Below are 71,280 nucleotides of genomic sequence, written 5' to 3'. Positions count from 1 at the left end.
ATCCTTGTTCTTCTCAGCTGCACAAGGCTGGAATTCAAATCGTTTTTTTGCTAGATTTAACAAATATTGGATAAAAAAAAATGCTTTTCAGTTACTGTTAATGACATCCCCTCAGAGATTCCAGGCAGGAAAACCAATTTCAAGTGTCTGAAATTTCGGTGTGCAGCTTTCAATTAGTCAGGTGTTTGTGATAGGCGAGTGCAGCTTAAAGAAAAAGCATTGATTCTCTGCTGCCTCGTAGACCAGATGGTACTGAGACATGCAGTCTCTCTCTCTCTCTCTTCCTCACTCTCACACATCAATGTATTCAGCAGTCTTTGTGTACTGGGTTAGTTAATGTACATTGTAGGTTTCTGGCCGGGGCTTCTCGTATAGCCTTCTTTCAACTCAGAGTGGGTGAAAGCTATTCCCAGCAAACAGGTGCTGTCATGTGGCATCAGGTGTCCTTCCAAAAGGTTAGACAGAGAGGGGAGGATGGTTTGTCCTAGATATGCAGTTAGTTAGATCAGAGTCGCCCTCAGAGGACAGTCTGAGTTTGGTAGCCCCCGACAGCGGGGACAGCGGTGCTGTACATCTGGGATACAACCTGATTTGGTTATGAAATCAGGTTAGCTCTGTGGGCTCTCACTCCTGTCATGGTTAAACAGGTCGCACAAGGCTCAAAAGCTGATGAGACTTTGCATGACAGCGGAGTAAATATTAATTTTTGCTATGTTATACACTCTATTAAAAATCCACCTGTTTGATCACAGAGGCCATTGTGATTGTGTCCAGGAAAAGAGAAATCGGCCCCGCAAAATACTTTTTCATCTGGCTCCAACTTAGACAGGGCACATTTTCTGTTTTCCAGGATCAGTGTCAAACATCTTTCTATTGTTTGGTTTCCATGGCGACCCGCAGTCTCTGGACATGAATCACTGAAACTGCAGACAGGAACAGAGGATCCATTTGTGCACCTAATTGACGAGCTACATGTGATTAGTGAAAATGAGAGAACTCAAACAGCTTAATAGAGGTCTGCCTCCATCTATGCTAATCGATCCGCTTTATCTGTCTGTTGATGCAGCAAAGGGGAGCCTCATTGTGTCGAAAAAGCAACATGCTTCATAACAGGGGCAGGGCAGAAAAAAAAAAAAAGTGCAGTTGGCCATCTGGCAGGAAGGACCTTTCAGCTGATGTATAGCCTTTTGTCTTCCTTTCTATTTTCCTTCCTCTATTACATGTCATTAAGGACATAATGTTACTGAAAAGTTCCTGTGGCTCTTTTAATGACTCATTTACGATTGATTTTATTTTACATATCAAAATCGATTGTAGTCAGTGATGTTCTGTTTAGTTTTTGACATATCTATGTCGTGTACACAAGACACAGCGTAGTCAGAACTAACCCGATAAATAACAACCACCCTTTAATCAATAACACAAAAACAGGGCGTATGTCAAGTAACACTTCTATAACTTTTTTGAGCTAGTTTTTCCATCAACTGATGTTTGTTTTGCCAAATAAAGTCTTATATTAAAAGGATTACTCCAAGAAACGTACTGGTACTTGTTTAAACCAGGACAAGAAATTAAAATGATAATCTCACTGGCTGTAAATATCATTTGCCGGCTGTAAAGTGTCTGTGAAAAATGTCCTCACAGACAAGAGGCAACAGCTTGTTCCAGGGAAAGTCACATGCTGACAGGAACAGATGATTTGCATGAACAGGACAGAAGAGTGATAAAATGAGCAAGGAACGCAAAGTAGATTACCGCTACAGCCAAAGAGAACCTAGATTAAAAGCTTTCTAGATCAGAGTAATGTTTATACATTAATACTTCAATATTAAGTTCAATTGTTCTATCTTTCACTAAACATCATTAATAACTGTGTTAGAGCCCACAATTATTAAGCAATACATTTTAAATATGCAGCTTTGTTTTCCTTCATCATCTCTAATATGTATTTACTTAAAGCGTGCTTTACATAAATGTATATAGTTGTGAGGAAAACACCATTAAAATTACCATCTACCTTTGAAAAGATTTACTTTAACAATTATTGTTGAATTTAAATTTATGAAATGGAAACAAATGCAAATTTGACAGAGAAGCTTTGCAAAACATGTAAATTGGTGTAAACATCTAAACTCAGAAGATGCTTCATTTTTCTTGTGACTGGTTTGTTGAGTGGCAGCACATTTGGTTCTTTAGCAGAAAGACGTGCCTGATTTGAATGACTTTGGGTTTTTAAAAACAAACTATTAGCACTAACACCGCCTTCGGTTCTTACTGTGTTTAGGTTTTGAGCTTGTACAATTTGTACCTTTTTTTAAAAAAAGGGTATGTAAAAAGTTAGAACTAATTAATAATGATCTATAGAGCTGTTATAAACCATTAATAATAACAAATTTTGGGGTTTGCTGGATGCTGATCTTTCAAGGCTAAGCACTAAGAACCACTTACCATCTGGAAAAACCTGCAAATAATTTGGATGAAATTCTATCTATCAAAAGAATATTAACATGTATAACTGCAGGGTTTCTGTTTTTTCAAGGGAGTGGTCAAAGCACAAGTGGTTTGCTAATATTTATAATAGTATTATTACCAAATGGAATGGATAAACACCTTTCAGGGGTGTTTTCTTACGATCTGGCAACCCAAACTTAATAAATAAATAATCTATTAAGCATTAGTACATTTTAATTAACTATTAAGGAAACCTTAAGTTCAAATGTGTAAATGCTCTGTAAATGGTGACAAAGTGATACTGTTACATAATCCCATTACTGAATTAGAGTGCTGGTTTCAGTACAGATACCAGATCTTATTTACACAGCAGGATTTTTTTTCACTTAATAAGATCCCAACAATAGGTTGTTTTGAATCAGCTTATTGCAGCTGCTACCTGTTGTTTTTTTTCTCTCTACCGAGCAAATGAAAGGTTTGGCACAGAATACAGAACAGTGTACAAGCAGCTGCTGTTAGCTTCGGTGGCTGATTTGACTATTTGAGAAGTCAGAGACCGAAACCTTTTTTTTTTTTTACTTCAGACATCTCCCTTGTATGAACCAGCCAGTGCAGAGGGGGTTTGGGGCACTAGGCAACAAGCACAGTTTTGGACAGGTGTGACACTGAGCCTCCTATTTGTCTGAGGTGTGAAATGAATTATTCATGAGCTCATAACAAACTCCTGGATGGAGCAGAAGCTAATCTGCCATAGAAAAGCTAAATCTGAAATATATTTGGAGTTACGCCACATTGATTTTAGACCACATCTGTTATATGTCTGTGAAATTAACAGATTCATTATCTAAAAAGCTACTTTATTGTCACTAAGCGACCCCGTAGTGTCTTACTACAGCCCTGAAATTCGACACAAGTCACAGGGCCTTAGCCCTTAATGACAGTAACATGACTACCGCATGGTTACATTATTACCAAGCAAACACACAAAAAATATACACTGTTTACGCAGCTACGATGAATATGCACCCCCAAACACATCTCGTTTCACAACATTATGTATGAATAATGAGTGATCCTAACACTTTTACACAAAGAAATGTATGAAAGGCCCTCAATACAATGGTGTCCATGTGGGCTGAGCGTAGAGCATTATATGTGCATGGCATTGTCCCTACAACACAGGCGGCCATCTGAATATTTCATTAAGCCAATCAATGATTAAAGGTCTGTTGACTGTCATACCTCACACGCCCCAAAAAGAGGTGACTACATGTTGTTCAGGGTTATGGTGGTAGTATGGATGTTGAGGTCCAATGTCAGTCAACATGTAGTAGAGGAGAAATACTCAAAGGGCCTCTGTTCCTTACCCTGCTTTCCTTTAGTCAGAGTCAGAGTGTGACATTAAAATTATTAATAATATTCCACTTTTTGTTTTGTAAGATTTGTTCCAATTTATGACTTATTATTTGACTTTTTTACTTGATGGAAAATAATGACGTAACCCGTAACTACAGTTGTGAAAGCTTAGAAGATTGCTATTGTTGCGTCTAATGAGTCTTTCCAGGAAATCTGGCACACGGGAAGTGATGCTCTGGTGTTACTGGAAGCAGCAGCTCTGGCTTATACAGAAGGATCAGAGGGTGCTAGACACAATGGAGGAACAGACAAAGACAAGCGCTGTATACAGAACTTTCTCAACAGCAGAAGCTCTTTGATGGAAAATGCTTTATCTGAACGTTTCAATCTGTGGTCAAAGCTTATCAACCGAGAATTTTGTGGAAGTCTTATAAGAGAGGTTTTGCTTCTCAGTTTGGCTGAGAATCGATTGCAGAGTGGAAAAGAGCAGCGATGGAAGAAAAACCTGAAACCCACAAGACACACTTGAGACCTGATGAGAAGGGAAAACAGGATGGTGGAGTTAATTGAGTCACATTTTTTATGAATCAATATTGCTATTGCACATTATGCTACCATTTCACTCATGAGTCATAATGCTACCCTCGCAGGGTTTTGGAGGAGAGTGGTGATGAATAAAAGAATGAAAACATCTTCTTTGGTGGGCTCAACTGGTCGAGAGGAGATTGGCTCTGCCAGCAGCCAGGAAGTCTTTTCAGGACAAATGTTGCTGACAATCAAAAGCCTTCTCATTTAAACTGTTCTCTTGGTAATGGCTAAAAAAAGAAATCTGTTTAATAAAATTGTCCATACAATTAAATAGACTTAAGACAGTGCTGTCTTTGCTAGATTGTAAATAATGTTAAACATTTTGTCATTTTAATTTTGTATATCAACATCAGAAATGTTGACGCAACCTCACCGTTAAAGGAACGGCAATGCAAATTTAATTTAATACACCTTTTTTCAAATTCAGTGAATATTTTCCTCAAGGTCTGCTAGCTTTGCACTAAAAGCAAATCCGGTGGCTGTGCACAGCCCTGGCTCTGTAAACGGGAACAAACAAAGTGGCACAGACAACACTAACTTGTTATTCCTGCCATTCCAGCCAGGATTTGTGTGCCAGGTAATGTTATAATACTTGCCCATAGGCATTCAGCTTACTTTCTTGTTTGCTATTGGATATATGTTGTTGTTGTTCTGATGTTAACTATTGTCTCAGGTGAGTTATGGGAAACCCATAGTCCTTCCTGGATGTTAGTTGTGCAGCAGCAACTTTAGAAATAGTTTGCCAACCCACGACAACACACTAGTCACATTAACTTGCTGTGTATAATTTCTCCAGAATCACTTCAAGTGTCCAAGAAAATGTGAAAGTAATGGACGAATACAAACTTTCTGTAATATTAAAGCAAGGTTGTAAATAATTTTGTATCAAGGATTCAGTAAACAATATCGTTAGCTGAACCTCTATTAGTTCAAGTCTCAGTTTAGTGAAACGGCAGTGGCAGTGCTCACATGCAAATGCTGACTGTACTTCATCAGCAGTTGTGCAAATGTGTTGGCAATAAATGATCGTCACTTCGTTTCATTGTATGCTGATTACACATTTATCTACTTGCTTACCCTTGTTACAGATAGTTATTTCCTAGCTCCTATAGATTAGACAGGACATGCCTAGAGCACTCAGAGGTTACTATTGTAAATGACAGTTCAGGACAAGAGCAAACACACTGTATTTACTCATTCACACATTCACTTAAATGTAAATTCATTTAAGAAAATGTGCTGTGGAGGAGAAGGTCCGGTATGTTCAGTACACAAAGAAGCCTTTCCAACTTTTTTTAGACTATACTGATGTACACATGCAGCCACCTAAATGGCTGTCCGATGCAGGATTTGAACTGGGGCCAGCTGCAGCGAGGACTATAGCCTCCACACACAGGGCGGGCGCTTAACCCACTACGCTACCAACTGCCCCAGCCACCTACATTCTTAACCCCCTAGATGTTACATCTGCATTCATCCAGTGAGTTAGGTGATTTTCATGTATGGAATAATACTATCAAAAAGGATTTCCAGACCTCTCTCAGGACTGGCTGATGCTCCAGATACATTGGGTTGGCAGTGATGCAGAAAAGACGAGCTGCTTTTAGATTTTGTGCTCTATATACCTGGAGTAAATGTCATCATAACCTGAGGCACAATGGGAAAACTAAACCATCTATTCTGTGAATGGTTATCTCATAGAAAGTGAAATATACCCATTGGAATATCACTCTGAAATCACCAGGTAAAGAAAACCCTTAGTCATTTTTGCACACCCACGCCAATGCAGTCACCTCAGACCAAACAGGGGGAGGACAATAAATGGATGCTAAAAGGGAGGGGTGGTGGAGGGGGGATGGCGTGTTGTAGGGAGAGGTTAATAGTGCAGAGAGGATTGAGGAACAATAGGATGGGCAAATGTGTCATGAGGCTGGCTTTACTGGTGCTGAGCCATTTCCGAGGCGCACTCCTACTCACTATGCCATCACACTGTTCACCCAAAACACACATGCAGTATATTATTTCTGATGTGTTTAGTTGGTGTGGATCAGTTTTAACATTTTTAAAATAAGCACAAAGTAATGTTTGACCACAAAAAAAGCAGAGAAATGCACCGTGAAGGTATAAATTGGAAAAGATTTGGTTCAAAATTCATTCTTCTGTGTCATTCTCCATTTAAAAATCAGTGTTTTTATTACATATTGAACTTTAATACTGGCTACATGAAACTGTTTTCTAATGGTGCATATTCAGTTTTAAGGTAAACTCATCTCCCATCATGTATATCTCTAATAGATAACTTCATTTGAGCTCCGATCCAAATTAAATTAATATTGCTGGGTGTTTATTCAGATTTTTTTTCTATTCTCTGCAGCTGTTGAAGAATTAAACTCTTGGACAAAGACAACACTAGAGAGTATGGAGTAGCAGCCAAAGGCCAACCTTGTTTGAACTGCTTGAATCTGACGATGTGTTCCCTCAGGGACTCTTACAATCATATTTATTCTTCCAGTAATTGAAAGATGTAAATACTGATATTCAAACAGGTTTCTGCACGTGCGTAGCTTTTACAGGGCTTCTATCCTCCTTGAGTCAAAGAATCCTAATGATCTACATGTTGTACACGGGCTTGTTTAGACTTTGTACATCACTAGAATACCACAGAGGCTGGTACTGTTTCATATCCAGTCATTGCTGCTCTGGTACTAATCCAGAGGAGATCAGTTGGGGGCACAGGGGAATGCTGAATCTCTGAATCTCTGGCCTGTAGCTCAGCAGCTGCCTGTCTAGACCGCCTGGCTGCTCGCTAATGATGAATACAACATCAGCACACCCTTTCAATTCAGCTCAGGAGAAGATTTTATGCAAAGAGATCTATGCAAATTTGGAGGACAGCGAAACAAGATTAGGAAAGATTAAAAAGCTTTAGTTAAATATTGGTTTAAGCACTGGTACCACAGGAAACATAAACATATTAACCAAAAGTTAGACAGAACCGGAATTAAAGAAACCATTACAGTTGTCACTTTTCAGAATTTATTGTACATTGTCATTTCTTTCAGTATCTTATACCCAAACTAATAAACAGTACATTTCCATTTATACAAAATATAAACTGTAAGGGGGAAATATAAATCTAACATCAACCCTTCCCATATGGTTGTACATACAGTCACTTCCAAGGTGTTACCCATGGATGAAGGGGGGAAAGGTGTCAATCAAACCCTCTTAGTAAAAGACCACAACTCTTTAAAAATCACAAGGCAAAACTGACACAAGTCCTGCGGCAACTTATTTGCTACATACATCTTCTTTTTTTTTTTTTTACATTTCTAATAAAACAACTGAATGGCCAAATAATTTTAAAAAAACCCAACTAAAAATGTCATCTTGTTTGTGTGTGAGTGTGTGTGTGTGTGTGTTTAAATCTCCTACTTTATGAGCCAAAATTCACTTAACAGACAAAAATCATTTGATATTGATTGCCAGGTGGATCTGAAGCCACAAAAAGAACCTCTGTACACTCAAGTGGTCCGCATTTCAATCAAGACATGTGACATGACAACCGCAGCCCTGAACGTCTCCAAAATGTGATGACGTGACCATGGAAACGCAAGCCAAAAGGGAAGCTGGACGCACCACCATTCCTTTTGATTCCATGCAAGGGGCTGGGGGGTCTTGTTGATGATCTCCAGCGGAAGGTTAGAACCCCCTTTATTGAAAGAAATGTCTTGGATTACATATTTTTATCATTACTAGGAGGACAAAGAAGGTTGCGGAGTCCATCCATGTTAGTCTTGTGGTCTGTGCAGTGAAGGGTAGAGGAGGCTGGACTGGGTGGGGATAATTGGATGGGAGGTGAGGAGTGAGGAGTGTTGAGGCAGAGAAAAGGTGGGGGGGGGGTCCGGGCTTCAACAGTAATGCTGCAGGAAAGAGACTGCCATGATGACGGGAATCAGAAAGGAGAGGGTGCCTGCATGCAGCGAGACGCCTGCTCCGGTAGAGGTGGTGGTGTTGGCCGGACTGCTGTAGGTGTCTGTGGCCATGGTGGTGGCGTTGGAGGTTGCGTTTTCTCCCCCTGAGGGGGCTGTGGTCTTCTGGGAGACCACCTTTTGGAGGATAAAGAAGAGGAGGAGGGTGGAGGGATGAAGAGGGTTGGTAAATTAGTCTGTAACAAAGCTTCTGCTTGTTTTTTTGTCAGTGATAAAGGAAATAAATGATAACTAGCAGATCATTTAAATATAAGTTAGTCAGCTGGATAAAAACTAATACTAGATTGCACAAAAACACTGGAAAACTATTCAAATTATGATTACCACGCTGTTATTTCTGACCACACATCCAGCCACTGATGTATACTTTCTAACAAACATAGGATGACTGGTTGGTCAGCAAAACAAAAAAAGACAAAGTTGCGCCTGCGTGTCAGGTTTCGTTTGGCAAAGTGCACCGAAAAGAAACTTTAGATTCTCTCCCCCACCTTTGCACAGGTACACAATACACTGTACCTGAATCATTAATTCTGCTTGTAGTGTAAACTACTCAAGAGGTATACATAGATGTGAAAAAACACATATTATGACTGGGGATGAAGTTTAATTAAAGACACATGCCAATTTCTAAATCGACGGACTATAATTTGGGATCATGTTAATTTCCCTAGAGAGCTTCCAGTCTAGCCTGCTGTAATCCAGACCACCACATTATACTCGTGTAAACCCCCCGACTGGAAACATCATTAAAGTCAAACAACCCATCACCACACAGGTGATTTAAATAAATGTAATCCTCTCTCCGCTCCACGCTGAATTCCAACCACTACCTAATCAATAAAATCAATTTAACAGTTATGAATATTGTCTTTAAAATAATGAATCAGCTTACCTGTGTTGATAAACATATGGCGAACACAAGAACTCCCAGATGAACGATCGTCATTTTAGACATTTTTTATTTTTATTTATTTATTTTTTTGCAGTAATTTGGCCAGATGGAGGAGGAGGGTGCCCACAGACTCTGCTTCTTCTCTCTTATGTGAAGGCTGCATCAGACGGGAGGTTTTTATACCTCCTCGTCGGTGACGTAGCACGGTCCTGACAGAGTCCCGGACATGGTGGAAAAATCAGTTTTTAGTTTTTACAGAAATGTGATATAATTGTGGAAGCTGGTGTTGACCACAGGGACTTCAATTACGGAAACCGTCACACTTTTAGGATAAGTGTGCACATGAGTAAAGTATATTTGGAGCGACAGGTGCAGACGCATGCTCCATCCACTTCATTACATGATGTTTAAACGACTTTTGCTTGCACGGCATCACTCCTTGCTGAGAAGAGTCACCAACATAGTGACCCAGAAATGCCAAAACTGGTTTCCATCTATATACACCTGCACACCTGTTCCCACCGTTATGTTGCCATGGTGATAATGATTCGTAGGCTGCCTTGGTTCGAGCTATAATTGGGTTCATAATTATTGAGATGGGTAGCACCTGTTTATACTAATAAAACTCAGAATCTGTTGCGTGGTTCCGAGTTGTAGTGGCAAGAAAGTGACATGGATTGAATGAAAAATATAAAATGAGAAACCGACAAGTTAATGCAACCTGTTGAACAGTTCGACTATGGCCTATACGTGCAGCAACAGCGACATCTTGTGTTCAGAATCAGGTTGCACCAGCTTTTCATAAATCCAGAAGTGGGATGTAAAGTCCTCTAAAGTTCTTAGTAATTAGTAGTCAGTGTCAAATTGGTGGTTAATTAAAATTTTAATTAAAAGTTGAAACATTAAATTTTTAGGAATGTAAAAACTTTAGGGAAATGTAAATCAGCAGCTGTCTAATCAAAACCGACCAGCTTTGTAAATAGGAAGTCACTGTAGCATTTGCACATAAACAGAAATATGTGTTTTATAGTAGCTTTAAGTAACATACCGTTTATATTACTGTACTTAATGTAATTTGCAATCTTCAACTATTTATTCTATATTATGCATAGCCAGCTAACAATAGCTCTAGTTTTGTCATTAAGTTCAGTTAACCACTTACAGCTGGCAGTTAGTGGGTTTAAATAGTTACTAATAATTAATATATGTGTAAGAAGAAGTTTATAGTTTGTATAAAAAAGCCACCAATTCAACACTTAAACAAAAATAAATAAATAAAAAGTATGTAAACTGTGCGTTAACCCAGTGGTTTGATGTAATATTGGGGTTATTTGATTTTTTTTATTGTTTCTATTTATGATGTTCTATATCTATATATAGAATAAACTATTTAATATATCTATATAAAAGGAGAAAAACTACAATACAGCTTCCTATCATTAAACATTTTGATTTAATGATATGATTTAGATGTTCCTATGTTAGAGTATGGGTTGCTGATCAAAAGCCATTGACTGATTAGTGAGACTTTGTTCGGATTAAAACAAGACATGAAAATTGACCTATCCCGTTTAACAAAATTTTTGCTTTGAAGGTTTGATTGGAGGCCTCAATTATGTATTACGCTATGGTGAACTCAAATGGTAAAAACCAGAGGCGTATCCAAGGGTGTCCTGGGGCCAAACAGGCCAGTTGCGTTGACTATTTGTGGTGAACACAGCCACTCCCAGATAAACCCCTAGATAGAGGAGGTTGTCCACAGACTCTGCTTCTTCTCTCTAATGTGAAGGCTGCATCAGACGGGAGGTGTTTATACCTCCTGTCTTACATAGCATGTGTAAACTCTTGACAGTGCCGGGAGATGGTGAAAAATAAAAAGTTATACAGAAATTTGACGCGTAATTGTGGAAGCTGGTTTGACCAGGAACTTCAATAACGCAAACAATCACACTTTCAGGAGAAGTGTGCACACAAGTAGATTATTTTTGGAGATGCAACTGAGCATGCACGCTCATCACTCCTTGTTGAGAAGAGTCACCAACATAGTAATTTATACCAGACTGCTAAAACTGATGTGAACTGAACTGAACTGTCTAGACAGGAGTGTGACCTTAGTTACCAGACTTTTGTTCATAAAATGTTTTCAAAACCAAGCCAACACAAGAACAGATAAAACTGTTTTAAATGTCAAGGACAAGTAGCAGAACTAGTAGCTTTTCTGATATTTTATTGTAGCACATTTTCTGTACTCTGTCTTGTATTGTCGTGTTTTGCACAATTTTGTCAATACAATATTTTTTTCCAGACAGTCCTATTTACTTTTAATTTTGTTGGTACTTTATACTGTGACTGTATTTCGCTTACTTTTGGAGGTATATTATGGATGCTTTATATTACATTTGTATGGCACTATTTTGTTGTGATGTGATTAGTAGGTCTATATATCATTTAATTAGTGATTGAAGTAGTTTAGAGGAATCGTACATTGAGGTTATGCTGATGTGTGTGTGTGTACATCATGTCACGCATTGCCAATCAAAAAATCACCACTGACCAGAAAATGAACTTTCTTAAAAACGTTCTTAATCATCAACTCTGGTTGTTGTTGAGAGTTAGTTGTGATTTTGTTTTCATTGTATTTAACTTTGGTGTGATTGTTTTCAACTGTTGAACTGTTTGAGTTGTTTATATCAAATGTATATGGGCAAATTGCAGTTCAAATTATTATTATCTGTGCTACAGCTCAATTTATCACTGGGCCAAAAACACAGATGCTCTCATCATGACTGTATTTGCATGTCATTTGATACATGGAAAACACCGGGCTATATTCACTGGCACAACTATTCAAAACCAATGGTTAGACATCGCCCCCTATTGGTGAAAACACATTATTGTAAAGTAAACCACTCTGTTAGTGCTGACGACCAGACTACATTTCAATCATCTTCTAAATTGACCAGCTATGCTCACTGTAATCATGTGGCCTATCCACGGACAACAATGTAAATAATGACACACAACGTGGCCAGTTTTCAATGATTCCGTCCAGATGTTGGGGATTGTAACTTTAGATCTATAAATACTGTATATCATTTGTGTAAGTGGACTTCTGAGATGGTCTTATCCCCACTTTCACCCCTCCCAGAGGAACCTTAAGGGACATCGTCCCCTGCAGAGGCACCAGATGTGCGCTGTTATGGAGAGCCGGAGAGAGGGGCCTTTTGTGAGGCATCAGATAAGCCCTGTTCCCAAAGCCGGGCCGGATCGAGTATCATCAGCGGGTGTACGAGAGGGAGAAACCCAAGCCTTGCGCACTGGATCGGGTTTCTGTTTACACGAGCGTGGTCCCTGGATTCCTCCAACCAGAGCAGACCGAGGACGGCTGGAGACAGGGAAGAGAGAGGCTCTGAAACAGCCCTCCTGTCCCGCCTGTCTGTCTAACCTGCTTGTCTCTCTGCATGGGGTTTGGTGACCAAGTGAAAGTCCTGCAAGAGGGAGACATTTAAGGATGATAAGAGTCATCTAAGCACATATTTGGTAATGACATGACTAACTTTATGACCGAAATTCACCATAATAAGTTCACCACATATTAACCTGATTTTGGTTTTAAAAAAACTGAAATTTAGATTAAAAAATGAAACATAATAGTAAACAGTAACACAGTACTTTACATAAAGTTGAAAAATGACACTGATGTTTGTTTATGTTGCTAAATGCAACCTGATCATCTCCACCTTTTCACCACCAGCCTGATACTGTAACATGATATTGTAATAAATCCTTTGGCCTTTACCATCAGGAATAACCATGGGACAAATATTTATGTTCAAAGCTGTTGTTTACGCACAGGCACAGGACACACACACCTCTATCACATGTGAATGTAAATCCTGTCCCTCAGACATATGGTGCTTTTTTTTTTCCAAAGGCAAGGGTTGCTCAGGGGCCAAATGTGGACATTTCAGGTGTTTTTTGTGCAGTGCGCATGCACACACACACACACACACACACACACACACACACACACACAGGCACTGATCAAACAGATGCCATTTGAGAAAGCCCCATACATTCTGCCATGGTATCATTTAACTCACCGCGCTCTTTTCATCTCTTTATTTTAAGACAAGAGTATTTGTACAGTGTTTGTACTGTGTCCCCTCAGATAAAACACAGTCTTTGCATTCCTTATGAAATGTATCTGTTGAGATTTGGGAGGGGTGGGCGCCAGGTGTTGGGTTACATCAACTCAGAGGGCCCTCCCTTCCCTATCCGGAGAGGACAGCGTCAAGCTACACACAGAGAGCACGGATTAGACAGGAAGTAGTGAAAGTCCCCTTTCACATTTAACATGTGCAGTATCTCCTCGTGTATATTACAAGATTAACTTTAAGCCAATTTTCAGCGATAATATAGAGTGTGCAGCATTTATTCTTATTATAATTTAGCAACTGAACATTCAAATGCACAATGCAGTTGTTTGCACAACCTGGACACTTGCACATCTCACTACCTCACCATGGTGCTACACTGTTGTTGTTTCTCTATTTATTGTATGTACTTTTCTCTAAATTTAAATCTGCCTTTACTTTTTATATTTTATATTCTATATATATATATATATATTTTTTTTTAATTTTATTTTTTTATTTTTTTATTTTTTATTTTATATTTTATATTTGATATTGGGCTGCTCCGTGACCAGGGGAAACCAATTTTCGTTTCATCCCATGTTTACATGTGACCAGGGGAAACCAATTTTCGTTTCATCCCATGTTTACATGTGTTGCAATGACAATAAAAACTCCTTGAATCCTTGAAACGACATCAAAATACAAAAGTTTAAATCAATTTTAGGAGTCACTAATTAAACTGAAATGGAACGGGACCTTAATTGGTATCATTGGAAACACCTGCCCAAGCTACTGTGAAAGGGTCTGTTGGGATTATTATTTGACATGAACATGATATGTCTCTCACCAACAAAGTTTTTGTTTCTAAAGTTTTTCAGACCAGCATCAAAGTTTTATTATTAAGCTGTTGGTCGTCTTTTCTTAAAACAAGCGTTAATTTAACCTGTCGTTAAGAATTTACTCTGAAAGTCACAAGCGGAAGTCGTGTCTTTGTTACCTGCAGATGATTGCCAGTGTCGGAGAAGAGAGAGTGGCGATTGTTCAGCGGCGGAGCCTCCAGCCTGGAGCGCACGCATGTTCAGTGGACTCGGATGGTGTGAAGCCCCAGATGAGGGACTCAGACGTCCGGGAATGACAGCCGCTGTCACCGGGAGTGACAGCTTTCACTCTGACCTACTCCACTAAATAAAAAAAACACCCTTTGGCAGCTTGACACTGATCAACACTGATCCGGATCGGATCCAGCCAGAACCAGGACTATGCCAGAGATGGAGAAAGGGAGACCACCAGAAAATAAACGCAGTAGGAAACCTGCGCACCCCGTAAAGAGGGAGATCAACCAGGAGATGAAGGTGAGAGTGAGTTTGTGTGCTTCTGATAAATGACTTTTTATCCAGTGGGGCGTGTTATTGACCGAGCGGCAACTTCTGTACTCACACAGCGTCTTCCTACTCCGAGTCAACTGCGCACAAATCAATGCAGGGAATAATCACACACATACACTGTCTGTTGTCAATGAATGCGCTCCTTGTGTCTTAAATAATCACAGGCTACTTCATAAACACACTTTAGTCTCAGAATTAGAAAAAAAAAACTAAACAAAAAAACACAAAAAACACTGGGACGCTTAAAGTTTGCAAATCTTAGAAGTCAATAAACTGATAAGAATAATAATAATAAAAAAGACTTTCTAAATATAAAGTCAAAATGTCACAAGCAGACACAGGATGTTTTAATTATAGATCGCAGTGAAGAGAAGAGGTCGGCCTTTGCCTTCTAGTGACGACACGTCAGGCCAGCTGTGGCCGGACGCTAATGTCCAGCGGAGATCCAGATGTGCGTCACTTCTTCCCCGGCTCTTGCGGTGCGCACACTTGCTGTACCACAGAGACTTGCCCTCATGCCTTCCAAAAAAAAAGTGAGTGAGAGAGAGAGAGAGAGTATTTATATGCTTTAAATAGCCTACCTCAGCCTCACTCTGGGAAAGAAAAAACACATTTTAAAGGATGCAAACATCACAACAAACTAAAGTTCCTTTTTTAAGAATCTCTCCCCTGTTGCTTGGGGTTAAAGACAGCCACTGCACCGACAGTAATAAGTTAAATTACTGTAACAGACATGATTCACTCCCACCATTATGAGCCTATTACTGCATGGAAACTAATCCATGGATTGTCTGCTTTGTTTGGGTTTGGATGCTGGCTATCTGAGAGTGTTGACTGTGGTGGTAAGGGATATCTGAAGCTCCTTCAAGCAGGAGCTCAGAAATCTAAAAAGACAAGCAGCTTTTTTTGGGGAGGAGATTCTGGCCTTTTCGTGAGAGAGGAAATGTGGTCTTTTTGTGTAAGTGGTTTGGATTGTAGCGCTTGATATCCAAGGGAGGTGTAGTGTTACAACTTAACTAATTTTAATCAAAACATGTGAAATGCTATCCCCTCTTGATGTGAGCCTGCCTGGGCTGAATCTCAGGGTCGGACCCGGTTTGTTGCCTTTGGCTGCAACTCTCTCTGTGGTTTGGGATATGGCTTGTCACTCTCACAAAGCAGATGTTTGTCTGAACTGCCAAAAAGAAACAAAAACAACATTGTGGGAAGTGGAGGGGTGGGTAAAAAAAAAAAAAGAAAAATTGCCCGTCTTCGTTAACAAGAAAACAGAAAGACTAAATGACACTAAGCTGTATGGATATAGGAGAGTTGCCATCAATGTAGTCCTTCTGCAGACAATACCCAAGTTAGAAATGATGTGAAACATATTTAATCCTAGAGATGTGCACCTTTAAAATGAGTCGATTAATTAAAGTGGGAAGGATAGAAAAAAAGTCAGACAGGAAGACAAGCAGGAAAAACTGATTTCTAGTTCAGCCGAGGTCCAGCCTTGTGTTGTCTCTGTAATACATCTGTTTCAGCACCACATTCGGACCTACTCCCTTCACGTCAGCCCAGAGCGCAGCACCAGACACCGGATACTTAACTTTAATCATCGTTAGGCATATTTAGCTGGATATGATACCACCGCTTGCACTCACCCACACACTCTCCCAGACACACACACAGCAGAAAGTGAGCAAGCAAGGGAGAGATCCATTTCTCTGAGGCCCTAGTGCAGAGCAGAGGTCGGAGTGAGGAAAGCAGGGGAAAGAATGTGCAGTCAGTACTACAGTGCTACAACACCACCACAGCAGGCTGGCTGTGCTGGAAAAGGGTGAAACCTGAGAGGCAGTGCTGTGTCGGGTGTCAGGGCTGGAAGGTGCTGGGGTGGAGGGGAGGATGGTGAAGATGGGAGGTAGGGAGGGGAGAGGGGAGAGCAGAGGAGAGGAAGAGAGACAAGGGGAGGGACAGGGAAAGCAGGGGAAAGAGAGAGGGAGAGAGAGAGAGAGAGAGAGAGAGAGAGAGAGAGAGAGAGTGGTGGACACTGGAGAGAGAAGAAGGGAGAGGAGTGGGGCATTTCCGAGAACCGTGGGACCTCGCTGTGGTGTAGGATGTCCCGCTCTGATTTCTGCCCGTTCCGGATCAGGTTTCTCCTCCAATCCGGTCCTCCCAAAAACCACAGAGAGAGGTGGGTGGATAAAGAGAGAGACCTTTGTGTTTTTTTTTTTTTTTTTTTTTTCATCTGGTCGTTAATAAAAAAAAAAAAAATACAAAGGGACCACACATCCCATCTGCGGAGAACAGTTTTCTTTTCTCCCTCTTTTTTCCAATTAAAAGAGATAAACAAAGGATGATTCATAGATTTCACACTGGTGTTAGGTTTTAAACCTTTCCGTCTCAGATTTAGCAAGAGTAAACAACTTGAATACATCATGGAAAAAGCGTCATACTGTACTCCACTGTGCCCGTATTCATTTCTCCAACTGGGCTGGGGCTGAGAAAGAATCCCTTGCATTGATTCAGAGTAGGGAGGTCTGATTATGTTTAACATAGGATAAAAAGTTCCACTAACAACCCTAAGATGTACGGTCACAATTTCCCTTTTGCAGGCAGGCTATGGCTCAGTTACCCTATCCTTTTACATAGAACGTTAATCAGTGATTTCTTTTTCCTTGTTTTCTCATGCAGACGTTTGCAGAAAGCACCATGAATGAGCTGCTGGGATGGTACGGCTACGACAAGGTCGATCTCAGAGACTCGGAGGCCAATGAGATCAGAAATTACAGAGAAAGGCGTCAGCATGTGTCTGTGCTAAAAGGTGAGGGCTGTGTCGACAGTTCACTGTTAGAACAGAGTCTTGAATTTACACTAACAGGTTCTGCAGGTTTCAGTGCAGACATTGAGTCACTGTTCAAATGTGCTAGACATACTCTACTGTAGTTGCAACTTCTCATGTTTCATTCATTCAGATACATCTATTGTTTCTCAACACGCTTGTACCAAAAATCAGTGTGGGCCATTGTTATGGGTGCAAAAGTTATTACAGTATCAAGTAAGCCATACTGTGGATTTATGCTATTGTATTACATGACAACTCCAGGTCATTAGCATTATATTATCTTTATGTCTTTCAGAAAACTCTTTGCCAAAACCCAAGAGCCTGGACACCAAAGTCAGTCACTCAGTCCTTGCCATGAAGAGCGGAGAGAAAGAGTCCTCAAGTGTCCCCTCTTCTTCACCCTCCTCTTCTTCGACATGTTCATCCCTGACCACCCCCAAAGAACACAAGAGTGCCCCTGTCATTGTCCCCCTTATAAAGCCATCAGCAGGTATTCGGATATGGCACTACACATTAAGACATATGATTTAAGCTTACAGCGTTGCTGCCCCCAGCAGATATAATCCATGACTTGTGTTTATGTGTGAAAGGTCAGTGTCAGACAGTCATTTTGTGTTGTTTATTGCCCTCCCAGAGATATATACTGTTCATTTTAAGTATTGTTATATTTAATAAGCTCAGTTCAGTTAATCTCAACAAGTCGGTGTTGATGTTCTATAACCTTACCTTGATGTACTGTGCAGCCAATGAGTATTTGTAGATCTGTTGTTTTGACTGTCCATTTCAGCATGTACAGGTCTACCTCGATGTACAGTAGAGAACAAAGTCAGAAAAGTCCATATACATACAGACTGCAGGCTACGTGCACAAATCAGTGGTGCAGATAATAAGAAATAGCAGGGGTGCAGTGGGATTTCCAGGCTCCCTGAAGGAATATTGCCCCAAGACTTCTTTAAGAGTTGGGTATACCCCACTGAATACTTACTAGAGCTTCCAGCTGTGGGTCAAGATCTGATTCTCCAACATACTGAAATTATTCAAAGATATACTTGATCAAATAATTGGCGAAAGGATCAGTTCCTTGTCAAAAAAAGAGTACAACTCACTCACATCTCTTGAGTACTGGTGAGATCAAATAATTACACAGTCCACTGAGAAGCACTTAGCTTCAGCTCTTCACAGATATTGAGAGGTAGAGACTTAGATATCCCTCTTATAATGTCCCTGGTGAAATACTCTATAATCAACACCAGCCTCGCTCTTATAAGATCTCTTAAACCCGACAGCCACACGAACCTCTTTTGGAAGTGGGTTGTTCCAGCTGGGTAATAACATTAGAAATATCCTTTCGAATTGCACTCATTAATTGCCCTCATTTTTTTGTGCTTTTCCCTTGCAGTGGAAGATGTACAAAATGTGCAAATAGTGTGTGTTTGGTGCCAGAAGGAAGGAGTAAAACGCTACTCTCTATGTATGGGTTCAGAGCTCAAGAGTTTCTGCAGTGAGAAGTGTTTTGCAGCCTGCAGACGGGCCTACTTCAAACGCAATAAGGTTAGTGGTAAAGTTGGTTAGATGCTGGAAATCCTGATATCTACAGTATATGGCGATGAATGGTCTGTAGATGTAGATGTGTTGAGTTCGGTAGATTGCATACACACATACAGGTACTGTATATGGACAGTTTGTGCTAGCTGTGTCTCTTAACACAGAGAAGACCCAAGCATCAAGTGGTTTCTGGCAGGTAAACAGACGTTCAGAAACAGATACTCCTGATCTTGTGAGGTCATAACTAATGGATTAATTTACAGGAATTTAGAAAGGGGGTTCTCTGAGAACACACTTTCAAGTTATTATGGAAAAGCCAGTATAGGAATGGTGGGAGGGAGGTCAAAGTTTGTAGAGGACACTTAGTATCAGTTTCGTGTTAATGGAGGAGGGGCCGGCCATTAAGTGGCTTTGGTCTGGAGGACAGGAAAGCTGCATCTATGGTGAACCGCTCTGATGCACTTCGCCATGATTTTTCACCTTCCATTACGACATGGATATACCCTCTTTAGAAGCACGGTGTGACAAGCAGCAATATCCTCTTTCACCCTCACTGTTGTTTATACTGTGGTAGGTTTATTCACAAGACAACAGAGACAAAAAGGAGGGCTGAACAGACTGTGTGCAACAAGCCATCTAGTTTTTCGTAGGCGGGGAGGAAAGCATTGCCGTTGGCTTGTCGCTGCTTGTCTGAGAGGAAAGCTAGGAGGCCTGGGGCGAGGTGTCCACTTTCAGTGCATACCTTACCTTCAGCTGCCTCATGTTTCGTAACTCAACACGACTCAGTGGGTCACAGAGATGGGGGAGCACTCAGATCCACAGCAGATCAGCTTACATGAATCAAGAGGAATTTCCTATATTAATAGTGGCAAGACCATTAATAATATGACAATACATCACCTGCATTATCTCTATACCCGGTTGTAGAATTGTATCCATTTCCCTTTGTTGTACTGAACTTCAGGGTTTGTTGCCATGAAGTTCAAAGTGTTTCTAATCTCAATGACAAGTCAATTCATTTGAGGCTATTTTTGCACTTGTTATGTAAGAAGCTGAACTTTGGTTTAATGACCGCACAATGATTCCAGTATACCATTTTGATTTAAAGCAACTGCAGCTACATCATCATGAATTGGAAAATAAATCCATCATAAGTAGTGTGAACTCTGAAAAAACCTCTTCACAGTGGTTCATGTCATGTATGTCTGTGGTTTTCCCCTGTCAGGCCAGAGATGAAGACCTCCATGGTGAGAGATCCCCTCAGCACCCCCATACAGAGGACTCGCCCAGACTGGTGTTGAAGATAAACAGCAATGTCAGAGTAAGAGGACACTATCAATGTATCTTTTGTTTTCCAATGTAAAGTATTATTATGAAAATGCTATAGAATTACACGTAGTTTGTGGTCTTTTTACCTTAAGAGGTTGGAATAAAATCAGCCCATCTCCCATTACCTTATATTCATACAAAGATCTTAAAGTTTTCAACTAGGATACATCACTTCAATAACCCCCCACAGTCTCTCTCTCCTGTACCACAGGTATGTGACTGGTGCAAGCATGTCCGTCACACAAAAGAATATCTGGACTTCGGATCTGGTGAGGAACGACTTCAGTTCTGCAGCACCAAGTGTCTGAATCAGTACAAGATGGATGTTTTCTACCGAGAAGCCCGTGCAGCTCTCACCAGCTCCAGCTCCAGCCCAAGCAGACCCAGCCAGGAGGGAAGGGCAGACAGCATTGTGGCTGGACAAAAGCTACTCACTCCTGAGTCTTGGAACAGCGCAGGAGAAGCTCGTCATAGAAACCTTTCCCCTAAAGGTCATACACCAATCCATGGATCAGCAGAACGGACCTCCATCTCCCCCTCAGAGGCATCCTCTTCTAATTCCAAGGTCCCTGTCTCTGGGTTGAGGACACTAGAGAGACCCATCCAGCCTCCTTCACATCATCCTCCTGCTATGGAGGTGTCACCTCACCCTGCTCCCCTACATCCTCCACCCCCTCCACGTCCCACTCTGGAACATCAGCCAGTACCTCAAATGCCCATGCCCTTCATCAGACCTCCTCTTCATGCTCAGGGCTTGAAAAGCCCCCTTACCAACCCACCCAGACACCCAGGCCCCCCTTCCAGCCCTATCTACAGACCTCCCCGATCTCCTCACCTGCAGCCACCAACCTCTTCTTCCATGAACCCCCCTGGACTGATGCATCCCTTCCCAGGAGCTTATTTCCCTGGTTTGCACTCTCCTCCTCTGAACATGATGCCAAGAGGTCCTGTCCCAATGCCTCACATGATGAACTTTGGTATTCCTTCCTTTAGCCCCCTTCTTCCCCATCCCACTGTCCTGGTGCCTTATCCCATCATCGTTCCCCTGCCTGTCCCCATACCCATTCCTATCCCCATTCCAGTCCCTTCTAAGACAACCCTAGAAACTCCAAGTCACAGTGGTGTTATCCAGCCTGTGCCAGAAGGGGGAGATAGGGGTAGATCCAGGGCTGCCAGGCCGCCATCTCCAGGGATCCCTGAACGGGATAGCAGATTGATAGCCAACAAATTGAGTGGAACCTTGACTCAAGGTCTCCCTTCACCAAGTGACCCCAACACAAGGGACACAGATTGGGTTAAATCAGAGAGGTCATTCCCTTCCCCAACATCCACACCTCACAGTGGAGCATCCTCCCCCAGAGCGCAGTACAATGAATCCCCCTGCTCAGCCCCAGAGTCAGAGGGGCAGACAGACTATAAGCAGCAGCAGTCAGAGCGACAAGTCATCCAAAGGGTTCTTCAAAGGACCCAAGTGAAGCTCGGGCCTAGTGCCAATGGAGTGGTGGACCTATCAGGGCTGGGGGAGCCAGGAACAGGGCAGGGTACCAGATCTGGGCTCCATGACATCATCAGACCTACCCCTCTTCAACCACAGTCCCCTTCACATGACACTGTCTACCACAACAAGGACTCCCACACGCCACCTTTACACACCCCGCCCAGCCCCACGGGGAACAGCCATCCATATGATGCCACATCCTCTGCTCTGACATCTCAGGACCATAGTCCAAATGGGATGTCCTCCTCATCCTCACCCGCCAGTCCGGACTCCTCCATACCCCAGAGAGTACCAGCACCACCCCCTGACCCTGCACTCAGTGAGCTGGAGGCTATCAAAGAGAACAAGTGCTCTGTTGTTGGCCAAGTGCGGGTTGAGGGCCCAGTCAGTCAGTCAGAAGAGCCCTTAGCAGTAGTTGGGGAGGTAGGAGAGGACCCCCATGTTCCTGATGAGGACCATGCCTATGCCTTGCCCACAGCACCAAAGACAGGTGGGACCACCACCCCGCTGCTCTTGCCCAAACTCAGGGACAAGGGCAGCCTGCGGAGCCCTGCTAATATGCCAAGTGCTGGAGACATGGAGCCAGCTCTGAAGAGGCGATGCTTACGAATCCGTGATCAGAATAAGTAGAGGACAGAGGTGAGAGATTCTATTACAAGGCGAGGCAAAGTATAGATAGCATTGCTTTCACTAGCTGTTCTATCTGATATTACTGAGTTGCATGTTGGAAGAAGGGAGAGAACTACTATACCCTGTTATCTTACTCACACATCCACAGAAGACATGCCACAAGCAGCACATGGGTAGGATTTCCTGAGCATTTAGAGCATTTCAGAGATTGTCAGGTAAATTTTAAAAGTATACCAAAATCCACCCATGTGGTAGTCTGTGTTGGTTAAATTAAAAACCAGCAATTGTTTTAAAGGCCACTTGACTTGGGATTGGAAAATGTGCACATATACACATTCACACATACACAGGGCAAGCTTAATCACAGGTCTCACAGTATGCGCATGGTCACTAAACAGCATGGCGCCAAAGAGAGAGAATCCCAGTAACCTGGCACTCCTCTGGGCTCTAAGGTTACAACAGGGGAAGGAGGTGGAGGGCACAGGCAGTGAGAGTCACTTTGAAAGGCGATCACTTCACCACAACCTGACAGTCACAATGCTTTGTTTGCATGGCAGCCTGTTCTGTAGGCTCAATTTTGCCAAGATATGTGAGTGCGTGTTTGTTTTAGAGGGAAGAAGGGATTTCTACATTTTAACTAATTAACTGATGCTTTTATCCAGAGCAGTTTGCAATGCATGAGAAGGTAGTAGGTTAATTGTCTTGACAAGGACAAATGACTGCTGCTGAATCAAAACCTTGACCTTGAGGTTATGGGATGGTCTGTCCAACCTGACACCCAGACAGAGAGAGGCAGATCAAGTGAGATTGACTCAGGCTGCCCTCAAAAAGTCAAACTCTCGCTTGCAGTATGAACAAGGAGGCGGCGCAGACATGTTTCTGAGGTCGCTGTAGAGACAGAGGTGATTGTCAGGCAGACTATAAGGCGCTGCAAATATGAGAGCCAGCCCTCAGCTGTGATAGAGGCTCTGGGGCTTCACTAGAAATCACAGGGGCAGAACCAGAGCACTCCAACTATGCATGTCATAATGACACCCTGTTCTGGCTTCGTCTCATCTCTCTCTCCCATGTATGAGTTTAGCACTCTCCTCTCCCCTCTCTCAGTCCTTTTCCTTCTCTTCACTCACCACTGCTGTCCGCTGCCAACCAGATGTTGTTGTTAGAGTGCAGCAGAAAATCCCTCCTTACTTTGGACCAATCAAAGGGCCTATTGATTTCACTTGCCTGATTGGTAGTCCAAATGGCTGTAACACCACCCGTCGCCCTCGCCCGCTGGTATCTCGCCATAACGAGATCATATTTCACTTTTACTGTATGTCCTGAGATTAATCTGCTGATATTAAAAAGATGGTTTAGGTTTCAACTGGCCTGCTTTCTTCTCAATTTTCCTCTCTAAAGACCATGGCTCATCTTCATAATGATGTTTAAAAAATGATGCCTGTTGATAGAGAAAGCACAACATAAACCATAATTTTACACCCCAGATGTTTTGTGTCTAAAGTTAAATGATTCCCGAAATCTCTTACTCTTTGTCTTTTGTTGTGGTTTCATGCGTCCCCTTAGTAACCAATACATATGAAATCACAGCATGCTGCTTGTGTCGTGCAGACGGATTTATGGCCCAGCGTTGTGTGTAATGAGAGCTGGCTGCCGTATGTGAATGACTTTAGCTTGCCACCTCTGTGCTCTGAGCCCAACATTGCTGTCCTGTCCTATTGTCTCCACGGCTAAAAGTCTTGTTTTTTTTTTAATAAAATCTCCCACTCTGACAGAATCAGCAGCCAACTGGAAGATTTCACCTCAGGAAACAGCCCGTTTTTTCGTCTCAGTTTTCCTTGCCTTTATTTGGGATATTTTATAGCCCCATGTAATCTGATCCCACCACATGGGTATTCGCTGAGCGTTTGAAACTAAAACGCAAAGGGACAGAGGGAGTACAGAAACCCTGGTTTGGCCTTTTACATGTGCGTGTGTGCGTGCGTCTGTTTACGTTTAATATGCGTGTTTGAATGAAAGTCTGTGTTAGTGTGTGAGGGAGAAAGAGGCCAGATGTTCTTGGTTTGATTGTGCCCTCTGTGACAGTTATCTGAGTGTTGACATGACTAAAAGCCTCATTCTCAGTGTTTATGTAGAATGGGCGGATTAAGGAATGAGTGTCCAGAACAGGAGGGGTTGATATGAGATATGCTAGAAATGGAAATTACACAGAATCTATAACATCTCACTACTCTTTCTCCTTCTCTTCTGTTTTTTTGGCTCTCCCACCCTTGCCACCTAATGAACAGACTCCCTGTTTAACACTGTATGGCGGTGCCAGATTCAGTGCCACGCCCTCTTGTGGACAACGCCAGTGCTAACACCCTCCAGCCAGTCCTTCAGCCTGTCAGCCCACCAGAGTGCTGCTCTGCCTGTAGACCAGCAGGGTGCCAACCCAGGAAGCAGTCCAGATGGCTATATTATCACAAGTCAACATGGGGGGGGGGGAGAGAACACAACACAGCTACACATTTTGTCTTGGACCAAAGAGGATTGCTGGCTAGTGTGTTATGTTGTGTTCAGTGAGTGCTTGATACGGAGCATCTCAGATCTTCTTCCTGTCTGACATTGCCCTAAAGTGTGTGTGTGTGTGTGTGTGTTTGTGTGTCTCTGTTTGGTGTGTGTGTGTGTGTGCAATTTAGTGTGGCTGCCCAGATGCGCTTCTCCTCCTCCTCCTCCTCCTCCTCCACCACCACCTCCTCTCCGTGCTGTACACAGCAGACAGGGCTCTGATCAGCCTTGTGTGGTCTTCTCAGATGGAGCCTGAACATGATCTCTTTCCAGGGGAAACGGTTTGTTTTCTCTGCCCGGCTTGCACAAAGAGCCACATTGTTCCTCTCCCCATATCCCACGCTGACTCCCCACTCCAGGTTTTGGGTTACCTGGCCGACGGGGGCTCAGACTTCAGGAGCTTTTTTTTTTTTTTTTTTTTTTTTTTTTTTTTTTGACCGACAGCCAGGAATATAGTATACCCTTCTCCCCTCCACCTTGTGCCCAATCTAAATACGGTACACAGTAACATACTAGTTCTGAGGTTTGATCCCTCACAACTGATTTCCTGTGATTCCTGCTCACTTCCTTCAAGGGAGGAGAGTAATTCTGCAGAGATTAAGACTTTATCATTGGGCAGTTTTATATACTGTGTGGAGAGAGCCTGGCTGGGCTGTTAAGACAGACGACTGAGCAGTATAACACAATCTCTAAGGAGAAAGGATGCTTCCTCTGCCTCCTCTTAAACGACATAGAATTATATGAGGGGACACCTACTGATATGCAGTAGCTGATACGGTCTGTGGACACTTGAGTCGTCCTGATGACGCTGGTCCATAAATGTGTGATTTACAGACCCTTGCATTCGATCTGCCAAAGCTTTGATAGCAAATCAAGAATTTGAATCACTTTTAGTGTTGTGCATGTTTTGCTTTAAAACCTCGAACATTCATGACACATGACTGATCCTGATTCTGATTTTTTTTTTAAACGTCACTGGCTCTGATCATATGATCCTAAAAGTCAGGCTTGTAATGTTACCAAATGTGGTATTATACTCAACCGTCAAATGCTGTAGTATGCAGCGATCAGTATTACAGTTCTCGCTATCGGGGATTCCTGATGAGATTTGATCCAGCTAGCTCACTTAGAGGCTTTGTCAACACTTTTGTCCCTTTGTAAGATTTCAGTTTTTCTAGTTGAACTCCACACAGATACTATTTGATGTTATATTAACTTATGGATGATGCATCTGTAGATTTTCACACAAAAAAATGCTTTATTTCTTTGTTTTTCTTCTTTGATGATTGTATTTTGTGAGTGCTGAAGCTCTTAAATGCCCCCATGTCTTTATGTTTATATACTGTATCCCCACTAGAGAGCAGTGTTTGCCTTTGTAACTTTGCACCTGCCCCCTTTTCTGACAAGAAAGCACCAAGAGTCTGCTGATGTATGACTGATATCCAACGCCAAGTAGATAGCTTTTCCTTCACATCTTGCTGCCATTATTTTCTAATTACATCCTAATATTGCCTGCCATTACAGCCGTGTCATACCAAGAAGAGCCAGAATACCCTCCAAAAAGAAAAAGAAAAAGCCTCTTCTTAATGAAGAGTCCCACGGGATGAGTAGTCATCACGACTTACTCCTAGAATAACTCCAAATGTGACCCACCCCTGCCATCATTCCAAAATTACATGCCAATCCAGTTTGTGTGTGTGTGTGTCTGTGTCTGTGTGTGTGTGTGTGTGTACCTACAGCAGCGACACATTTGTCCCCACTCATTCCAGCCTACATGTTCACCACAGGTCATGCCATTATGTTAGTGTCATCCTCGGCTGGCCAGGGGACTTTGTCAACAGCTTGTCTGAGTCAATGATGACATCATGGCATGCATATAGCTGTCAGCAAGTGGTCCTCTACTCTGACGCCACAGGCCAAAAAGAAAAAGAAGAAGAAGAAGACATTGTTAAGACTGCCATTGTTGGTTTTATTGCACATTTTAATCATTGCCATGTCTGACCTGATACAGGATGTGTGTTAATCCAATGTTTGGATAAAAAAAAACAAAAAAACTTTTTTTTTTTTTTTTTTCAGATTTAGTTTCTGTTGTCTGAAATTCAACGGTACTTTCTGACCTCCCCTGTCAAACATTTAGCCCCACTGTCTGAATAGACTGTTCACAGATTGTTTGTATTTGAGTATAAATTCAATAACCAAGAGCTTTGGTGGAGACCTCTTTGTAAAGTAAAATAAAAATAAAAGTTATTCTAAGAGCAAGGAAACGCCTGCTGTCTTTTCACAGTTCTTTCACTCCTCTTATACTCTGATATACATGTTTTCTTCTCATTTTCACATATTTTTGTACTAGTATACAAAACCTATTCATGTATTTTTCTTGTGCTGTGACCTTCTAAATCTAAAAAGTAGACAGACATGAAATAATTATGCAGATTTCGAGCTGTAGATAAGGATTGCTAACTCACTGCGGTGTAAATGTCTATTTTTAGTGCCAGCGTGTCTGCAAAGCAGCGCATCAGCATTCCTGAAATACTTAAAGTTGGTCGAGGTCTGAGCTGTGCCGGTAAAACTGATGAATGAGATAAGAGAGCAGGAATTCCGGCTTGGTGAGGGCTTGCTGAGAACAGTCATTAGAGGTAGTTAAGGGGGCAGTGGTATCCCGGCCCGGGGCAACTTTCTGTGGGTAAATTAGAAACTAAAACTGCTGCAGGAGTCCTCAAAACACGCATTACTACCCAGGAAAACAGGGAACGGATACGGGATTAATATTTGTTAAGTCACCTACAGTTAGATAATTTAAAACCGGATGTAGGACTTTGCCTTCACAATAAAAGCATTTGTCAAGCAGACTATAGAACTATTATGGTACACTTGTGTCTTATTATGTTATCATTGTCTCTGTTTGGTATTTTCTTTTCACTTCAAATCATATCAACAAGATGAGAATACAATATCACAAGAAAAAACATTTATATGAATAAACAACACAACTGCTGTAAAATACATAACAATATAATAAAAAAGAAAACTCTGTATCTGGAGATATCTATATAAGTCATTCAGAGGAATGTTAATATCTGGAGATATCTATATAAGTCATTCAGAGGAATGTTAAATTTCTTACATATTTGATCAAATGAAAGCAAAATGTCCTTTTGATATAAATGCCCAATAGTGACAATACTCTCCCACATCTTAAAGCCCTTATACAGGTGACAGAGAGGACAGTTGTCCCTCTTGACCTTTAAGAGGCTTTAACAGTGGCATTTATAATGAAATTTTAAATATTATATCATCCCATTCCAGATAAAAATACCAAAGCCACTATTTATTTCCTTAATAACCTTTCTTGGAAAAAAGATTGGAAGCATCTGAGACACATAAACAAACGTAGGCAGAATATTCATCTTAAGTAATGAGATCCATGTCAATCATCCCTTGATTTTTAAAGATAAAACTGTCATTTATTTATGTATTTTCTCCTGTATTAGTAAACATCCTATGTCATTTACTTTGAGGTAAATAATAAAAGTTTTATTTTGATAGTTGTAACCGGAAGTCGTGTTGTTTTATTCTGCGTACCTTGACAGTGATCTGTCCTACAGGTTGGACACGTTGTGGTCGGATCAGATTTAGTTGCATGTACCTGGGAGCAGACGGGACTCACCTGGAGGAGAAGCGCGCCTCCATTCCGGGTCTCCAGACGTCGCTCTGGTTTCACTTTCTTGTGAGATATTAATGAAAAAAAAAAAAGAAGGGAGCTGAGACCGCACACTTTGGGAGCGGGTAAATAATTAACCTGACTGCTGCAGTGCACAGAAAAGCAGACATGAAGAGCTGAGCCAAGCAGTAGCGGAGTGCGTCTACCTGCCTGCCGAGACAAAAAAACAAAAAACAGGCCTTCAGGTGTTTTTTCCTGTATTTTTGTTATTTCATGTCATTTGACCTGGATACACTGTGCAGTCATCATGCTTGGAGCGGAGAGCAGACTGGAAAGCCGGCTAAAGAAGCTGGAGTCCCTGATGAGGAACCCACAGTCGGCATTAAACTTGGAAACTCTGCTGGTGAGTTTTGCTTTTACCTCCAGGGTCTGGTCGCAACAGGTAGGTGTCATGACTTGACAATAAGTGACACACTTGGCTTCTCTTCTCTTTAGTTATTATGTCATGAGTCATGTCTGCTGTCTTAGAGAACGGCTGGAGTTGTCAAATAAGTAACCCAGTTGGGCAATCTGAAGGAAAAATAAAAATGCTCTTCTTGTTTTAGGGAATAATTGGACTTCAAAACTAATTGTTTATTATTCATTTGGCTTCAGGGAAACCACACCTAAACTCAACATGTTGCCACCTTTTTCCTGTGTTCCTAATGTTTACAGATATGATAAGATCTGATATGATTGTAAATGTAACAACAAAATTAATAAATGTGATTTTTAAGGTGCTTCATACTGACCCAAAGTGAAAGCCACCCCCTCCTTTAAAATCTAACTCATGGTTCACTCATTCATCTTTTCCTGCCACTCCATCACTGTTGAGTCTCTTGGTGGGGCCACTAATCAACATGTCCTCTCGCTGACCTGTCCTAAGAATGTACTCAGCCCAACTTTGATAAAACTACCAACACTGCCAACACTTTCTGCCCCAACCTTTCAAAACAGATACACCAGGCCACAGCCTGAAACTTCCTTTGTAGCTTTACCACTGCATTGGTGCTGGCATTTTTTCAGCAATACATATTAAAGTATGCCTTTTAGACATACCTGAGTAAGACTGGATGAACATGCTTTTCTACACGGTCTCTCCTTTGATCAACAGTAAAAGATCTGATAGGGTCATGTTTGGAAAAAATCCTCTCACTGTTGAAGTTATTCAGTTGCTTCATATGGGTTTGATATTAACCAGCTGACTGGTGCTCAGTCAGGTTAGTTTGGTGGCAATTGGAACAATTTCCAACAATTGGAACGAAGAAGAATCACGCTTAGAGAGATAGGAGATTTAATGTTACGCGTACAAGTTGTTGACACATAACAGCCCCTTCCATTTGCAGTATATCCTACTGGGGGAACCATGTCTATTCTGAGCACTGATGAGTCACAAGTGAAGTCCAGTGTAAAGCCATGCTCTTAGCTTTTACAAGAGTAAACCCCACATATGCCATACAGTGACATAATCGGACATCAGAGTGTCTTGAATCCTTTTTATCCCACATGGGCCGTCCATCCGAACCTCACCGGTCATTATTCACGGTTTTATATGGTCAGCTGTGTCTGGTTCCAAGTATCTCTGTAGTGTACATAACAATAGTCACTGTGCTGCCTAATGCGGGCAGTTACCATGCAGGAAGCTGGAGTTACTTCCTGGAATTGAGATGGCGCTAACCTGCTGTGACCTCACGTCACTATTTCCTGTTTGTCCACAATGGATTTTTGTTGTGTGTGCACAAAAGATGTTTTTTTTTTTATCTGTAGAACAGATTTGGGTCCAAGTGTGTGTGAAGCTTTTTTAGAAGATAAGCTGTCGTTCTTTTTTTTTTTTTTTCTGTATTGGTTGTATTTCTTCTACGTTTTACGCGCAGGGGGCATCGTCGAAATAACTGTAACTGGTGTTATTCCACTAAGCATTGTAGTCACTTAACACTTGTCCATGTCCGTGTTTGCCAAGTGACCCATAAATTACCTGGATGGGCGATGATTTTCAGCCAGCCATTAATATTTGAATTATTTGGTATGATGTGTGGTGCTGTAATGAATTTCAGTTGTCAGTTGTTGCTCGTCAGACAAAATAAGCAATGATTGCTTATTGATTTAATGCTAATAACGCTTCTAAAGGATCTACAGAGACAAACGGACTTCACAGGAAAGATTGGCTATTTCTGTGTGGTTATTCTCAGTGACATAATAAACGCTGCCATGTCTGATTCAGCTGGAGTCCAGATAAGTAATCAGATAAACATGGCGGCAGAAACATTACCGCTTTTGTCCACAGGGGCCGCCAGAATCAACACGAAACAAAACAAAAGTTTCTATTTATAAAAAACAATCAAAAATAATTATTTGGGGGGCCTACTAGCGCCTGGCAGAGCATGCACCCCATATACCAAGTCCTTATTGTTGTGGCGCAGGTTCAATTCCAACCTCCAGACCTTTGCTGCTGTCATTCCCCTTCTTTTTCCCATCCGCCTTGAGCTGTTACCATCAAATAAAGTGAACAAAGCAAAAAAACAAGGACATGAACAATCAGTTTTAATGAGCTCAATTAGAAATGCCAGTAATGATCCTTAAGTATGTATGGGGAGAAAACACTGTACACAGTTTTTAACAAGAGTATAAGTCACTTTATAGTACAGTCAGCATTTATGTATAACAGATGTATTGAATGTGACGGTATGCTCACTGTTTAAAATCCCCAGATGGGATGGAGGTATTACGTGTTTTGTTTTCTGTCTGTCTCTATGATTGTTAGTATCTAAATATGCGGTGATTAATCGAGGTAGCTTACATGCAAATATGTGCCAGAGGCACTGTATGTGTAATCTCCTTTGCAGGTTAGTGAGGCTGCTGTGTAGGAGTAAATAACCTAGTTCCCTGGTAATCACCAAGGCCCAGATTGTGTCTTCCAACCTTTTCAATCTGTGAAGACAGGACCCACTTGACATTTTGATGCATTCTGAGGGCCGCTCCATTGTCGGTGAATGTGCTCAGGTGGTATCAGCTCACAGTAGTAGGTACAAGTAGGTGGGAGGTGTTGTCTTAAGCTGTGAGGACACACAACCAAGCCAGAACTACAGGATCATGTTCAGATTTGTCTAGATTCCAGAGTTTTGATCTAATTGTCTTTGGCTGTAAAACGATCTGAGGCTCAAACAGGAGGCCAGCGATTTAAAAATACACTGCACATTGTAAAGAGTGGTGCGAATCGCAGGATAACTCATAAACTTTAACAACAATTATGATAGTAACAATGATGGTATCATGATAAGGAAGGCCTCATTTTGCTGCACCATCTCTGGTCTGACTGGTTTTCACCTACAGTGGCGATTGACAGTCAACCCATGTGTCTTACTGGTGTTAGGCTGCAGATCAGTCTTGTACAAACAAACTCTGCAAGACTCCTAAACCTCCTTCAAGAAAAGCTTGTAAGAGGAGCTCCAGAAGTTGTCAGCTAACTCCACATTTGATTTTTTTTGTTACCTGAACTATACAATATGTTACATGCACAGAAACAACAGTTACAAAGTATTATATCTGTCATCAAGGTATATACTTCATAGATACTATAATTAGAATTCATGTAATTACAGAACTGTCCCCTTTTTATAAATCAAGGTGTGCTGGGGTTGCAGATGGGGGTCAGTTCTGATGGGCACTGATAACTCACCTGGTAGTGACTGTGCCCTATGTATCAAGACTGCAGACTGTCGTGAGTTTGATTCCAACCCACAGCCCTTTGCAGAGTCATACCCTCTCTTGTTCCCCGAGTCTGTCTTCAGCTGTCACTATTAAAAAATAAAGGCATAAATAGCCAAAATGAATGCACAGCTAATCTGACAAGTTTATTTTTTAAGTTATGTGTGGGGTCTAACAAATCTATTTAAATCTATTACTCATGTAGAAAAAGCCAACTTTTATTAGATATATATTTATTAGATGTTTGCTGTCTTTGTGTATTGCTGTATGTTTATATACCAGTATGCAAAAACAGGCTCAGGGTTAGAAAACAAAGGATGCCCTAAACTATCCGGCAACATTTTAGATATACATTACTGTGATAATAAATTATGGGACTTGGATTTATTAAGCAGCTCTGAGCAGTGACTCTAATCACAGACATCATTTCTAACTACGTACTGCAATTTTCTGTTCCAGGTGGTTTAATAAAAAATGGGTGGATTTATCCTTTCTAATTAAAACTGGTTTCAGGTACAAGATTTTGAGACAGGGTGCAGCAACTAATACCGCACCAGACGCGTACAGTACACACTCACACACCCACCAAATGCTTGATTTTAATCTGCCAAAATGAATGTACATTTCCGTATCATTCAAATTTTAACATAGCTCACTGACAGCTGAAAACCGAGTTTCCACTCTGTTGCATTTACCAAGCACGCGCGCACACACACACACACACACACACACACACACACACATACATACACACACACACACACACACACACACAGAGTGTAAAATGATCACAGGATCCTCAAGCGCTGCGCCTGAATCCAGACCCATAAGCTGTTTGTCCCACAATAGCTTCTGAGCCTTCAGGTCTATTTCCACCCGTCTGCGGTGGGGGGGAGATCTCTCTGCACCGCTGCTATTTAAAGGTGCAGAATTGTTCCACATGCCTCTGCCCACCCACTCACATGTCCCCGAACAAACAGTCCGATAGACACTAAGGATTCGACTCATCCCCGTACACGCACACACACACACACACTGGGTGACTCCACTTAACCCTTGTTTTTAAGGGAATAGAGGGTCAAACTACACCGCCCTCCACCCACCTGCCCAACTGCTCTGCCAGCCTCATGCGTTTGGATCAGAGAGACATTTTGGTTTCCATGTGAAACACAACACCGTCGATTTAAGCACTGATGACACTACTGAGGCCCCGGCCTTTAGCCCTCTGTGCTCAGCCATAGGGAGGGGTTTGTGTTTGTTCGACTGGAGCGGGTGACAGTCAGGGGACATCATGTGGCTGGTTACCGTTGTTATGTCTTTACATCCAACCTCCATTGTCCATTGTCCATTGTTTTGTGACACTGCACATTAACAGCGTATTCCGGTCCGTTTACCCTAGTCCGTAATGTTGCGATTAGTAGCACAGGCTCACAAAAATGTAATTATTTCCTTCCTTCCTTCCGTGCTTCCTCCATTCATTCAGCTTTGTTATCTTTTATCAGCCGGCAGAAGATCAGGGTTGTCCAACTAACGAGGACTTGTCCTGACAGAGAGAATCATAACAAAATATTCCTTCCCAAGTAAAATTAAACTTGAAACCGGCTTTGAAGCGTGACTATACTTTCATGTTTCGAAATTTGTTTAATTTCAGCCAAACCGAAGCAATAATAATTCCAATGTAGGATGATATGTATTTTTCCAGTGTAGTGGTTAGTTTGTCATTGAACGAGGCTATTATTACACCATGTAAACCTAGAAGTTGGATATTTTCGGACTGAGAATCCATACTTTGTTTTCATTTATTTGTCTGTATTCAAAGGTTTTTTTGTCTTTTCTGTCTTTCAGGACTCCATGAACGCATTGGCTCATGATTTGAACTATCCTGCCCTGCGGAAAAACAAAAACATAGAGGCCTTTCTGAACCGATGTAAGAGCTACAGTGTGTTTGGTGAAGGTCAAGATTCTCCTGCTTAGCTTGAAAAATATCTCTGAATTTATTAAATACAAACCAGAGCAATCTGATCATAAGGACCTGAGTATGTTGCAATGCAACAAACTATTTATGTTGTTGAACTTTTCTGTCCACATGATGAAGAACAGCAGCTTCTCAGTCTATGCAAGAAGATCATAACCCTTCTTGTCCAGGCCAGATACTAGAGAGAGTACACAGTCTGCAGTGGTTGTTGTTTTTTGCAAAAAGGTCACAAAGAAGATAAGAAATGTATGAATAAACATGTCAGCGCTATTATTATCAGTCATGTTTGGGTATTTAAATCAACTGCTATGTGGCCCTGACAAATTTCCCAGCCAAAATATAATTTTAGTTCGATAGGTGTCACTTTTATACAGATTTTCTGTTTATAATTTTGCATTTTATCTTTTTATAGACTCCCAAATATTTCAAATCAGCATAAGGTTAGAGAAAATACATAAAGTAGCATCTCGTCTAAAAGCATTGCACTGGTGTAACTTTTAGTAAACTCTCACTGACCCTCTCTATTTGACCTGTGTGTTGCCGTGGTAACATGCGTGTCTTGTCCCGCAGATGAAAAGGCGGTGAGCGACCTGCGGGAGCTTCAGGTGAAGCTCGAAGACTTTGAAAAAGTGAAGTTGATCGGGAGAGGAGCCTACGGAGAAGTGCAACTGGTGAGATTATCCTGCCTGTGAAGAGAGTGGACAAATAAACATTAAATTATGCAGCAGCAGCAGCACTGCAGTTTAATATAAAGGGGAGTTGGAGCAGCAGGGGTTTCTCCAGGTGCTCCTGAGTTCAGTAATTTACACCAGAATACCAGGAAATGTGAACCACTAGAGGGAGCAACAATCTGTGAATCTCCTAAAAGATATGTCTGTTTATATTACATGTAACATCTGCAACTTGTTTTTGGTGTTCCCAGTATAATTGGCATCTTTCTTCTCATCGTGACCAACTTAAATGACTTTGTGTTTTAAAAAAAGTAGTTAGGGCAGGCAGTAATTCCTTTCACACTCCCAGTTTCTCCAGATGTTTGTCTCGTGCTTGAGGAAGCTTGAATCTGGTCTCTACTGAGTGTCTTGTGGTAGAAACAAGTCTGGACAGGCTCAGTGTGTGGGAGAGGAGTGTGAAGTCTGGTGTGGAGGAGGATGGTGGTGGTGGGGGGAGCTCTTGCTGTGTTTGTGCTTGAAATCTTGTGTAAGCATGTCTTTCTATGGGTGTGTGCCTATAATTATGGGTTCCCCCTTCTGCCTCTCTCTCTCTCTGTTTCTCATGTTATCTTAGTCATTGTAACATTCTTACTATCTCGTTCTTATTGTCCTTGCACACTTATCAATGTTTACACGCCTAACGTCTGCTCTTTTTCCTTGCCCTCCTCTGCTGTAGGTCCGCCACAAGGCCTCTCAGAAGGTTTACGCCATGAAGCAGCTCAACAAATTTGAGATGATCAAGCGGTCGGACTCTGCCTTCTTCTGGGAGGAGAGGCACATCATGGCCTTCTCCAACAGCCCCTGGGTTGTGCAGGTGTGCACATGTACAGGTTTTATTGTATTTAAAACATGTGACATGCAACAGAGTGGAAGGATTGAACCCAGCCTCCTTCCACTAGAGAGACTGAATAGATTTTTTGTTGATGTTGAGGCCACACATCTGTACCAGATATTATTATAACCTTTTGAAAAGTCAGATCCCCCTATCTGTTTAAATTACATTATAAATTAAATTAAACAAAAAAATTAAAACTACTCAATTTGAAGGTGGAAAAAGTTTATAAATAGACCAAACTGACTAAATATTCTAAATAATCAGTTACCCTTATTTTTTCTTCATTACATCTGTGTGTAATAAAAGAGATAGACAGGAATATTGATACTTTTAAACTGTTGGATTGGATTGTACAAAAGTCATTACCAATGAGATGTTTGAAATCTGTCAGAAATATTATGGTAATGTGCGATATGTGTATACTTGATGTTAGGGCTGGACTATATGCATAAAGTCCTCTTTTACAAAATATGTAATTTTATCTCACAAAAGAAATATATTGTATGTGTTAATGTCATTCATCTTTATAGAATAATATAATACAATTAAAAACAGTTTATGGATAAAATAATAATATGGACATTAGTCAAACTCAAATATACTGATATTTTTTTAACAATTTAACATCAATATGAAAAAAATGTAAATTGGAGCTCACTATCTGTGCTTCATGGTAGGTTAGTGTTAACTTATTTGTCATTGCACACAGTAGTATCAGTATAACAAAATGCAGTTTAGTGTAAAATCAGACAAACAATAGCAAAGTTCGTAAAGACATAAAGAAAGTTCTAAACATTAAATAAACAATAAATCAACCATTACGCCTAATATACAGTGCAGATGTGTGCAGACATGATATGTAAATATTGTAGTTGATGATGTGTGCAGTATGATGACAGAAGCATAAATAGTTTATACAATAGGAGTCTTTGTTATGTCGAGTATAAACAACAAAGATGTGTGTGTGATGGCTTTAAGTAATTGAGGAAACACTTTCAAAATAATATGTGAGCAGGACGACCGAAGGATGCTCAAAGAAGTCATAAAATTCTCATAATTAATAAAAGCTGGAAGGACAACATTTAACAATTGATACGATAGGCAAGGAGAGGCACGTTTATTTATATATATATGAAATCTGTATCAAAATGAAGGTTTAACATCTCATGCTGGGCTTTTAATGACGTTAAGTTTGTTGTCTCCTAGCTGTGCTGTTCTTTTCAAGACGACCGCCACCTCTACATGGTGATGGAGTTCATGGGTGGAGGCGACCTGGTCACGCTCACCATGAACTACGACATACCCGAGAAGTGGGCTCGCTTCTACACGGCTGAAGTGGTGCTGGCGCTGAACGCCATCCACTCCATGGGCTTCATCCATCGTGACGTTAAACCTGACAACATGCTGCTGGACCAAAACGGACACCTCAAACTGGCAGATTTCGGCACATGTATGAAGATGGACTCGGTAGGTTTAGAGCCGTGTCGCTTTTAGATGTGTTGGACCTGAATTTTAGTCCTTTTTAATTCTGTAGAGGGTACACGTTCTTGAATCAGTTGCATATAGAGTGGAGTGGCTGTTTTTCCAGTGCCCTAGTGCACCTCCAAGTGTTCAGATTGTGAAGTGAAGCTCAATGCAGCACTGTTGCATCAGGTTGTTTTGAAAGGCCCGAGAAGTTATTGTGCTAAACAACCAGTCTAGAGCACAGCAGAGGTACCGCCTCTGGTGTGGGGCAGGAAATGTTTTTCCACCTTTTTGTTTTCACCACAGCAATTTCTAAATAGCTGGTTCACAAGCGGCTCCACACATTGGAGCTCTCTGAAAATCTACTAGTAGACAGAATGCGTCATAGAAACATGGTCAGAACAGTGTAGCAAAACACTGAACTCTGCTCTGAACTGACTATCTATGCCTGAATGAGTGCAATAATCTGTTTCTTCTACCAGTTGTATCTGGAATATCTAAAAGAAAAAGAATAAAAGCAAATTGATTTCTCCTCGTCAACCTTTTTCTGTCTCTTCTATTCTTGTCGTCTCTCTGTAGTAAATCTTGTCTTACTCTGTGTGCAGACAGGCATGGTGCACTGTGACACAGCTGTAGGCACACCAGACTACATCTCCCCTGAGGTGCTCCAGTCTCAGGGTGGTGATGGTTACTATGGCCGGGAGTGCGACTGGTGGTCTGTGGGGGTCTTTATCTACGAGCTGCTGGTTGGTAAGTGCCCCACCGTACATACAGCGATGTTTTCTATTCACTGACATGTCAACAGGATATTTTATATATGGAGTGAAGCTGTAAAAATCAATCATTTTACAAGACTTGTTTTTTCCTGCAGGTGAAACTCCCTTCTATGCCGAGTCCCTGGTTGGAACGTATGGAAAGATCATGAACCACAAGAACTCGCTCGTCTTTCCAGATGATGTGGAGATGTCAAAGGATGCCAAAGACCTCATCTGTGCCTTTCTTACTGATAGGTTCGCACATGGAAATCATAAAAACTAACACCTGAGCTTTGTGCCTTAACAAAAATGCTGAATATTTCACAATTTCATGCTGCCTGTCACGTGCATACTCACACTTTGATTTTCCTTTTCTACTCTGGATCATAGAACAGAACAGTAGATGTGTGAATATAACACATTGAATCACATGACATCTGCTATTTACCTCTAAGTCTACATTGTACTGTACAGTAGACTCCCATTTGAGAAAAGTACCAGCTTAAATAAACAGTGTGAGAATCGTGTCAAAGATTAGATAAGACAAAGTTGCCCAAAAAATCATCTAAATTTAAATGTTGCAGAACTATTCCTCAGTCACGGTGCTTTATTCACCAAATGTTTGTCCTCCCTGATGAAGGCAAGATTGCCAGAAATGTTAGGTGATGCAGCATAGTGTTGTAGGGGCAAATTTATATGTGTGCGTTTCTTTAATTCAAGAAGTCATCGAAAGATAAGGCTGATCTTTATGATCTATATTTTTACAGTCTTTTCTTTCGTGTCAACAAATCCAAATGAAAAGACCAAAACCAATGGTCTTATTGGAAGAATTAAATCTTTTTAAATAGGTGACGATTATACAGATTACAGAATAAATGATTTCCTAAAGCAGCTGGGTGCTGTAGTTTTTTGCAAACGGAGAGCAAAAAAGTAATTTTTTGGGACTATTTTCTGCAGATTGATACTCATTTGATGTGCCAGTGCAGCATGTGGGATTGACTCAAATTAAACTACAGTGCCCAGTGTTCATTGTTTTAAAAAGGAATATGTCAACCAGTCCAACAGTGTGGCTCACTGATGTATTTTTAATGAACTTTCGGACAACGACGGCACAGAGGAATAACTTCTTTGGCTGCACAGTCAGTCTTGTTCGTCTCTGTTGGTTTTTCATGGGATTTTCTGACAAAAAGGAAATTAAAGAATAGCAGCAGACTTAACCTTCAACCTTCAAATACAAGTAGTGCTATTTTTACATGTATATATATATATATATATTTGCATTAAAAGTAAAAGTTACATGTATGTGTGGGTGTGGGTCATGTACTTGGTTAGTGGCCCATCCCCCGGAAGAAACCACTTCCTGTTTACATTGGTAGCTCCGCCCCTGAGAGGCTCAAACACAGGCCCTTTCTGCTTCAGTACAGAGCAGCCTTTCATTTTTCCTCTCTCCGTTTATTTACCTTCTCACTCACTCTATTCTCCCACCACAGACAGAATCTCTCATATGTGCGGCTGCCCAGCCACACACCCACCCACACACACACATATCTTGAACACTGACCAATACATTCATTCGCACACACATGCTCCGTCACTGTCGCCCCATGTTGCTGAATCATTTCTGTAAGCATCGCCATCCTCTGCTTCTCATTTTTGGGCTTGTTTTCCCCCCTTTTACATGTGTTTCTCATCACTTTTCATTTGTAATTTTCTTCTTCTACCTCTTCTTGGTGCCACTTTCCATTTCTCCATCCTTTCCCTTTCTGCTGTAACTTTCTCCTTTGCACTCCTGCAGTTTTCCGGGCATTGAAACATGGTTCCTTGTAAGCCTGGCTTGGTTGCATGACAGATTTTTTTCTTCTTTTTAGTGGGGGTTTAAAAACTCTCCCTTCAGTCTTTCTTCCTCCCCGCCCCTGCCCTCTCTTCCTCTTGGCTGGATCTGGAATGTCCCACACGTGGCAAGCCCAAGCTGCCGCACCCCTACAGCCCTGTACCCAGCAGTGAAGGAGGGAGGAAAGGGGGATGAGAGAGAGAGAGAGAGAGGCTATGTGTGTGTAGAGTTTTAAAGTGAAGGAAGGGCAGTAGCAACAGCTCTAACATTTGTGTTTGAGAGTTGTTGATGTTGCCTCCTTCGGCCTGATCCTGCTATCTTCACGCCCTCTTTCCTCCTGGATCTGTATTATCTGGTTAGAGGAGGTTCACCAGTGGTCATGTGGCTCTCCATGCTGGTCAGTGTGGTCAGTGCCTAGTGGTCATTCCACTAGCCTGTGTGTTTGGGATGACGATGGTGGGTGGAAGGAGGGGGGGTGAGCAGGGGTGTGTTTTTGTGTTGAGGCTGAGGAGGATCTGCTCACAGTCTTGGTCCTGTTGCTGTGTGCAGGGAAGTTCGTCTGGGCCGCACCGGAGTGGATGAAATCAAATGCCACCCGTTCTTCAACAACAAGCAGTGGACCTTTGACAATATCAGAGAGAGTAAGTGTGTGCATGTGCACGCTTTTGAATCTTTTTATTAAATCCCCACCAGGCAGGTGCACGTTTCTCCTTTTCCATCTATAGTAATGTGACTTTTTCTACCTTGCCGTTCCGCCTTTTTTTTCTCTTTCTTTCTTACTTCTTATCATCACCAGCCCATTCCTCTGCAGATCTGTTTCTTTTCAGCCTTAGTTCATAGTTTATTTCCATCCCCTTAACCCAATAAGCCTTCTTATATATGACACACATGCTCTCCATATGCTCCCAGCTCATATCTTACGTTATACGATTGGATGCTGCGCAGAGTAGCGGAGCGGATGATGCACAAAACCTGCAGGATAACCAGCTGCATATGGATGCCTGTCAAAAAGAAGTGAGAAGGTTTTAAAGCAAGTTTCACTACATATTCTACACTAGATGTGATAATACAGTGTTTTGTTGGCACTAGTAAGTAGCTGAGGAGTTTATATTCTAATACCTCTCCACCAGCAGGAGCATGTGTAGCTTTATAGTTTGACAGTAGAGAGAAAAAAGGAAACATCAGTTTATTAAATCAGTAGTTGTATACAGCCATATTAACAGTTATTTGGGGATTAAAATGAATGAATGGTTTATAGACTATTTGAGTAAAAAGAAAAACAGAAGATAAACTGATCACATTACAAATCACCTGTAGTGAAAAGTTTTTTTTAATGTAATTTATAGCTGCACAGTTATGAGTGATGACTTATAGAGTTGCATCAGATGAAGCATCTCTAGGAAGGGTTGAATGGGATATATTAGGAATATGAACAGGACCTCTACGTCTGTCTAGAATTACATGCAGGCTCTTTCTGCTTTCCCCTCCGTCTCTCTCTGCTTCACCTGGCTCTCATTAAGACAACAGACAAAACTTCTGACTGAACTTCAGACTGCCTGGCAGCCTGGAAACACAAAACCACTACTGTGCCAATGCTGTGCTGCTCGGCTCTCTTCATGTTTGCACATGCATGTCCTGTCGCACACATAAACACACACACGCACATTCAAAACATGACCCTGCCCCGATTGTGGCATCCCACAGCGCTGCATGTACCAACCCGGCCCTCTGTGTCCGTTTGATTTTACTCCCTGCTGTGTGCAGCCATGACTCAGGAGCTTTCCACCTATGATTGTCTTTCATGTTCATCAAACTTATTAAACATTAGGGGGTGGTTGAGGGGAAAGTAAGCCAGCACCATGGATAGATAGATGGATGGATGGGACAAGAGGCAGCACCCCCTGTAGCAGCGGGCGGGGCAGGCCGTGCGGCCTGTGCGGACTGGCCTAATGAGAGGGGGCGCCCCAGTTCGGAGGGTTGCTCCCGCTCTCTCACTCTCACTGCGGCCACGGCTGCCTGTCATTAGTCTCCCGCTATCAGAGAGCATTCTGGGAAGTCGTGCCACAAGGGCCTCCATAGAGCGGCCCGTGTCTCTTTCTGTCTCACCACATTTTGGCTTTTTTTTCCCCCTCATTTGTTTCATTCCTGCGCTTGATCTCTCCCTGTATTTTCTCCACCATCTTTGAGTCACATTTGTCACGCTGAGGGTTGTGTCTTGACCTAACAGTAATGAGCTCTTTGCTCGGAGCCAGAATTGCACTGGTCTGAGGAACTCGATCCATAATGGCTGCTTTTTTTTTTCTCAATTAGGAACTATTTATAGGTTAAAGGGACTGGCTTAGTTTTTTATCTGATTGGCCCTTTGACACATTTTTGTCTGCCTGTTGTGCAGACTTTTGAAGCACGGCTGCTCCGGTCGAGGAGAGAGCAGACGTTTAGGCTTCACTTGTGAAAGGCACTGTGTGCGCGGCACAAAGCGAGCACTGTACGGGAAAAGGAGTGGTGTCAGCCTCACGCCAACCTGCAGAGAGCTTACTCTTACTGCGAGCGGCCAACCAAAGTTGGCATAGAGTTTACTCCTGGAAGAATTTTGAGAGTTTCTTTAAAAAAGAAACTTTAAATTGAAATACCTGTAACACCAGGTTTTAATCTTCTGAGCACCTCAGTTTATGTAAAACATCACCGCTCTCCTTTCTCAACCCCTCGTGGTTTGCACCTCCTCCTCTCCCTCTTTTGCTCCATGACTCTCTCTCTGTTTCTGTCCTCCAGCTGTGGCTCCAGTTGTGCCAGAGCTAAACGGTGACATAGACACCAGTAACTTCGACGACATAGAGGATGATAAAGGAGATGTTGAGACCTTTCCTCCACCCAGAGCCTTTGTGGGCAACCAGCTACCATTTGTTGGCTTCACGTACTTCAAGGAGGACCAGTGAGTGTTTAATTTTACTGTATCTGTGCTGTTGTGCATATAAATGTAGATCTGTGCTTGCTCACCTTATGTATTTCCGTTCGTGATAGATACTTTATGCAGATTTTCACTTGAACAAAATGTAGCTCTCTTGTGTGGAATCTTTTACAAGGGCCTCTAGACTCAGGAAACAGGTTCAAGGACAGAGCTGTGCCTAAAACGCAAGAGGTAGAAGACAGCTTCACACCCATGCCTTTTTTAATACAGTCTTACACCAGTCAGACACTGTATGCCTGTTCGAGCGCCACACTGCTGCCTTGTTCTGACAGCCGCCTTTAAATACCCTCTTTGCTTATGCTCGAGTCTAGTTTTTGAAGCCCCTGGTCTCGATTCAGTAGGAGAAGTCATAAAAACAACACCTGTGTGTTGGATTTGTGATCCTACAGAGCCTTTAATCAGCAATGTTATAACCTCAAGGTACGTTTTAACTTTTTAGGCTTATATTCATGAAGCTGGAAGGATCAACTAGTTGAGAATTTCTCTTTTTTTAAATGATGCTGTCAAAACAGCGTCATTTAGGTTAGTATATCAATCCAGTGCACACGTATACATGGGGTGGTAAAAGTAGATAATAGAAAGTATTACGTGTAAGTATTTCCTTTTGCTTTTGGACCAGTCGTCTAACTTTTTAGCAGTATCTAATGAGGTGCATTTCCATTTTTAAAACTTATGAACACCACAAAAGAACAGTTTGCGCTAAAGGGCACAACTGGTCTTAAAATGATCGTAAAATGGCTTCAGATTCTTTGGTCATTATGCAGCCATGTGGCAGAGTCATGTAATGATTCCCAGAGATAGTTGCCCCCACCATTCATGGTTAACAGTTGGCAACAGAAAGTATGGTTTGGAGGCATCTTTTGGGTCTCTCCAAAGGTAAACCCATCCAGATGTAAGAAAGATGTTCGGACCTTATTGCCTTTTCCACAACACATGGGTTCAGGTTTTAAGATTATGGATGTCAGGTGATTCCTAATGGTAAATATGGGTCCGGTTTGGGTAAATCATGTCAATTTGTTGAAGAGATTTGGACCTGTGGGTAGAGTTTGATTTTGTCAGGACTGGTAAACTCAGTTAGAAACATTCATGTCTCTCCTCTGTCCCTCCTTTCTCTCTCAGGCTGCTAAAGTTGAATAATAACCGCTCTGTGGAGGATTCAGAGGACAGTAAAGAAAAATCTGAAGATAAGGAGTATTGCTCAGACAGTAATAAAGAGGTAGGTGCTTGTGTGTGCGTGTGTGTTGCCTTTTAAATTATGGTAACCGAAGAGAAACAAAAGATTAGATCAGAGTCATTTTCTTTTCTGCTTGTGTGTTTGTTTTTCGGAGCAGCTGCAGAAAAAACTTCATCAGCTGGAGGAGCACCTCGACCATGAGATGCAGGCCAAAGATGAGCTGGAGCACAAGCACAAGTACGACTGAAATATGTCACTATACAAATGTTAACTTTCATTCCTGATTTTTTAAATTTAAATCTTAAAATAAAACACATAACCATCCCATTTTTAATAAATATTTTAAAATGCATGTGGCATGTTTATATTAATCTTATTGGCACATTCATTTTGAGACATTGGTATAATTACTATTAACAAAACTTGCCATCACTGAGAAGATTGATTCATTTATACAACAGGAAGTGACATCCCGTCCTACAAAGCTGAGTTGGTGATCTGATATCTGTGTGTGGTTCTGTCCATTAGTCATGCTTGATGTTGGACATCTTAAGTACTTTTTGTTATAAATTTTCTCACATTAAATAAAGAAAATAGTAATTATAACAAAAGAAGAACAATAAAATAAGAACAAAAGACCTCATAATTCAACGATTTGTGCATTTTTTTCCACAGACATGCAACCAACCGTTTAGACAAGCTGGTCAAAGAATTAGACAAGGAGGTGAGAATGGGTTGGTGCCTTTTGAACCACGCTATGATAAACTGGTCCTCCCTCTTACATTGCTCGTGATTTCCTCTCTGATTAGATGAGCAGCCGGCAGAAAGTCGAGGCATCGCTAAGGCAGCTGGAGAGAGAGCGAGCTCTGCTGCAGCACCAGAGCACCGAGAACCTGCGCAAGGTGGAGATCGAAGCTGACAGAAAACGCAGCCTGGAGAACGAATGTGAGCGTCTGGGACATATTCTGTCTGAACATAAGATTTGTAACTTTTGTAACTAACATATCAGTCCTGCTGATAGACATTTTAATAATCCACAAGGATATGTGGGAGCTCCCACTGTTGATATGAGTATATAATGTATTGTTTTATAATATGCTGCATTAGTGGGTGGATCATTGTATTTCCAGGGTTCACTGAATGTGTTATATGAATACTGCATTAACTCTTTTATTTGTCTGTTTTTAATCTTAAGTGAACAATCTGAGGGACCAGCTAGAGGATCTTAAAAAGAAGAACCATAATTCCCAGATCTCCAATGAGAAGAACATCCACCTGCAGAGACAAGTGAGAGGGGGCGTCACCTTACATAACATTATTATATTACTACACAGCTTTGTCTTTCTTCTATTGATCATTTTTCATAACCCTTCACTGTTTCATTGACGTACTTATGTAAATCAAACATGCTAATTCTATAATCCATATTCAAGCAAGCAACTTTGCCTGCTGTTTTCATCATTGTTATTCGTTCCCCTCATTAATCTTCTTTCGTTTTGCTGCTGCTGCACTGACCCGCTTTACAATGCAGGGAAAAGTTTCATCCTGTATGTTTCTCATCTGTAGCTTGAAGAGGTCAACGCCGTGCTTCAGGCCGAGCAGGAGGCGGCAACGCGGCTGAAGAAGAGTCAAGCAGAGGCGCAGAAACAGGCCGAGAGCCTAGAGGTCAGCCTCAGGGAGATGCAAGAAAAGTGCAGCCAGCTGGAAAACGGCAAGATGGAGTTGGAGAAGCAGCTGAGGGGGCTGCAGGCCGAGCTGGAGGAGGAGAGAAGAAATCGCAACCTTGGGACAGAAACTATTACTGACCTGCAGGGTGAGTGAACACTTTGACATTAATAAGTATTGAAATAAATACATGGTTCCAAGTAGTTTAAAGTGAGTTTATGTAGCTTTTGACAGAAGGGATCTCTCATTCTTCATTTTAGAAATAAGAAAGAAAAGTTGAATTTATGAGATATGACAGACCATTGTTGAATAAATTAAAGCCAGTGGTTTAATTGTTACTGTCTTACTTGATCTGGTATGGTGATACCACTGTTTACTATTTATGTGATTTTAAATTAACAATGGGCAGATAAAAAATGCTGCTAAGATGTGCTTGTAAAATTTTACTCCAATAATCGCCACCTTAGCAACCAGCCAATCATTATTTAACAAGCCTTTAATATTCCAAACGTTAATGTGTCTATTAAAATGTTATAAGGTTAAGCAAATCTACCGGGTAATCAAACTGTGAACTTCATGGGCTCAGTCAAAGCTACTGCAGTAAACTGCTAACTCCTCGGTAGCAGTTAAAAAAACGTATTACACAACATAGAGCTGGAGGCTGAACGAGGGTATTAGACGTGAATTGTTTTTTTGGACCAGGCCTTGGGAAATATCAGATCATAGGTGGAAACATCTGTCCAAAAGGCTGAGAGTGAAGTAAGAGGCTGTGAAAGCCAAAGCCAGACCGAAGCCAGCATTACTTGTGAGACGCTGTTTGGAAACTTAAACTCAGTCCGTGCAGAGAGACCAGTCACCGAGGTCAGAGGGGACACATCGAAACAACAGCGTTGCCTGTTTGCTGTGATGCCTCATGCTTTTTTTTTTTTTTTTTCTTACTAAAACTCTCCAGGTGGGTGGAGTTAGCTGAAGGGAAAATAAACATGAAGTGTTTTTCATATATCGGAGGCTGAATGTGTACAGGAGCATTATGTCATGTCTCACCTAGGATCATGTATGAAACAGTAGCAACAGTAGTCTTTTTTTTTTGCATCCACTCAACTAAAAATCATTCTGTATTCTTTCTATAATTTCTTTTTTATTATTTCCTTTTTTCCCCATTTCCATGACTCCACCTCAGGACGTATCTCTGGCCTGCAAGTAGAGGTGAAAGAGGTGAAGTCTTCTCTCTCTGAGGTCCGGGCTGAAAAGAAGCAGCTGCAGGAAAAGCTGAATGACCTGGAGAAGGTTGGGTGTCTGTTTCTATTTACTAATTTCCGATGTGGAAATGTGAAATTTGAGAAACATTTCCACATGGACATTGTTGTCCAACATTTCTTTGGCTGTAAAAAGTTAATTCAGTACAAAACATTCTTCCAGAAACCTAATGCCCCATTTGATTCTACAGGAAAAGAGCAACCAAGAGATCGACTTGACGTTCAAGCTGAAGTCACTCCAGCAGAGTCTGGAGCAGGAGGAGGCAGAACACAAGGCTACCAAAGCCAGACTAGCAGATAAAAACAAGATCTACCAGTCCATCGAGGAGGCAAAGTCTGGGGCCTTAAAAGGTAAGCATGCGGTTAGTCATTTGGACTTTTACTCACTTAATACAGATTTTGAGACAGTAAATACAAAAGTGCACAAGCAATATCATAAAAGTCGCTTATTCAGAAGAAAAAGATGGAGGATTGATAGATGGAGAAGACCTTCGCTAAAGTGCATTTGCATTTATCTGAATTGTGTCCAGCATTGACAGTCTGGCTTTCAAACACATTATTTTGTTCTGCTTGTCTTCACGGGGTACTCAGGCCATTTATCTGGCCGCTCTAAGCGGATTCAACCAATGGCTAAAAATTGTTTTGTCAATACTGTGAACAATTGAATGCAGCAAAGAATAGCGTGCTGATGGCTTTTTTTTTTCCCCGGGTTGTTTTTGTTTGGTCCAGAGATGGAGTGTACCCTGCAGGAGGAGCGCAGCTTGAAGCTGCAGGTGGAGGGAAAGCTGCTGCAGCTGGAGAAAGACCACTCCATGCTGGACTGTGACTACAAGCAGGCGCAGCACAAAATGGACGCGCTGCAGGCACAAAAGGAGAAACTCTCTGAAGAGGTGAAGTGATGCTGGAACAATCAGTCGATCAAATCAGTGATAGAAAAACAATTTATAACCATCGATTTCAGTTTTAAATACTTACTTATCCAAAATATAATATAATAGGTTTTTGTTCTAACTGATGTTGGACAAAATAAACGACAGGATCTTGTAATGGCCATTTGTTCTTTATTTTTAGGCTAATAAATAATAATGAATGAATCATAATGAAAAGAATTATATAACTATTAGTTTAGCTGTGTGAGTCATAAAGGTCTCTGCTAAACTACAAGTGAAGCATCCCTCACCAGATTTCCTTCACAGTTAAGTGCCACCACTGAAAATGCTTGTGTGTGTGTGTGTGTGTGTGTGCAGGTAAAGAACCTGAGCTTGCGTCTAGAGCAAGAAATCCACAAGCGGAGTCTGAGCCAGAGCGATCTGAAGATCCAGAACCAGCAGGTGTCGGTGCTCCGCTCCTCAGAGAAACAGCTCAAACAAGAGGTCAACCACCTGCTGGACATTAAGCAGGTCCTGGAGAAACAGAACCAGGAGCTACGCAGGTCAAACACACATAATAACATAATGAGCACAATGAACATAAAATGAATGAACATAAACACACAGCGCAGATTAGTTTGTTGTAATAAATGTTGGCAAATTGTTGTGGAGAATCTCATTCATCATATTTAATCAGACGAAATGGTTTTGGCTCTGGCGGGAGCAACGATTGACAGATTGTTGGTCGTGTTCCAGGGAGAAGCAGGAGGCGAGCGGCCAGCTGAAGGAGCTGAAGGACCAACTGGAGGCAGAGCAGTATTTCACGGTAATTCTATTTTCCTCCTTTTGTGCACCTTGTCTATGAACTCAGCACAGCTACCAGCATATCTAAAATGATCTACAACTGGGGCTTGAATGGGGTAGATATGAGCGGAGAAGGAGTTTCTTTTCCCGCCTCCATCCCTAGAGGTGATACGAAATTAATCGAATCTCCAACTGTCCTCTTTGCAAGACCCTCTACAAGACGCAGATCCGTGAGCTGAAGGACGAGTGTGATGAGAAGAAAAAGCTGTGCAAAGACGTGCAGCAGCGACTGGCGGAATACGAGGAGGAGAGGTAAGTGTTGACACTCGAGAGAGAGAGAGAGAGAGAGACTGCAGAAGTAAAACGTTCTGACATTTCTGATCCGATTCAACTGATTTAAACATGCAAACACACAGTAACGCAATGAGAGAGGAAGCAACCAAAAATATGAAATGAAATAAAAGTCCAAAGCGTGTAACGTGCACAAAATACAAAGAACTCGACTAGTGTGTTTAGGTATTCAGAGTTAAATGTCAGCGAGGCATCCACAGCATAAACACTACACAGTTAACATTTATCTGTTTTTTAAAGAATGTAACAGACTTTCCAGATTAGTGTTATTCAGCCTGTGTGAATTCATCTCACAGCCAAAAAATTTGGACTTGACCTTCAACTGAATGTGTGAAGTATAACCAGATTAGCAGCAGATGCACTAGAGCCAAATATTACTGTGGAAAAGCAGATAAAGTGTAACTTTCTTGCTTTGAAACACAGAGAAATATGAATATATGTCCACGCTACAGGATGTCTGGCATAATAACAGCAGGGATTTATTGTCGTTCCGAGATTTCTGCGGGTCTAGCATTATAATAATCCATTCATAACAGCTCGCTCCGCTCTTCTCTCCACAGGGAGTCCCTGACCACTCAGCTGGAAACCAGTTTGACCAAGGCGGACTCTGAGCAACTGGCTCGCTCCATCGCTGAGGAGCAGTACTCCGACCTGGAGAAGGAGAAGATCATGAAGGAGCTGGAGATCAAAGACATGATGGCGAGACACAAGCAGGAGCTCAGCGACAAGGAGGCCACCATCAGCTCGGTGAGATCATTTAGACAGACTTTTCTTGTAAACACAAATAGCCAGAATGCATTGTTTGTCCTTGAGGTCTAACAAATAAGTTGAATGCATGTCTCCCCTCATAAAAACCAATATTTTTTTACACTCATATTATACACTAGCTTGCGGTCTTCATTCCTGCATTTTGTTGGCACATTACTGCCACCATCTGTTGATCGTTGGAACAGCCAGAACACAAAAACATTGTTCCATAGCTCGACTACTGATTCACAATAAACTTACTTGTCTTCAGCTAGTGACCCACTTATAGTGTTGACTCTGGTTGGATTAAATCTCAGATTAGCTTTCTTTCAAATGTGCTGTTTTGTTTGCTTGACTCACCTCGGCCTTGTCACCACTAACAGCTGGAAGAGTCCAATCGCACTCTCACGGTGGATGTGGCCAACCTAGCCAGTGAGAAAGAGGAGCTCAACAACCAGCTGAAAGAAATCCAGCAACGTGAGTGTCCACCACAGGTTTTTAAAAGAATGACATTTCCGTCAGTCCTGGAAAATGTGTTTAAAAGCTTTCTTACAGATGATTTATATGGAGAATGCTGTAAAAAATGTCATTAAAAGCAGCCATTAATGTCTCCACCTGGGAACAAAGTGTCTGTAGAATGGCAGAATATTGAACGTCAAACTTTCACTATAAGTTACTTCTGTAAAGCTAAATAAAAATCTGCATAAGCCTTGAATTAATATTCTTCTCTGCTATTTATACAGAGATCCAGAAAGCCAAAGTGGAGGAGAAGCACATGAACTCAGTCAAAGTGTCCTTTGAAAAGCAGCTGCAGAATGAAAGAACGCTAAAAATTCAGGTGTGTGTCTGGGCGCCTACGCAGGTCTGGAAAGTCTGGAATATTTTCAATACTTTACTTGTTTTCTCACAGATGAATGTTATGTCACATCATTTGTTGTTAAGAATAAGAATGTTCAGCTGCAGGCTTGTTTTGAACTCTGGGCAAAATCAGAGATCTAAAAACAAAGTTTAAAAATCTATCTTGCAGCAGTGTTGATATTCCTGCATCCTAACCCCGCATATTTACCGAATTCCGATTTTCTTTTAATCTATGTTGTCGTGTTTTTTGTTTTTTTTTGCTCCCAGGCTATCAACAAGCTGGCTGAAGTGATGAACAGGAGGGAGACGGTGCGAGGAGGCCACCGAGGCACCGGCACCGAGGTTCACAGGAAGGAGAAGGAGAACAGGAAGCTGCAGCTGGAGCTGAGAGCGGAGAAGGAGAAACTCAACAGCACCATCATCAAATACCAGAGAGAGATGACAGAGATGCAGGCGGTCAGTTTGACACCAGCATACCAACAAATGGCATAACATGAATGTATACTGCCATATTTGATGAAAGTATTTCTGTGCAGATGTTTTTTAATACGGAAAAAAAAATCCTGATTATGGTAGAGATCTAGCTGGAGATGAGACAAATGGACTTTAAATTACTATATCTGCTTGGTATTAATAAGCTTGTTAATCAATAGTCCTGTCCAGAGATCACATTTAAAGCTGCTCCAGACGTGTAGGAGCCGAATTCCTAATGGTTGAATGCAGAGCCCTGAAAATATGCACTCTTTATTCTTAGAACATACGCAGTATGTGTATGCGCAGTAGAGATTGAGCCCTTAATTACTGGCGAGCCAATTTAAATATGTTGTGCACTCGACTTCCAATTAAAAATGCGGCTGGGACTCAGGAGGTAGAGCAGGTTGTGAACTAATCAGAAGATCGGTGGTTCGATCTCCAGCTCCTAGAGTCTTCATGTCAAAGTGTCCTTGGGCAAGATACTGAACCCCGAATTGTGTGTGAATGTGACTAGTTATTTTCTGATGAGTTGGCACTTTGCATGGCAGCCTCTGCCATCAGTGTATGAATGTGTGTATGAAATGGGTTAATGTAGTTTAAAGGCACAGGGTCTTTGCAAAGCTAACTTGCTGTTAAAATGGATATTTTTTTATACAGTTTTAATATATTAACTTCATTAATTATTACTGACACTCCAGAATCCAAAACAAAATGCTACAGTGTCAACAAAATTATTAATTAAGTTGCAATGCTCCCATTACCGGTATCCAAATTTGAAAGTGGGTTGGGATTTTGTTAAAATGTTCATCACACTGAGCTGTGTACAGACTTGAAATTAAAATCCTGTTCACGCCTGTTCTTCAGATGATCGCAGAAGAGAACCAGGTGCGTCTGGATCTACAGATGGCGTTGGACAGCAAAGACAGCGACATCGAGCAGCTTCGTTGTCAGATCAGCTCCCTCAGCGTTCACTCTATGGACTCCACCAGCATCAGCAGTGGCAACGACCTGGACGTGGGTGACGGATACCCAGGTAGACAAAAGAGACTTCCTCTCACACTAATTATCTCATTAGTTGGCACAAACCTCAAAGTCGGTAAATCCACTTCTTTGTGTACATCCTGTACATTCATCTTTCCGTGGTCTCTTCCTGAGTTCTTGCTGTTTCCTTTTTGTTTTCACTTTAAATCTCTTTGTCTTCCAGGCTAACTGTTTTTGACCTTTTCTTCTTTATCCTTCCTCCTTTGTTTCTTCCCCCCTCCCCTCCCTTCGTTTCACCTCAACCTTTCTCATCGGGGTTCGACGCAGTGCGCATTACTCACTCCCACACATCAGAATCAATGTCCTTCACCTACCAGCGCACACACAAATCTGTCTGCATCGACACCCGACCCAACCTTCGCTCCGCTCGTTCTCTCTTTGACTCTGACTCTGAGGATGAGGATGAAGAAGAATATGACGGGCGAGTGGAGCAGGGCCCCCGTCCCCTGGCCATCACCTACAAAGAGCCCTCTGAGGCTGAACCTGCAGGTGACCCTGCATGGCAGTTCAAACCTGAGATGGGGATGAAAATGATAAAACTGCAATTGGCCTAACGATATTAATTATTCATTAGCGATCCATCAAAATAGTTCCAGTGTTTATCCTTTCCTAAATTAATTAAATTGAGAAACAAATACCCTCAACTCTGGTTCAACCCTACAAAGTTTCAGCTAATCCCTCTTCTCTGTTGACTGTCTCTGCTGTACTTTAATCCTTTTTAATGTTCACTGGACACGTGAATACTCACAGCTTGACGCTGGCCTACTTTGTTCACCTTCACGCCACTGCAAAAGATGTGGGGAAATGTTTTTCCTGAGCTAAAAAATAAAAAAGCTTCCAATTTAAGTTTATTTTTCCTCACCCACACTTGGAGATTCCTGATTATCCTTTTAAATCCTGCCGGATTGAAACATAGTAGGAACTGACTTCCGCTTTGATTTGAGTGAGGAAACATTTGCTCTCCAAGTAATGATGAGTATGTGTGTGTGTGTTTAAAGAAAATGCCACCAAAGCTTCAAAGTGTCACAGTCTTCTTTTAAGCGGTTCGCATGATTAAAAGCGTCTCTTCTCTTTGTGTTAACACCTTCCTGTTTTTTCCTCTGCAAACCAGAGTCCAGGCTGGAGGGCTGGATTTCACTTCCTACCAAGAACACGAAGCGCTTTGGCTGGGACAAAAAAGTAATGTATCCAGCATTATCTACAGATTTGTTTTCCTAGTAATTGCTGTTACAGATTAGTCATTTCCCCCTCTAATCGTCTGGCCTTTGTTTCTCTTTTCCTTTTACAGTATATAGTTGTGAGCAGTAAGAAGATCCTGTTTTATCACAGCGAACTGGACCGAGAGCAGGCTAACCCTTTCATGACCCTGGACATCGAGTGAGTCATTGAAAACAGGGTTTGAACACGTAATACCGAGTATTAATAATTTTTTTTAAACATATGAATGGAGCACAGTAGGTCCTACTCTTAGTAAGTAAGAAAGAAGTATTTTAAAAGATAAAAAATGACTCAACTAGCCATTTCCAGCCATGTCTTTCAAGGGATTTTTATTTAGATACAAACAGTTAAATCACTTTAATTACCCTTATTACCCTGTACCCACAGCTAACTCTTCCATGTCTTCCTCCAACAGTAAGCTGTTTCACGTCCGACCTGTTACTCATACTGATGTATACCGTGCAGATCCCAAAGAAATTCCAAGGATATTCCAGGTAATGTGCAAGGACCTTCTCTTTCTGTCCTGATTCCCTCCTTTCACAGACAGCCAGTACAATTTCCCTCAATAAATCTTTGATAAAATTCTTTTCTTTTCCCAGATCCTGTACGCCAATGAAGGCGAGATAAAACGAGGACAGGAGGTTGTGGTGGAGCCCACACCGTATGGTGATCGTCCCTCTTACATCAGCCACAAGGGCCACGAGTTCATCATCACTCTCTACCACTTCCCCTCCAGCTGCGAAGCTTGCACTCGGCCGCTGTGGCACGTTTTCAAGCCGCCGCCGGCCCTCGAGTGCCGCCGCTGCCACACAAAGTGCCACAAAGACCACCTGGACAAAAAGGAAGAAGTTATTGTGCCCTGCAAGGGTCAGTATGATCCCTCAAGAGTTAATATAGAACTTTACCCTTGCTTTTCTTTACCCTGCTTCTAATCTATTTTAAATATTTCTCCTCCAACAGTGAACTATGACATGTCCACTGCCAAAGAGCTGCTCCTGCTAACCAACTCTCAGGAGGAGCAGCAGCGCTGGGTCAGTCACCTCCTCAAACGCATCCCGAGGAAACACGCGATAATGAGTCCTCCCTCTGCGGCACAACACACTCCTCCTGAGGCAAGGTCACGTTCCTCTCCGCGAGTCTCCCCGCGACCTTCACCCAAGAGTTCACCTCACATGTCAAGCCATCGCGGTGCCATCAAGATCCAGCCCGGCAGACAGCAGCAGCCATCAGGGAAGCCCAGGTGAGGATGGGCAAAGTTTTACCGGATACGGAGGAAAACATTTGAATTTTTCATCCATGTTTCAGTTTTTACATGACTGCAATAACTGTTTACAATTAATATCTTTAGTCAATCGTGTTCTCAAGGTAGGTGTTCTTTATTAAGACCAAAAAATCATGTATTCACATTCCAATATTATATCAGGTCATGTCGGCAAAAAGGCAAAATCAAGACAAAACACGCCTGACTCTGAGAATGTGTTCCCAAGAAAAAGACTTAATGAGTATAGCGGTGACATTTCACGACATGATGAAGACGTAATGTCAAAGCTGTTCTCAATAATCTCTTTTGTTTTGTTTGTGCACCTTTTTTTTCCTTAATACTCTAATATCAAAACAAAAAAATGGATCTAACTTTGTTTTGATTGTTAGAAGCAATTAAGAAATTGGGCTTAAAATGTTTACTAGAGTAAATGCTCTTAGTTACTTAGTTGTGTTTTCTCCCAATTTTTCTGCCTTTTCTGAGTCAGTGTCATTAGAAACCTTCATTTACTGTAAACTGTAGTGATCCGTGTCCTTTTGCGGTAGGAGACATAATTTTTGGGTGGACAAAAAAAAATCTGAGCTAATAATTGATGTCATTTTCAGTAATGTGGCTTTAAAAAAAAAAAGCCTGAATAATTTGTTATCTCTGTTGATGATTCATAATCATGTGCAGCTGAAAGCGGCCTAAAGCTGTGGCTGACACAGGCTTCGTGATTCATTTGCATGTGCCTAACGCTGTATGCAGCATTAATGCGGCGTCAATAGCAGCCTAATTGAGTAGGAAATGGCACCAAGCCATTAAGGGAGTCACTAACTGTATCTGTCCTGTTTTCTGTGATTGATTACGACTCTCAGTTGTCGAAGTTTGCTCTCTCAGCCACAAACCTAACTGGCTCTCATCCCCTCAGCGCTGGCCCCATGCTCCGTATCATCCTCCACTGACCATTGACCTCTTCATCTCTGACCCCACCATTCTAGCGTCTCTCATGCTGGGAGACTGTAAGTAGGAGAGCTTGTTGCTCCTGTTCCGCCCTTCATAACGCTGCGCTGCTGTGTCCAATAACCGCCCCTCATCATAACAAGCGGCATTAAATTGCTCAATTAACCCCTCACAGCTCTATACTGCCCCCTGGTTAACTTGGCATGTATTTCTCCAGCGGTTTATGTAGCGCTTAAGGCTTTTGACCCCTGGGTAAACCTCTTTAAATACTTACTGTTTCAGATTGCTTGATTTTGGCCTGAAAGACTGGAGTTGGTCGTTGGATGATGTCGATAATGATGATGATGATGATATATTCTTCTGAAGGAAGTGAAAGAGGGGGGACAGAGGGTAACTGGACCTCTGCATGTGGATTTTACAGTTAGTAGAAGGCCTTGATGTGACCAGCTGCATGTTTTTGTGTGATTTCTAAATGTAAGGTTGAGCGAAAAACATGAATTCAGTGTTTGAACTTCATCGTTGATACAATAACATTTTGACGGTTTGGCGACTGTGCTTGCTACACACACTTATTGTACGAAAAGCAGACAGATTTTTGGAATAATGTTGGTCTACGTGTTTACAAGAAGTAAAATATTAAAGCAATAGATTTTTGGCTTTGGGAAATAGGCTTATTAACTTTTGCGGAGAGTTCGTGTGGTGCAGTAGTTAGCACTGTCGCCTCACAGCAGGGAAGAAGCTTCCTGGGTCGAACCTCCTTTCTGTGTGGAGGTTGCATGTTCTCCCTGTGTCTGCGTGGGTTATCTCCGGGTACTCCTCCTGGTTTCCTCCCACAGTCCAAAGACATGCCCGTAGGTATGAATGTGAGTGTGACTTGGGTCTTTTCCAGGGTGTACCCCGCCTTTTGCTCTATGTCACCTGCGACTGGCTCCAACACCCTGATAAGGATAAGCTGTCATAGAAAATGGATGGAGTCTGAGTACTTAAAAATATCAGTATTACTCCTATATATGTGCATTATGCCAGCGGACTCTTAATTTAGCTTAGCAGGCAGAAACAGCTCAGTGAAACTGCCTGCTGGCTGTATCTCCACGTGTCATATTTAACACACAGAAATATGACTCCAGTCAGTATCTCCCAAAACATGCTTGATTATTTGACTTCTTGGCAGCATGCAGACCAAAATGATTCCCACACCTTTCTGCTTGTTATGCATTTCGCTCGTGTTCTGTGGATACTGGAACGCTTCCTTGTGTTATATGTGTGGATTTGGTGTGGGTGTGCCTTTTTGAAGTCCAGCCATGCTATTAGTAGCATCCCAGGTTTTCACATCATTTTTTTTCTCTCTCTCTCTCTCTCTCTCTCTTCACAGTTAACCCTGGCTGATCAAAGATGTGTATTTACATCTTTGTGGATTAATGACCTGCAGTCTGGACACAGTGCCTACATGTGTTTTTTTTTTGTTTGTTTTTTTGGGAGAGGGGGGGATTTCTGAGAAGTAGACTGAAAAAAAATATGCTAATGATGGACAGAAACATTCACAGAAAAACTGGCTGTCGTCATGAGAACCGGGGACTGTCTTTGTCATTTTAACAAGAGGAAAATGAGCAGTCTTCATATTAGAGTGAGAGTTCATCTGAAAAACCTCGGCTCAATCCTCTGCTATCAAAGCTGCCTTATTTTTATAATCATCATGACAAAAACACAGATGCAGTGACTCACACGGATTTGTTATTGTGAGGTGTTAGGCATGCGTGTGAACATTTGTATATAGGTTTAAGAGGTCTGTCTGTGTATTGTAACACAGAAAGTGTAGCTCATAGTATATGGTTGTTTTATTTTTATGGATAATAAGTCACCAGCACATTATACAGTGTATGCTTGTCCTTGTAAATGAATACAGTTTTATTGAATCATTATCTGATTTCGTTACACAAAGCAGATCCATTACAACATTAAGACAATAAGACAATGTGTTGTCTCGACATTCATGACAAATTGAAATAAATTCTGCAACCCTGAAAATGAGTTACATTTTCATTGTTTTATTGTTTTAACATCATACCTAAAGGATTATTGCTGTTAAGGGTTTTACAAAGCAGGCAAAAAAAAGAAAAGAAAAAAAGAGCATGACTTACAGTGCCTCAACGCGCGGCCCTAATGACTCACTTTGTGCCTTGATGTCTTGGTTGAAAGCTTTCAGTCTGGATTTCATGCAAAAATTCCCTTTTCAGTGCAGCAAAGACGCTGCATCAAAAGCAGAGAGGCGGTGACGGTGCATGAAATATACTCAGATAGAATCAAGTTCAATGAGTTTTTTTTCTTGTTTCTTGACACGGGAAGAAAGTGGGGAGAAATTGATTTTTACATCTTCCCAGGTTAAGCTGCACCTGAATCATTATTATGGTAACAATGAGATCAAATTAACAGTTGAGCACAAATCATGAAATCAGTTAAATTAATCTACTTTGAGAGTTGAGAAGACTGAGACCAATCTGACAGGTGAATATGACACTATACTGTGTATGTATATATACTGTACAGTATATGCCTAGTTCTTTAAACTATGGTACTTGCCTTTGTAGTACGTGGAGGAATTTCTGCTCTGGTTCTTGAACCAGTTCTGTTCAGGATTTAACAGCAATCAACAATAAATTATTGACTTATTAGGAATAAAACTGCCTCCTGTGTGAACTGTCTGTAGCCTATGCTGTATTTTAACATCTGTCATGATGATATGGCGTATAAAACTGAAAACAGGTAGAAACAAACCTCTCTAAAATCTCTATCATGTTTGTTAACCTGAGTTATTAGTGTGAGATATTTTTTATCTTAAAACATACTCATTTAAAATGAGCAAATTTAATGTGGTGTGCAGTGTATACTAATGACAAGACAAACAATGCCGACAAAATAAAATCACAATGTGATTAATAATAAAGAGTCTTTGTTGCATATCACACACATTACACAGACGTTGTACTGTAGTGATCCTTCAGAGGTGTTACATCTGACTACAGTGTATTTTAGGGGACTTTGAAGTATATCAGAATAGGTCCGTCTCTATCTTGCGAGTACATGTGGAGTGAGTGGGCTTGACTGAAATAAATCTTTCAGAACAGCCTAAAGCCAACTGGCACTCATCATACATAATATAATAGTGCATCCTGTTGCCCATCTGCTAAAATCGCACTCAGGTCGAATCCATTCTCACTATCAGCTGCGTGACTGTATGTTCTGGTTAAATAACCATGAAACCTGCTCACCTGCTGGCTGTACCGACTGCTGTAACCCCAGATTCTCCTCTTCATCGTGAATAAACATTATTTTATCTTTTAATGTCCATTTCCGAAACGGGTGTCTTTCTTGCAGCAGTGGTAAGAACATTTGAGTTTATTATTTATTTCATGCTTTTCCCTACTTTTATTTTAGACTTTTTTATTTTATCTTAGAAAGGATCTTCAATTATAAAACGTATGATCTTATGAAAGATGATACATTGTTGTGGATTACGTACTTTTACGTTTTCAGGACTTTTAATTGTAATTCAGTTTTACTGAAGTAAATAAACTGTATACTTCTTCCAGCACTGCTTTATTGACATGTGCCATGGGCGAACACATAATTGTTGTGTAACCTCGCATATATTAGTCATCATACTTGATGTAGTCATAGATGTTTCATCAAGAACATCGTGCACTGATGATTATTCAACCTTTATTCTACTATTCCCTCCTCTGTGGATCCTTTGTGACAAACTGCTGACTGGATTTTTTATTGTGATGATGTTTAATTTTAACCATAGTTTTTAGACATTGACAAGTATGCGACTGGGGCTCAGTCTGTTTCCTCCAAGGTTATGATGAAAAAATACTTCATACAGAAACACATGTTTTCTAACACAGTGAAATGACAACATCTTGTCTATCATATAATCCTATAATTTAAGAAAATGGTATTAAAATTTGATGGAATTTGCACTTCTCTTAGTGGTACATGTTTCCTCAAGAATCAGTGAGATGTTTTGCAGTCCTTAGAAGTTTTCTGTTGTATATTTAATATTTAATGTCCTCCGTTTATAGTGTCCTAGTAATGAATTCCTGGCATGCTCTTGCTCCTGAAGAACATCACCATGCTGACCATCCAGTTCACAAACATTACCTCCATCTCTGAGCAGCATCTAGACCCCATGACCCCCAAAACCTGATCTTCTCTGAGGTGTTCCTCACCTCAACACTTTGGATCTCACCAAAACGCCACTTTTGGATGTTTTCTGTGCTAAAGAATAATCAGACTGAAAAAGTGGCTTTCCTCCAGCAGCCTTAGCTGGTTGGACTTATCTGCAAACTGTTTAACGAATATCCCAGCTGCTCTGCTTCAGAAGCTTCCCCACCTGAAGACTCTGGACCTTTTCCAAAAAAAGATTTTTTTCTCTGGACCTGCCGACTAAACTTGAGAGGATTAACCTGAAATAGAATAACCACCCTGGATGCATCTTCATTTCAGTGCACATTTAACCAAACCCATCTGTTCTTCTCTCTAAATAATCTGATCAAACTCCCCCAAAACCCTTTTTAGGAGTTCACTCAGGTAAGACCTCAGAGTCCAGATAACAACCAACTGAGCCACATCCCCACAGGTTTGCTTGACACTCCTGAAAGATGAGGCGCTGGACCATACCATTTTCCATCCTTATACTGAATATTTTCTGATGTGCTAATGTACCCAGTTCAGCCTGTCATAGTTGTTACTTTTCAAACACTGAAAGATCTCTTTTGTCAGTGTAAAGTGAATGTATAATTAAATATGACATGAGTAAACAGATCGTTGCACAAATAAACTATGTTGTCAAGGGATGTTTGACACTTTAAGAAATGTGCTTTGTTGCTTTTATCTTAATATTCAGATACAAAGATCAATCTGATTCTTACGTCTGTAAATTAAATATGAAAGTACAGCCAAGAGGTGGCTAGCTAAGCTTAGCAGAAAGAGTTGGAAACAGGGGGAAATGGCCAACCTGACTCTGTCCAATGATGATAAAAGACCGAATAAAACCAACAGAAAAAAGTTTACCTTTTAATTATGTGTGGTGTTTTCCTGTGTTATTCCATGTTCTATATGGTAAGCTACGCTTCTCAGCAGCTGGCTGTAGATTCATATTTAATACACAAAAATGTCTTCTTAGTGTTTTAAATCTTCTTGTCAAACTCTCAGTAAGACAACAAATAAATATATTTTCCCCAAATTTAGAACTATTTCTTCAACAGACTATATATAAATGATATAGCATGTTCTTTAATAAAATGAGAAATCAAAACACCGGGGATATGTAATGAAAATAAAATGATGAAATGAATACGTATCTTTAATTTATCTTTTGAAAATGACAAATTCTTCTTGCAGGAATGAAAAAAAGAAAATATTGATTTGTGTGACGCATTATCTGTACCTTTTAGTCTGGTTTGTTTACTTGGTTTTGTTTGTCTCTTGCAACATTTTGTCCTGACTCACTGCTGGGAACATTGTATAAGAACAAGTCTGTAATCCAACAGAGAAGGAACTCTGCTGAGCCTTCAAGGTAGGATTAAGCATTTATAATCAGATCTTCACATTGTGATTAGATCATTATATTTTCTTGATATCCTAGAGGAATCTCTCTCTTATGCTGCATATGTTTCCTTTGTTCAGTGCTTTGAAGATGATCAAGATGAACTGGATAATGCTGATTTTCACTGCACTGGCTGAATGCCATGACCAAAAAGGAGGCGTCTTGTCATGTCCAGCACTGTGCTCCTGTTCTTCAGGTGCAGGGGTGGTGTGCAGCCAAAGCTCCCTTATACATTTCCCCGTGGATGGTTTACCCCCTTACACCACTAGACTATCCATCCAATCCACCAAACTCAGCAATGTTACAGCCAGTCATTTGAGTGCTGTGCCCCTTTTAAACAACCTCCAGCTGTATCACAACAACCTGTCAAGCCTTCCTTCAGATCTCCTGAAGGACGTTCCCCACTTGAACACGTTGGATCTGACGGGTAACCAGCTGGTTCATCTTCCTCCAAATATCTTCAGCCATGGCTCACTTCATAGTCTTGTGCTGAAGAACAATCTGCTTGAAAAAGCCGATGCTGAGTGGTTTCCTGACAACAGTAGCCTGACCTGGCTGGACTTGTCTGGAAACCGTTTAACAAGCGTACCCTCTGCTCTGCTTCACAAACTGACCAATCTGGAGGCTCTAGACTTGAGTGACAACCAACTGCAAGACCTACAACCCGACGCCCTGAAGAACCTGCACCGCCTGGAGTCTCTTAATCTCGCTGGAAATAAATTAACATCCCTGCAACCTACAATCTTCACCCACAACCTGAAACTATCCCAACTCTTTCTTCAGGAGAACCAGCTCCGAGATCTGCCAGCGACCCTCCTACAGGGACTCCAACATCTTGAACTTCTTCTGCTCAATCAGAATCAGCTGCAGAATTTCCCCACAGGGCTGTTGGATGACAGAAAATCCTCTTTCCAGATTATCTTAAGAGGAAACCCCTGGGTGTGCGATGAGATGATGGAGTATCTGTGGAAGTGGCTCACTGTCCATCCTCAAAACGTCCACTTTTTGGAGGAGGTGACATGTGCAGGACCTGAAGCTCTTAAACGTCGACAAGTGGGCTCTTTAACCGGCAGTGACCTTGGACTCAAAGTTAGTGATAAGGAGGTGGCGTGATGGAGTGGTTATTTCATGTTACCTTCTAAAATTGTCAAATTTTAAACTATCCCCATATATTCAACTGTATCAAAGGCTGAAATAAAACTTGATAAAACTATGATTCATTCTTTCGCCCAGCTCTGCTTTCTCATGATCTCTCCTTGAGCTCTCCATTGTTTGGATACTGTCCAGTCCACTGGGTGGCGTACGATACTCAATAAATTTTCAAAGCAATGAGCTGAACAGACAGTGCAGCTCATTTAAGTATCAATTTACTCCGTAGATCACAGCCAAAAACCTGTTAAGCAAACCTCGAGGCTGATGCATCCTGACTGTATTGATTGTTTTAGATCTGTGAGGCACATAACATCAAGGTAAATGGAGTATAATTCAACGTATGGACAAACTAGATTTTTAATTATGGTCTCTTAAATGATTTATAGTGTTTTCATGAACTAAGAGCTTGTAAGAACGTCGTCCATAAAAACTGCAATAAAAAAACAAAAGGACTTCGATGGTGCAGAAGAAATTAAAGCTTCCCTCCTTCCTTGAAGTGTTTTTTTTTTTATGATTCCAACAGATTTGTCTCACTTGTTGTTGGTTGCATCGCAGCATTGTTTCAGTCGTGCCTTTTTGTTTTTAATGATGTTGTTGAGCGTGTAGGAGTGCGTGGGCAGTGCAATGGCTGAGTCTTGCAGGTGACCTCTTCTTGCAGATGACCTTTTCTGGATGTGTTTAAATATCTTCTCTTTCTTTACGTCTCTCGTGCTCTCTCATAGCGTATTTACTGTATACCTTCTGTATGCCCACACACGCCTGTCCTCGAGCTTTGATCACAGTGAGTGCGCCTCAAATGTAAGTTATTACTCCAATAAAATATAAAATACTGCTTCCTCTAGAGGTTGTTACTTATGAAAATTAAACCATGTTTTTAAATGCTCCCCAAAGAGCGAGAGGAAAACTTCTAAGGTTTGATGCTTTTTATTTCATTCTACCTCTCTGAACTGTATCCTGGAATTTAAAGGTTCAAGGTTTTGTTGGTCTGGATCCTGAATCCCTCTTATGGGAACTCCCCCTCGATGGAAACATCTGCTTTGGGGAAAAGTGAATAAAATCACTCTCCTCTGCTGCTCTTTGGGCGAGACATTTAATCGCCATCTTCTCCTGCGAACCTGCAAGCTCAAATGTTTGTTAAGTGTGTAATGGTGGTCAGGGTGATCCTTTGATAAATAAAGATGAGGCTAACCTAATCAGCATGGAGGAATGGAGCCCGATCTCTGGCTTGCTGCCATACTGTCAGCTAATGATGACCGACTGACAATGAAATCTAAAAGGTCACAGTCAAGGTTTCCATGCAAATCACAGCAGACTCTCTGACTTGGTAGTTGCTCATTAGTACATAATAGTGCTCTAATTACTTGACATTTGTATCATAATTAGGACAGAATGAATTTGAATGCATATTCCGAGGTATTAAACACTTTCCAGTCTTTACTTTCTATTATTTTGTTTGTTTTATGCTTCATTTATTTTCTTACATTTTCTCAAACACTCCACAACAAATGTTAAAACAGCACATTCTTACATATCAATACAAAATGAGCAGCAGTGGAAAGCCACAAAGTGCATTTACTCAAGCACAATTTTACTCCATTACTTGTATTAAACAGCTACACATATCTGCAGTCAGAAGGTAAAGAAAAATATTTTACAACTAATCCAAGCTCCCCTAACAGACTGTTGATTAATAATAATAGTATAACTTGTGGATAATGACACTCACAAAAGAACAATTAATTATTATGATTAAGTACATTTAACCAATATTACTTTAAGTACAATTTAAAGCAATAGTTGGATATTTGACAAACAAAGTTTAAAATACTGTGTGGCTGCTAGACTTTTAACTAATAAAATCTATTAGCTACCTTTTGAATCTAGAACTAATCACCTATAAAGCACTACATGGACTAGCCGCACTTCATATTTTGGATTTATTGTGCCCCCCTGACTTCGGTGAAACCTCTGAGGTCTACCAACCAAGGCCTTTTGTTGGTACCAAAATCTAGACTTAAAACCAAAGGTGACTAAACAGTTGTTGCTCCCAGCCACTGGATCTGCCTTTCCCAAAACTTTAAAAAGTGCAGAGTCAGTTGATAGCTTTATTTCTTTGTGATGTTTGCACAGTACTAGTACCTGCTTCTAATTCAAGGGACTGTTTTTTTTTTTGTTTTGTTTTTTTTGGATGTAACATCCTGTAACATCTCCATTGGTTGCCTGGCAACTGCTCCCAGCCAAGAAATAGTTCCGAACATAACCTGCCATGAACAGTGAATTGGTCTTTTTTTTTAATCATTTTTGTAAATGTTTTGTTAATTAGCATTATTTGACAGTCAAACATGAGAGAGGTTTCAATTATCTCATCTAACTCTCTGCCAGAAAATTCATTTTCCAAAATGTTATTTTAATGTGAGGCTGTTTTTTATGTTGTACTATTGCTTCTGTGGCATACCAATCTGAATATTTCTTCCACATCTGAAAATGAGTCACCACAGGGCGGTCAAAGCAACAATTATATGCTGAAGAACAATTAATCACAAAGAAAGAAAAATCCCGAGACTACGTTTCCCCCCCCTAACAAGACACACTCATTAATAGCCACATCTGTTCACTGAAGCTGTGCACCTTTGTTCTTCAACCTTGATATTTCGCAGGTCACACTCACCTTACATTATGTGTGTTTGAGCTCAGGGTGAAATAGAAAAACTGGTCGTTAGACTCATTAAAAGCCTACCTGAAGGCGGGTGAGAGGAGTCACACTGCGGCTGCCTTCATGAGCTTGCAGCCATTACTATGCAAGCACTTAACAACAGTAAAACACTCCCACTGAGCTTTGTCGTCCTTCTCTGGCTTTTTACTCAAGACAGTATTTTGTTTATGCCTCAGACCTCTGCGTGTTCAGAACTGGCATGCATTGCAGCTTACATCACACATCTAGTGTGTTTAATCAATTTTACCATAAGTGGTTGAAGGTGGTGAGTGTGGAAAAATAGCATGATCCCATGCGTCTTCATTTATCATATTCCTTTGTGTATTTTATTAATCTCCGTTCCCTGATCGTAAATCATCGCTTTACTTGACAACATAAATATGGAGACGCCTTTTTGCTTTATCTCATTATTGGCAGAGAGAGAACTGAGGCCGTTCCCCGGACTGTATGATTGGTTGTTGTAAATGGCCTCTTGTGCTCTCTAGGGAAATGGGCTATTAGGAGGCTCTTCCTAGACGGACACCATGTTTAACACCCTGCCACAAATCGAGGCTATTTTATTGCGGGAATAACAGCTTTGATGAAGGCTCCCTCAATAGGCCCAATATCCCCCAGACATACGGACAGTAACCACATGGAAAACACATTAACCTTTGATGAAATAATCAGATATTTATAAATCTCCACCTACGTGTGACACAGAAGTGGGAGAAAAGGCAAAGGTGATCTTAACCTCAGGATGACAGCAGCACAAACGTAATGACAACAAGATTAATGGAGGAGATAAAGCGGCAGGGATAACCCATTTTTAAGAGAGGAGATGAAGCGCCAGTTTATGGATGATGGGGACAAGAAACTGATAAGAGGCTGGAGATTCTCTGGAAATTTTGTTTAAAAGGGTTGGTTCACTGAAATTACAAAATTCATGTTGTATTACTAGTGGGATCCAGCTGGTGCTGTTGGCTCAAACATTTGGAGGGAGCTTGGAGTAGAGCCGCTGCTACTTTGTGTTGAAAGGAGCCAGCTGAGATTTGATTTAGATGCCCCTGGGCATCTTCTTTTAGATGTGTTCCCGGCACGTCCGTCTTTTAGGACACCCTGTGGCAACTCCGGAACCCGCTGGAGGGACTAAATAGCCCATCTGGCCTGGGAATGCCTCAGGATCCCCCAGGAGGAGCTGGAATATGTTACTGGGGAGAAGGATGTCTGGAATGCCCTGCTAAACCTGCTGTCACCACGACCTAACCTTGGATAAGTGGAAAGAAATTAACGGATTACAACTACTGTTGACATTCAATGCCTTTGGTAACTTTAGTTACTTTGCAGATTCAGATTTATAATAAAAAATATGGCATACATATACATTATGTTGTATTCTTATAGGTTAAAATATGACTTTATTGATCCCTGGAGGTACTTTTATTAAAGTAATATACTAAAAGCAGGACTTTTACTGTGGTATTACTTACTTTTACTTAAGTAAAGGAATAAATACTTCTTCCACCACAGGGATGGGGTTTACTTAAAAAAAAACAAGTCTGTAAAATGTTTTGTTCAACTGCATCTAAAGGGAAAATGTGTTCCTAAAAAGGCTACACTTAAAGGCCGGATGAAAATCACAGCAGTAATGTGCAATAATTGTTCTAATGGAGGATAACAGCGCACATTTTGAAAAGGTTATTTATTTTTGACATTTTGCCTGTATTTGACAGTCGTGTAGAGATGAACAGGAAACAAGGAGAGAGAGAAAGAGTGAGAGAGGTATGACATGCAACAGAGGTCCCTACCGGGGCACACCACAGCGAGGGGGATTGGCACGCCGCTGAAGCACTTGACCCTTTTAGTGGCAAAATGTTACTCTGGAACTACTTTCTACTGAAGAAATAGTCACTATAAAAATGATTGACAATGTGAGTGTGTTCAGTTTCGGTCATATTGGTTTTGGGAAGAGAAACAGCTTTTGAATTTTAATGTTTTTGAATGAATTTGTTTGAATTTTAAACATTTGAAATTCCATTTACTTCCATTGTTTTGGGGTAAAGGCAAATAAAACTCGGGCTAACCAAACCAAAACTATCCGTATGAAGAAGAGATACAACAAGTGTCAGAATATATTTTGTGCACCGTGCACTTCAGCACTGGATTCACTTCACAGTCACGTAGGTTGCTGTTTGTTCACACCAGAACAAATTAGATGGTTATAGCAAAAAAATACATGAAACACTCACAGGGAGTGCATTGACTTGAATAAAAGAGTGTTTCATTGCGTACTGAATCGAGCTTTCCATTTGAAATGTACTCTTTGAAAAGTTTCATTTCAACACCAGCATTGTGTAGAGCCACATATACAGATGAACAGAACCCACATCTGTGTTTTTTCATTAGGCCGCCCTCAGGAAACACAACAACTGTGATCTCCCACTGACACGCTTTTAGCCTTCAAAAAAAAAAAAATACTGACAGATCTTTGTACTCCTCCCCCAACTTCCACCGTTCTCCTCTGACTATACACATCCACTCTCTTTAATTACTATGCAAATATTCCACTGCAGTGATGCGCTGTGTACAGCTTTGATCCGAGGCTGCTGCAAGAGGAAAAAATCTTGCTGGTAGACGCTCACGACAGTTCTTTTTGTGTCTTAGTCTGTAATTTCTCTTTCCACGATTGACTTTGCCATCCATCTGTAATCACCCACAGTGACCCACCGAGGGACAAACGAGCTGAGGGAGTTTAATTACCTCCAAGCACGAAAGACAAGGGCATGGCATTTCATCACCGCTTGACGTCTAAATCACCTCGGCGTCTTCTCACATCCTTTGCCATAAGTTTTCATGTCAGCTCGCTGACATTCCTTTTACACTGAGCTCATATGGATTATCATTTGGCTCAGCCTGTCCAGAGGGGCTTTATGCGGTGCCTATAACAGACCTTTCACCTGTTGTTGGGATGGGCGATGTGGAGCCATGCAAACACTTGTTCACAGCATGTAGTAAAACAAGGTTAAGGCTACTTGTCGGGGGGGATCATGTGTCACTAGGGCGCAGAGAGAGGGTCAGGCCAACTGTTTCTGAGTAGCCACTATTGGTATGAGCATGAGGCCACTTATTGATTCATGCATTTGACAAGCTCCTTCAAAGACCTCTATTTTGGTCATCAATTATTCAAGCATGTCTGTGCATTAATTATGGTGCCAATTAGCCTAGCTTAGCATAAAGCAACCCTGGCTCTTTCCAGTGTTCATAAATATGAATGTTTGTAACGTAAAAATTATTTTTTCTCAACAAATCTGTATGCAAAGCTCGGCTTCCTGCTTCTAGCACCATAATTAAATGAACAGTTTGACATTTTTGGGAAATGTGCCCGTTCATTTTCTGGCAGAGTTAGATGAGAAGATGGATACCACACTCCACGTCTGACAGTTAAATATACAGCCAGCAGCTGGTTAGCTTAGCTTAGCACAAAGACTTAAAACAGAGGGAAACAGCTAGCCTGGCTCCATCCAATGTCCAACAATATCTGCTTACTGTCAATACACAGCGGCAGTAGCTCAGTCCATAGGGACTTGGCTTGGGAACCGGAGGGTGGCCGGTTCAAGTCCCACGTGGACCAAAAATATGGAAGGTGGACTGGTAGCTGGAGAAGTGCCAGTTCACCTCCTGGGCACTGCCGAAGTGCCCTTGAGCAAGGCACCGATCCCCCACAACTGCTCGCTGGGCGCTTCTCAGGGGGGCTGCCCATCACTCCACCATCTCTCTCCACATTTGCATGTCTATGAGCCCTTGTACCATGTGTGTGTCTGGGTTTAAATGCATGTCAAAATAAAATAAAAATATAGAGTGAAAAAATAATTTCCCCATTGAGGGATTAATAAAGTATATCTTCTTCTTCCAATCAGCTGAGGGGTTGAGCCAGATTCTTGACCCTGAGCAATAACTTCGCTTTATTAATCTTCTGATCTAACCCTGCCAAAAAATCAAATATTTCCCCAAAACTTAAACTCAAAAACTATTTAGGTATCTCGGCTAGAAAGCAAAACAAACAAACATATCACAAAATATCTCTTTTTTAGTTCATAATTTTACTGGAGATGTCAGTCTTTCACTGGTATTTCTCCAACATTTTCAGATCAGTAGATGAATTAACTTGCACTTACTTTATAGAAGCACATAATCACATGTTGCTGTTTTGAAAGCGAAAGTCTCGATAAAGAGCTCAGGACTCAAAGGTTTTACTTTTATGGCAGCAATCAGTCTTATGGCTGCGGCTGCTACATTTTCAGAAGATGGATATCACGTTTTCTGAATGAAACTTCACTCTGACTGTCACATTAGCTGGGGGCAGAACCCCAAGACGCATTACACTAATGCAAAGCTGTCAGAATTTGACATGCGGAAGATATATGTTTGAGTAATTTTTGCGACAGAGATAAATTTGACGTCCCAGAGGATGACACCCTCAATAAATATTGTTTTTATGTCCTGCAGCACTAAATTAATTGTAATTATTGTAGCAAACCACAGCGGGACAGGGATGTTCCACTCCATAAAACATCATTGTCTCTGGATGAGATAATCAGCAGTGGCAAGTGCATCAGCGAGCAGGTCAGATCTATCACTTTGGGCCTTGGTCTCTCAAGGCCATTTTCCTTAATTAAATGTCCATACATTTATCAGCCGAAGTGACGCAGGGCCACTATAACATGGCTGATACAGTTAAATCTGCCCTTTGTAAGCGACATTTGAAGTCTGGAATGAACTAAATGACTGAGAGGACGCCAAAACTAACATGTACCAGAACATAAGCAGATGTAGTCGCAGCTTTTTATTATGCAGGGGGTGGTCCACAGGAGAGCCATATATTTCTTTCATGTGTTGCTGTTTATAACCTATTTAAATTAATCTATTTAAATTCATTTGCTAAAAAGAAAAGAAACGACGTGCAGCGGATTGATTTTTAAATAAACTGAGGTTTGGCTTTGAACGAGTTATTAAAGCTGTCAGCAGACGGTGTGAAGGTTGTTATTTCTGACTGCAGAGGCCACTAAACAGCACAATACATTACGGGGTAATAACATGAGTAAGTGCACCGGGATTCTGACTTTTAATTTACATATTCATAATAGCTGAGTGTTCTTTTTTTTCTCTTTACACCGAGGTATTCGTCAGCCTGAAATGCTACAGCAATCTTTATTTTTTAGCAAGTTAAACAAAGCCTGAGGGGAATAGTGCTGACTCACACTTATGACCTTTGCAACTAGTTGAACCCATAGCATTTTTTTCTATTAATATTTTTGAATTTCACTGTCAATAGAATATCCCAGAGGTTCTCTGAGAGTTAAATGGTAAAATCATAAAACTCTTTATATAAAGTACAGAGCTGGAGCAAGTTTGGTGACAAGGGGAGACAGCCAGCCTCTCCAAAGCTCTATTCACTAATTCACATGTATCTCATCTTTTTGATATCTCTATATTATAAAAATGTGATTTTAGATTTTTAGATCAGGTTGTTGTTCACTAAGACAATGGAAGTTATTACACCATAAATTATTCTTTTTACATTTGTGTGTATGGAATAAACAAATACATTTGTCAGCTTTAACGGTGCTTTCAGACTTTTAAGGTGCTTTTAAATCTTGATTTTTTTTTTTTTGACAGAGCCAGGCTGCTGTTTCCCCCCTGCCAGTATGCTAAGCTATTCATCTGCTGACTCTAGTTTCATGTTTACCATAGAGACATGAGAGTGATATTGATCTTCTCATCCAACTGTCAAGAAGAAAGCAAATAATCAGATTTTTCTAAATGACAAATGATCACTTTAAAGCCACAGAAACCCCCCGAATCCACAATAGCCATCTAACTATGTAATTCAGGGTATATAATAGTATTAATCTAATTCAAAATATTGTCATTTAAGTTTAAAAAAAAAAATCCACTTCAGCTGTCCCAAAAAACAAACAAACTAAATGTTTTGCTGCTTCCCCCTCACCATCAGTACTTTTCTAAATCCGAGCTTTCATGCCGGTACTCCTGAGGG

At 41.2% G+C, this 71,280-nt stretch overlaps 3 protein-coding genes and 1 long non-coding RNA gene across 8 annotated transcripts; 3 read left to right on the top strand and 1 right to left on the bottom strand.

Moving 5' to 3' along the window:
- Positions 1-7,417: 7,417 nt before the first annotated feature.
- Positions 7,418-9,435, bottom strand: LOC113746815 (uncharacterized). The gene is made up of 2 exons (XR_003463132.1): positions 9,280-9,435; positions 7,418-8,504 (listed from the first exon to the last, which is right to left on the bottom strand). It is a non-coding gene; the product is annotated as an uncharacterized LOC113746815 (long non-coding RNA).
- A 4,922-nt stretch (positions 9,436-14,357) lies between these two features.
- On the top strand, positions 14,358-27,437 carry LOC104926748 (sine oculis-binding protein homolog). 2 transcript variants are annotated; one of them, XM_010740678.3, is made up of 7 exons: positions 14,358-14,770; positions 17,474-17,603; positions 17,920-18,114; positions 19,024-19,175; positions 20,395-20,490; positions 20,710-22,635; positions 24,912-27,437. In XM_010740678.3, the coding sequence occupies exons 1-6, from the start codon at positions 14,678-14,680 to the stop codon at positions 22,624-22,626; spliced, it is 2,583 nt and encodes an 860-aa protein (XP_010738980.2). In that variant the 5' UTR covers positions 14,358-14,677; the 3' UTR covers positions 22,627-22,635; positions 24,912-27,437. The 2 variants fall into 2 exon arrangements, with proteins under 2 accessions (XP_010738980.2, XP_019121978.1); XM_019266433.2 differs by having other exon boundaries at positions 14,359-14,770; positions 20,689-22,635.
- Positions 27,438-28,762: 1,325 nt separating this feature from the next.
- Positions 28,763-57,798, top strand: LOC104926776 (rho-associated protein kinase 2). 4 transcript variants are annotated; one of them, XM_027284214.1, is made up of 34 exons: positions 28,763-29,237; positions 34,424-34,505; positions 35,124-35,224; positions 35,940-36,077; positions 37,305-37,565; positions 38,168-38,312; positions 38,434-38,572; positions 40,698-40,789; positions 42,918-43,077; positions 44,233-44,329; positions 44,445-44,524; positions 44,963-45,011; positions 45,097-45,232; positions 45,483-45,574; positions 45,854-46,100; positions 47,133-47,239; positions 47,400-47,559; positions 47,938-48,098; positions 48,456-48,640; positions 48,834-48,903; positions 49,090-49,193; positions 49,793-49,979; positions 50,363-50,456; positions 50,723-50,817; positions 51,105-51,293; positions 52,176-52,344; positions 52,620-52,841; positions 53,464-53,531; positions 53,641-53,729; positions 53,986-54,064; positions 54,170-54,437; positions 54,531-54,810; positions 56,056-56,163; positions 57,146-57,798. In XM_027284214.1, the coding sequence occupies exons 1-33, from the start codon at positions 29,142-29,144 to the stop codon at positions 56,135-56,137; spliced, it is 4,524 nt and encodes a 1,507-aa protein (XP_027140015.1). In that variant the 5' UTR covers positions 28,763-29,141; the 3' UTR covers positions 56,138-56,163; positions 57,146-57,798. The 4 variants fall into 4 exon arrangements, with proteins under 4 accessions (XP_027140015.1, XP_027140016.1, XP_027140018.1 ...); XM_027284215.1 differs by lacking the exon at positions 56,056-56,163 and adding an exon at positions 55,742-55,832; XM_027284217.1 differs by lacking the exon at positions 52,620-52,841.
- Positions 57,799-61,257: 3,459 nt separating this feature from the next.
- On the top strand, positions 61,258-63,343 carry LOC104926749 (leucine-rich alpha-2-glycoprotein-like). The gene is made up of 2 exons (XM_010740680.3): positions 61,258-61,351; positions 61,462-63,343. The coding sequence occupies exon 2, from the start codon at positions 61,472-61,474 to the stop codon at positions 62,492-62,494; it is 1,023 nt and encodes a 340-aa protein (XP_010738982.3). The 5' UTR covers positions 61,258-61,351; positions 61,462-61,471; the 3' UTR covers positions 62,495-63,343.
- The last annotated feature ends 7,937 nt before the right edge of the window (positions 63,344-71,280 follow it).

Source organism: Larimichthys crocea, chromosome XI (genome assembly GCF_000972845.2).
Source record: "Larimichthys crocea isolate SSNF chromosome XI, L_crocea_2.0, whole genome shotgun sequence".
NCBI classification, from domain to species: Eukaryota; Metazoa; Chordata; class Actinopteri; family Sciaenidae; genus Larimichthys; species Larimichthys crocea.
Note: the sequence above shows the minus strand (reverse complement) of the source record. Positions and strands in the feature narration are given on the sequence as shown.

What these genes read in the sequence shown, in the direction of transcription:
- LOC104926748 (XM_019266433.2), top strand. Translation starts at nt 14,678, where the DNA reads ATGCCAGAGATGGAGAAAGGGAGACCACCAGAAAATAAACGCAGTAGG. An exon ending in GCATGTGTCTGTGCTAAAAG is followed by an intron (nt 17,604 to 17,919) that starts GTGAGGGCTGTG and finishes TATGTCTTTCAG; the next exon opens with AAAACTCTTTGCCAAAACCC. An exon ending in AGATAAACAGCAATGTCAGA is followed by an intron (nt 20,491 to 20,688) that starts GTAAGAGGACAC and finishes AACCCCCCACAG; the next exon opens with TCTCTCTCTCCTGTACCACA.
- LOC104926749 (XM_010740680.3), top strand. Translation starts at nt 61,472, where the DNA reads ATGATCAAGATGAACTGGATAATGCTGATTTTCACTGCACTGGCTGAA.
- LOC104926776 (XM_027284214.1), top strand. Translation starts at nt 29,142, where the DNA reads ATGCTTGGAGCGGAGAGCAGACTGGAAAGCCGGCTAAAGAAGCTGGAG. An exon ending in CATGTATGAAGATGGACTCG is followed by an intron (nt 37,566 to 38,167) that starts GTAGGTTTAGAG and finishes CTCTGTGTGCAG; the next exon opens with ACAGGCATGGTGCACTGTGA. An exon ending in GCTTTGGCTGGGACAAAAAA is followed by an intron (nt 53,532 to 53,640) that starts GTAATGTATCCA and finishes TTCCTTTTACAG; the next exon opens with TATATAGTTGTGAGCAGTAA.